At 49.0% G+C, this 71,128-nt stretch overlaps 2 protein-coding genes across 2 annotated transcripts; both read left to right on the forward strand.

The window, feature by feature from the left end:
- The first annotated feature begins 1,716 nt into the window (after nucleotides 1-1,716).
- Nucleotides 1,717-21,284, forward strand: LOC145537681 (uncharacterized). The gene is made up of 5 exons (XM_081568533.1): nucleotides 1,717-1,747; nucleotides 10,570-11,034; nucleotides 15,225-15,314; nucleotides 20,272-20,589; nucleotides 20,627-21,284. Exons 1-3 carry the CDS (start codon nucleotides 1,717-1,719, stop codon nucleotides 15,311-15,313), a joined length of 585 nt encoding a protein of 194 aa, XP_081424659.1. The 3' UTR covers nucleotide 15,314; nucleotides 20,272-20,589; nucleotides 20,627-21,284.
- On the forward strand, nucleotides 15,391-53,124 carry LOC145537682 (zinc finger imprinted 2-like). The gene is made up of 10 exons (XM_081568534.1): nucleotides 15,391-15,492; nucleotides 17,070-17,145; nucleotides 28,227-28,316; nucleotides 28,804-28,924; nucleotides 41,108-41,295; nucleotides 45,695-45,798; nucleotides 46,402-46,449; nucleotides 49,807-49,933; nucleotides 50,128-50,220; nucleotides 51,639-53,124. The coding sequence occupies exons 1-10, from the start codon at nucleotides 15,391-15,393 to the stop codon at nucleotides 52,589-52,591; spliced, it is 1,902 nt and encodes a 633-aa protein (XP_081424660.1). The 3' UTR covers nucleotides 52,592-53,124.
- Nucleotides 53,125-71,128: the final 18,004 nt, after the last annotated feature.

Below are 71,128 nucleotides of genomic sequence, written 5' to 3' on the forward strand. Positions count from 1 at the left end.
CTTTATATAATAAGGATATTATCTGTCTTCATTTTGGCCATAAACATTTTCCCCCAGTTTGTTTCGATAATTTTTTTCAGAAGGTTTCAATTTTTATATAGCTCAATTCTTCTGCTATCTTTTCTAAACCTACAAAATCTAACCACCTCTAAACATTAATGTTTTATTCTGCAGTTTTTATTATTTATAAAATATACTTTAACTGTTACTGAATTTACTTTGAATGTATTATGTGAAAATAAAAATGGTCTCCCATTAACTGCCCCAACATCAATTTTAATAAATGACACATCAAGTCATAATATGTTATTTTATAATACAGTTGTATATCTGTATCATCCAAATTGTTTTGTCACCCTTTACGCATCCTAGATCTATGTTTTTAACTTGTGTATAGACTTAGATGAGCTTTCTGTCATTGTACCTTTAAAAAGTGTATTTATATGTATGTGTACTTATATGAGAAAGATATGATGGTTACTCTTCTGGATAAAAAGTTTGTTTACCAACTAAAAACAGCTTTTTGATGATTATTGAAGTGAACTTCACAAATCAGGAAGAATTGACATTGTTACATTTATTAGCATCCAGGAATATGATGTTCTTTTATATATTCAAGCATTCTTATCAACTGGTAAAGCTTTGTGTTCTCAACAAAGCTTTTGTTTTTCTCATCAGTTTTCCTTAGTTATTCCCACATACTGTTGCAGTTGTAGGCTTCGTTGTGTAGGCTTTTTCTCGTTGGTTATAATTCCCCCAAACGCCAGCATCCTAGGGATGGGGTTACTATTCCTAGTGTTGCCCCGCGGCATGCACTCAAGCTAGCCAAACCCTGTGCTTCCAGAGGCAGGTGGGGGCCACAGATTCTCCGAAGGAAAATGCAGGAAAAGCATAGCATTAAGTATGTGAGCACAGGTATAGACACAACTTATAAATACCACCCCGATACCCCGCCCCCAGCCTCAGTTTTGAATCTCCTCTCACTCTGGTTCCAGTGCTGGGACCAGGCCATCTGATTCTCAGGTCTCCTCCAGGGGGGACCCTGAAAGAGGGAAGAAGTACAGGACCCACTGGCATGATACCTGGCCCACTTCAGCCTTTCAGACAGAAGACTGGTTTGGATCAGTTGACCATAGGCTTCGTCGTTTGTTTACTTGGGCTTTGGTTTTTCTTGTGGGGTGGGGCAGGATTGGCCATACCACATGACCTACGGGATCTTAGTTCTCCCTACCAATTGTAGAAGCCAGCTGGTGCTCCAGAGGGTGGCGCCTCACTGGGTAGCACTGTCTCCTGCTTTCTTTTAGTTTCATTCTATTACAGAATGCAAATCAAAAATTAGATTTCCTGTTTTAAGCCACATTAAAAAAAAAAAAAAAAAACGCCAACCCGGTTCACACCAAAATTCCAGGCCTTCCTACCTGGAACTTCCGCCTAGGTCCTTTGCCTAGAAAAAAGGACCATCTCTCTCTTCAGTGGACCATCACTTAATATAAGGAGATCCAGATGTTGCAGGAGGAGAAGGAGGTGACTGCACAGGAGGGGGTTGAATGTCATCATCGACTGAACAGACATGAGATTGAGCAAACTCTGGGAGATAGTGAAGGACAGGGAAGGCTGGCGTGCTGCAGTCCATGGGGTCGCAAAGAGGCGGACACGACTTAACAACTGAGCGACAGATACAAGGGAAAACTCACAGAGTCACCTGAGGGCGCTGTGATGCCGAAGGGGCTCAAGGGCCCCGAGCTTGGTACCGAGCACTGGTCCAAAGTAGACTCCAGGTGAACTCAGGTGGGCTTTTCGGATATCCTGCTGTGTATGCCAAGCAGCACCAATGAAAATAATATGAGCCTATAATAAGAAGAGAGAAGAGTTGTGTTTACTTACGACAGAAAAAAGTGTTGATTTCTATAAGGCGAACATGGCCAACCTGAAAGTCATCTTCCCAGATTATTCTGACAAGCTGCTCCAAGTTTTCAGCACAGTTTTATATATTGTCAGAACAAAGGCTGCCAGAAGGTTGAGTGCTGAGGAATTGATAACTTTTGAACTGTGTTGCTGGAGAAGACTCGTGAGAGTCCCTTGGACCGCAAGAAGATCAAACTAGTCAATCCTAAAGGAAATCAACCCTCAGTATTCATTGGAAGGACTGAAGCAGAATCTCCAATACTTTGGCCACCTGATGTGAACAACCGACTCTCTGGAAAAGACCCTGATGCTGGGAATGATGGAAGGCGGGAGGAGAAGGGGGCGACAGAGGAAGAGATGGTTGGATGGCATCACCAACTCGATGGACGTGAGTTTGGGCAAACTCGGGAAGATGGCGGACAGGGAATCCTAGTGTGCTGCGGTCCATGATGTCACAGTGAGTCAGACATAACTCAGCCACTGAAAAACAACAGAACAAAAACATTAAACCAGTCAGGGGGGTTATATTTCTTCAGTGTTAAAAGAGAGACCAGCACATACATATCGAGTCAGTGTGGACCTGGCACCTGGGAAGGGAGTCTTCCTATCAAAGAAGAACAAACATGGTGACCCAGAAGGAGGGTCCTTAATCTTTATTTTTAACATGGACATTATTTCTGGTCAAGGTGCCCTTTTCCTGAATAATTGAAGTAGATGTACAATGCATATAAGGGAGACCAAAAAGATGCTATTTTAGTTAGTTCGAGTTTGCTCAGACTCATGTCCATTGAGTCAGTGATGCCATGCAACCATCTCATCCTCTGTTTTCCGCTTCTCCTCCTGCCCTCAATCTTCCCCAGCATCAGGGTCTTTTTCCAGTGAGTCAGTACTTCGCATCACGTGACCAAAGTATTGGAGCGTCAGCTTCAGCGTCAGTCCTTCCAATGACTATTCAGGATTGATTTCCTTTAGGAGGGACTGGTTTGGTCTCCTTGCTGTTCAGGGGACTCTCAGGAGTCGTCTTCAGCACCGTGTATGAGACCTCGGCAAATTGTTTAACCTCTGTGCCTCATTTCTCTATCTGTGAAAGGGGGAATGAAAAAATGGGTCCTGCCTCCTGGGGTGGTTGGGAGAATTAAGTGTCTCATATGGAAAAGCACTCACTCAGGCTGGTATCTGGCTCTCAGGAAGCAATGTTTATTTATTTTTTTAAAGATTTTCTAAATGTGGACCATTTTTATTGAGGTTTTTTTTTTTTTTTTTTTTTTTTTTTTACAATATTGGTTCTGTTTTATGGGTTTTTTTGGTCACAAGGCATGTGGGATTTTATCTCCCTGACCAGGCCTTGAACCTGCACCCCCCACATGGGAAGGGGAATTCTTAGGAAAGGATATTTAAATCCTCGTTGTCACTCTGCTGATGCAGCATCAGGGATTCCAGACTGAGGGGTCAAAGCGGCCAGCTTGGTGCTTCTGTTGCATGGGAGCTGGATCCGTCTTTGCTGGGGGGTGGTCCTGTGCACTGCAGGAGGTTGACCAATATCCCCTGTCTCTACCCAAAAGTGTCCCCAGATGGTGCCATAGATACCTTTTAGGGGAGCATGGCCATCCTTGCCTGAATAAGCACTGTTCTACGTGAGATCCCCGTGAGTGGAGTCATGTCAGCCAGAGCTGTGAGACGGCAGGATGGAAATACTGCGGGCAGTGCTCATGGAGAGGCAGTTGCTAAAATCTCATCCTACCCCCGAAGCGATGCTTCCATGCCACTCAGCAGCTGAGCTGACGTGTCGCGTTGGCCGATGGCTCAAACCCAGGGTGTCTGCTCCTCTCCACTGCTTCAGATTGTGATGCTTTTTAAGTTATGTGTTTGCTTTTGGCTGCACGGGGTCTTCGTTACTGCACAAGGGCCTTCTCGAGCTGCAGCGAACGGGGGCTATCCTGGGGTTGCGATGTGTGGCATTCTCATGGCGGCGGCTTCTCTGTTGCATAGCACAGACTCCAGAGTCCACAGGCTTCAGTAGTTAGAGCACACGGGCTCAGCAGTCGCGGCTGGCGCACGGGCTCAGCTGCCCTGCAGCTTGTGGAATCTTCCCAGACCAGGGATTGAACCTGGGCCCCCGGCATTGGCAGGCGGATTCTTCACAACTGGACCCCCAGGGAAGTCCCCAATCATGATGTTTGCAGCATTGTTATTTATATCCATGAAGAGCCCGTCCCACACAGTTCTGAGAAACACAGACTCACCCATTTGGAGAAAGCAGTAGAGACACAGGGTTTTACATACCAGGCACAATTCTCACAGTTACACCTGTACTAACTTTACTTAATCCTCATGATTCTCAGAGAAGGCGATGGCACCCCACTCCAGTACTCTTGCCTGGAAAATCTCATGGACGGAGGAGCCTGGCGGGCTGCAGTCCACAGGCTCTCTAAGAGTCGGGCAGGACTGAGCGACTTCACTTTCACTTTTCAATTTCATGCATTGGAGAAGGGAACGGCAACCCACTCCAGTGTTCTTGCATGGAGAATCCCAGGGACGGGGGATCCTGGTAAGCTGAGGTCCATGAGTTGGACACGACTGAGCGCCTTAGCAGCAGCAGCAGGATGACAATTCTATGGTGGGTGAGGGGACATTGTTATTCCTACATGTTGCAGATAAAGAAACCAAAGCACAGAGAGGTTAAGCAACTTGCCTAACATCACACAGCTGGTACGTGGCTGGGCTAGGATTGAGCCTTGGAGGTGGGTATTTGACATGCACAGTGCCATTTCCTTTTCTTCTTCCCTCTGGTTGGTTAGGATCTTCCCAACCCAGGGAATGGACCCGAGTCTCTTTTGTCTTCCCGCATTGGCGGGCAGGTTCTTTACCACCACCTGAGAAGCCCTTGGCAGGTTCTTTACCACCACCTGAGAAGCCCTTGATAGTTGAGTTAACTGCCAAGTCAAGAAGTTTAAATAACAACCTGGAATTTGGGTTCTCTTGAAAAGTATCAGAGAATCTGGCAGTGCTTGGTCCACCAACACCAGTTGGCAGGAGCTTGGAGAGGCCGCCTCATTGCAACAGATTCCGTTTCTCCAGGGCCCCCATCACTCCCTGTTCTATCAGTTGGCTGGATTCACTAATTCACTAATAATTCGCTGGATGTCTTTGCCCAGACTCTGCAGATATTAGATTTTCAGACTTCCAGGGACGACAAATCACGCATGTGTGGTTTTGTCTGTCTGTTTCTTTTTGTTTGTTTTTTAGGAGCCTAGCCATACTAATCTTTAATTCAGTCCTGCCTATGTTACAGAGGATGGCTGATTTCGGTTTCCTTTTTGTGTGTGTGTGTGGGCATGCTGAGAGGCCTCTGACTTTTTGAGACCTCGAGGGCTGTAGCCACCAGGCTCCCCTGTCCAGGGGATTCTCCAGGCGAGAATACTGGAGTGGGTTGCCATTTCCTCCTCCAGGATTCTTCCTGACCCAGCGATCAAACTTATATCTCCTGCACTGGCAGGCAGATGCTTTACCACTGGGCCACATGGGTAGCCCCAGGACAGGGGAGGGATCCAGAAACTCAGCGTCACAGGCCTGACATTTTCCTTGTGGCTTTTGGAAATAAAGAAGTTTTCACATATTGAGATCTAGGGAAGCCATTCCGGCTCATGCATGGGTTAACCTGATACTACATCAGCAGAATGATAACGAGGATTTAAATATCGTTTCTTAAGACTGCCCCTTCCAATGCAGGGGTGCAGGTTCAATCACTGTTCGGGGAGATAAAATCCCACATGCGTTGTTCCAAAAAAAAAAAAAAAAAACCAATAAAAGAGAACTTATATTGTAAAACAAATTCAATAAAAAATTTAAAAAATGGTCCACATTTTAAAAAATGTTTAAAAGATAAATATTGGTTCTTGAAAGCCAGATACCAACCCGAGTGAGTTCTTTGCACATGACACACTTAATTCTCCGAACCACCCCAGGAGGCAGGACCCATTTTATCATTCCCCCTTTCACAGATAGAAAAACTGAGGCACAGAGGTTAAACAGTTTGCCGAGGTCTCATACATGGTGCTGAAGACGACTCCTGAGAGTCCCCTGAACACAAGGAGACAAAACCAGTCTATGCTAAAGGAAATCAACCCTGAATATTCATGGGAAGGACTGATGCTGAAGCTGATGCTCCAATACTTTGGACACCTGATGGGAAGAACTGACTCACTGGAAAAGACCCTGATGCTGGGAAAGATTGAGGGCGGGAGGAGAAGGGGACAGCAGAGGATGAGATGGTTGGATGGCATCACCGACTCAGTGGACATAAGTTTGAGCAAACTCGAACTCACTAAAATAGCATCTTTTTGGCCTCCCTTACATGCATTGCACCGACTCGATGGACATGGGTTTGGGTGGACTCTGGGAGTTGGTGATGGACAGGGAGGCCTGGCGTGCTGCAATTCATGGGGTCGCAAAGAGTCGGACACGACTGAGCGACTGAACTGAACTGAACTGATACGCATTGTACATCTGCTTCAATTATTTAGGAAAAGGGCACCTTTTAGGAAAAGGGACCTTTTTCCTAAAAGGTGCCTGGGGACCACAAGGACAAAAGCGGGGAAGGAGCGGCTCACAACCCCCGAACACCCCCACTCCACACGGTTTCTCAGATCGAGCGGTTAAAACTGCCTGAAACAAGTTTGTTGTTATCAGGGTTGGAGGACTGGAAATTCTGGCCTCACACCCACTCTGTGAGCCTAACGTCCTGGCATCACTGTCTCCCTGGCGGGGGGTTCCCCCTGGGCCCCCACCCTCATCCCTCCCCTCCCCTACCTTGTCCCTGCCCGGGCCCAGGTCTTCCAGGAGGCCAGAAGTGGGGTTGACAGGGGAAAACCATGTTATACTGCCAAGCTTCGGAGACACAAAGGCCTGGATGCCTGGGGGTGGGGATAGGAAGGGCTGGGGGCTGGGGTCCCACACTGCAGAATCACCAAATGCACAGTGACCCCCAGGCACGCGGTCACCCCTCTCCCAAACACCCACACACTGCTGCTCACAATGGCCTACTCACAAAACCCCCAAGATGGTGGCAAATGACACTCTTTTGGATTGGGCACACACTTGCCGAAACACACCCCGCCTGGCCTGTGTGTTGAGGCTGGTCCTTACCCTTAAGGATGGACTCTCATCAGACCTTAAACAAATGGATTCCCAGCACAAAAGCTGAGAAATTCTGTGGGCATTTGGGTAGCTGGCACTTTGGGACTATTACGAATGGACCTGTTAGGAACATTCTTTATACATGTGCAGGTATATATGTAAGGTTTACATATATATATATATGTGTGTGTGTGTGTATATGATTCATTGGAAACACTGATGCTGAAGCTGAAACTCCAATACTTTGGCCACATGATGTGAATAACTGACTCATTTGAAAAGACCCTGATGCTGGGAAAGATTGAAAGTGTGAGGAGAATGGGATGACAGAGGATGAGATGGTTGGATGGCATCATCAACTGGATGGACGTGACTTTGAGTCAACCCTGGGAGTTGGTGGTGGACTGGGAGGCCTGGCATGCTACAGTCTGTGGGGTTGCGAAGAGCTGGACATGCCTGAGTGACTAGACTCAACTGAACGGATATATACATGAGTTAACCTATAGATTTGCAGGCAGATTCTTTGTTGTCTGAGACATGAGGGAAGCCTATATATACTGGCAAGCTGCAGTCCATAGGGTCACAAAGAGCAGACACTGCCGAAGCAACAGCACATATATATATATATATAATGAGTTCATTTCTGTTTTTGTTTTATAGAAGTATAGTGGATTTACGGTGTTGTATTAGTTTTTGGGGCAGAGCAAAGTGATTCAGATAGAAGTATGTAGGATTTTTCAGATTGGTTTTCATTACAGGATACTAGATAGAGCTCCCTGGGCTATGCAGCAGGACCTTATGTATTTTTGTATATAGCAGTTTGTATCTGCTAATCCCAAAGGCCTAATTTATCCCTTCCCCAATCCCTTTCCCTTTCAGTAAGTATAAGTGTGTTTCCTATGTCTGCGAGTCTGTTTCTGTTTCCTAAATCCATTTGTATGAATTTCCATCTATAAGTTATATCATAAGATATTTGTCTTTCTCTGCCTGTCTTCACTCGGTATGATAATCTCTAGGTCTATCCATGTTGCTGCAAATGGCATAATTTCATTCTTTTTGATGGCTTAGTGATACCGAAGCGACAGCACGTGTATATATATGAGTTAATTTTTGGTTTTGTTTTATAGAAGTATAGTGGATTTACGACAATGTTGTATTAGTTTCTGGTGCACAGCAAAGTGATTCGGATAGAAATATGAATGTTCAGATTGGTTTTCATTACAGGATATCAGATAGAGCTCCCTGGACTATGCAGCAGGACCTTATGTATTTTTGTATATAGCAGTTTGTATCTGCTAATCCCAAAGGCCTAATTTATCCCTTCCCCAACCCCTTTCCCTTTCAGTAAGTATGTGTTTTCTATGTCTGCAAGTCTGTTTCTGTTTTTTCTAAGTTCATTTTTATGAGATTCCATCTATATGTTATATTATAAGGTATTTGTCTTTCTCTGCCTGACTTCTCTCGGTATGATAATCTCGAGGTCTATCCATGTTGCTGCAAATGGCATAATTTCATTCTTTTTGATGGCTTAGTGATACTCCGTTGTGTATATGTACCACATCTTCTTCATCCGTTCGTCTGCTGATGGACCCTGAGGTTTCTTCCATGTCTTGGCTGTTGTAAACAGTGCTGCTCTGAACATAGGGATGCATGGGTCTTTTCCTAGTAGAGTTTTCTTCAGGTACATGCCTGGGAGTGGGATTGCTGGCTCATACGATAGCTTTATTTTTAGTTTGTAAGGAACCTCCACACTGTTCTCTAGAGTGACGGCAGCAGTTTATATTCCCACCAACAGTGTGAGAGGTGTCGTGAAACATCTTCGTACACACCCTCTGTTAGCTTAATACGCATTTCTACTGGGAATATACCCAAGAATGGGGTTGTTGGGGTTGGACGTGCATATGTGCAGTTATGCCAACCACCAGTTTTCTCTTCTAAAGAGCAGCACCAATTCACACTTCCATAACAATGCACAAGAGTTCCAGGGGTTTCACCACCTCACCGACTCTCCTGCTTTTCCTTTAATCAGTCGGAAGGATATGTGCTTGTACCCCTGGAATCTGGTTTTTGAAGGCAAAACTTTTGAAAGAAATTTCTCAAGATGAATAGATTATAAATATCCACAAAATTAAAACTTCAAAAGTAGAAGGTAGAGAGAGAGAGGCTTTTTGTTTGTTTGTTTTAATGAATACACCTTGTTACCACTTGGGATTCTTGTGAAATGCATGTATTATCTTAAAGAGAAAACTCGCTCTATAGTCTTCTAAATTGCTGAAGTGCTGAAGCTCATGGGTGATCATTTGACTTCTCAGAAATGAGTGGGTGCTTTCCTAAGTAACAGAGGGCTGGAAACTGGTGATAATCTTAAAGTCAGCCAGCACCAAAGAACTGTCATAAATATCTCATAAGCGGTGAAGTCAACAATACCTGCATGCAAGGAAGAACTGGAAAAGATGCTGATTGAAGCAACAACAGAAAAACCCTGGGGGAAGGGCGCTGCAGGGGGAGGAAACAGCCAGTGCAAAGGCCCTGAATCAGGGTTTCTGTTGCTTGCCACCAAAGGAGTCTGATACAGAGGCTTGTTGTTGTTGTTTAACTGCTAAGTCCTGTTGGCACAGTCTCTAGAGTCAGCCTCCTTGGATTTGAATCCTGGCTTGGCTCCTTATGATCTGTGTGACCTGAAGCAAGCGACAGGAACTCTGTGCCTCTGTTCTCTTATCTCAGAAAGAGACAGAATAACAGAATTGGCCACGTGGTCGTGAGCATTAAGGGGATCGACATGTGTAAAGACACTGGGTTGGTGCCTACTGCATGGTCAATACCCAAGATAACGTCCTCATTCTAATTATCTGCATATCAAAAAAGAGGGGAGGAGATTCTGGTCCATGGAGGAGAAATACATCTTGGGGGTTTGAGAGTAGGCCACTGTGAGCAGCAGTGAGTGTGTGGGTGTGCCTTGGGGGTCACTGTGTATCTGAAGTAGGCACAGGGCAGGCCCCCAGGTCCCAGACATCAGTGCCACCCCCCCGACCCCCAGGCATCCAGACCCTTGGGTCTCCGCGGCTCGGCAGTATAACACGGTTCTTGGTTCTTCCCTGTCAACCCCACCTGCCTCCTGGAAGACCTGGGCCCGGCAGTATAACAGGGTTCTTGGTTCTTCCCTGTCAACCCCACCTGCCTACTGGAAGACCTGGGCCCAGGCTGGGTCGAGGTCGGGGAGGGGAAGGGGCGCTGGGGGCGGGGGGCCCAGGTGGACCCCCCGCCAGGGAGACAATATTCCAGGGACGCTGGGCTCACAGAGCAGGTATGAAAGCAACATTTCCAACCCTCCAACCCTGGTAATAAAACCACAGCCAGCACTAGCACTTGCTGTCTGTTTTGGGCACTGTTATACCCACCTGATCTGAGTCCCTGTGGGCCCGGGCGGGGTCGTTGGTCTGGAGCCGCTCCTTCCGTGCTTTTGTCCAGGGTGTCCCCAGGAGGGTTTTCCGGGAACCCACCGCCCTCACCGCCCCCGCGGGACGCCAGGAAGCGGCCCGGGGCCGGCCCGCCCCGACTCTGTGCCTCTGGGCAGCCCAGAGCCGAGTCGCTGCCGGGGCTCCGAAGGGTCTGCGCCGTCCGGGCGAGTGTGCAGTGCGGGGCGGCGGGCGAAGGGCGGCGGGCGGCGGGCCGCGGGCTGGCGCTGCGGGGTCGCCGCGGGGAGGGCGGAGGCGGCCCGCCAGGAGGTGCGGGTGCGTTCCGGCGGCGGGGCGCGGGCGCGCGCGCCGAGGAGGCCCCCGAGGAGCCCGCGGCTCCCCGAGGGCGGCCGCAGTCCTCAGACCCTTCTGAGGCGCGAGGCGGGCGATTCGTGGTCCGAGGGCTCCTCGGGCCGCCGGGAAGAGAGCAGGCTGGAGGGCAGCGAGGAGGACTGGGCCTTGTGGGTGAAGGCCTGGCTGGGCCTCCTCCCTGGGCAGGTGCAGGAGGAGCAGGCGCCCGGCCCGAAGACGCCAGGAGGTAGGAGCGCGGGTCTGTGGGCCGCGCGGCTCCCTTGGGGGACGAGGCGCTCTGGGGAGGCGGCAGGGCCGGGGCCTCCTTCCGGAACGGCCGGAGGCAGCTCAGGAGGCTGACTCGGGGGAGCCTAGACGGGGGTCTGGGGGAGTGGGGCGGGGCGTGCAACCCCTCCGGAGCCTTTCGGGGGCACCAGAGCAAGCTGGCGAGAAGCGTGCTTGCCGGAGCGTTATGGAGCCTCGTGTGTCTCCGCGCCCGCGCCTGCGGCCGGCGGGTGCCTGGAGCGCGCCGGGGACGCGCATCTGAGGGGGGCGACCTCTGGGGGAGACTGGGCGTCGGCCCCCGAGTCCAGCCCTAGGCGATCCTGTGTCTGGAGGCCGATTCCGGCTTTGCAAACGTGTCTGCCAAGGCGTCTGTGTCTTTATGTCCCCGTGTCCAAAGTGTCTGTTTGAAAATAGGTGTTTCTGCAAGTCCGTACATGCGTGTGTCTGTGTGTGTATCTGCCCGGATTGTCTGCTCTTTCAAGCTCCAGGAACCTAAACCTGAACGTTTGTGTGTGTGGATCTGTGAGCGGGTCTTAGCGTTTCCAAAAGGCCCGCGAGCTGAAGGGGTGACTCTGATTTTCCAGGAATGTCTGTGACTGCGGTGTGGGTGTGGGTATGTGTGTGTCCGTGTGCACGGCTGGGTGTCTCCGAGGGTGTCTGAGAGAGACACGCCAGGGTTTCTCTCTGCTTATCTGTGTGATTTGATTTCCTAGTAGGTTTCACTGTTTACCAAGCCTGTAAGTCCAAAGCAGTGATTCTGATGTTTAAAAACACCATCTGGATAGAGTGTAAAGGCGAGTGAACCTGCGGGTAGGGGTGGGGGTGGTCTGAGAGGGGAAGCCTCTGTGGGATGGCTCCCCAGGTGAGACTGGGGGTTGAGCCTGGGGTGTCAGACAGAGGTGGTCTGGGTGTCCCATAGAGTGTCCTTTCAGATTGAATTGTGCAAATATGTGTGTCCTGAGTGTGTGTGCCTGGAAGTACCCAGTATTTGAAGCTTTGTGTATCTGCACGTCTGTGTGTGTGTGTGTGTATGCACGCATGCGTGCCTGAGCGTTCCTCAACCTCACGATGTGTTACTGCCCATTTGCGTGTGTTTCAGGATCTACAAGTGCAAAGTGTGTCTTTATTTGCACACGTGGGACTCTGGGGCCAGGGGTGTGGCTGGGAGTTGTTGAGAGTGTCCCCCTGTGAGTCCAGAGCAGGGGGTCAGCTCGCGGGAGGGAGTCACTGTGTGTGTGTAATCCTTCAGGACCCCCACCCCTGGGTCTCTGAAGCTTGAGCCTCTGTGCCTTTCCCAGGAAGGCCTGGCCCCACAGTGGGGGAGGGGCGCTGGGCGAGGGGCCAGGCGCTGAGGTCCAGTAGGGACAGCTCATAGGAGGGACAGTGATGCTGGCAGGCTGGGGGTCTTCCTGGAGGAAGAGGCCCGGGACCCTCCCCACGAATAACGGAATTGCGGTGAACATTCTGACGCCCGTGCGGTTGTCAGAGACCCTGTTAACCTCTTGACTTAATATCTGGGGGTTGGGGCGGGGACGGGGGCCTTGTGTGACTGGGCAACCCAGCCGCATTCATTCTCTCGCGTTTGTCCACAGGCTCCGCGGGCATCCCCAGAGCCAGCCCTGTCCGGGCGTCAAGCAAAGGCACTGGGGCCCCATCCCGCCTACGCCCAGGGTGGAAGACCCAGGTCGCAATGATAGTCTCGAGATCAGTTCCTTGGCCACGGTCCTGAAGGGTCTCCAACTTTCATGTTCAGGCAGGATGGTGCTGCGGGGTCTCCGCGGGGAGCATGGGGTAGGGGCACCCGGGGAGGATGTGCGGGGGCCTCCTGGGGAGTGGGGTGCAGGGGCGCGACCTGGGGGCCACTGAGACCCAATGGGGAGGGCGGTGGCACCCCTTGAGGAACCAGGCCTCCCTGAGGGCCATCTCACCTTCTGAGCCTCCCGGCCCCTCCCAAGTCTGAGTGTTTCTGGGGTCACCAGGAGGAGCCACGACTGCAGTGGTCAGAGGAGGCTGGGGTATCTGCAAGAGGGGATGGCGGTGACCACCCGCAGGACAGCGGAGGGGGAGCTGGGTCCTGGTCCCCAGGTTTTAGGGAGCGCAAGGGACAGACCTGTGGACATGTTAGTTTGGGGGAGGAGGCGGGACTTTGTGCAGGACACAGGAGAGGTCAGGTGGGAATCACGGGTCCAGGCACAGCCCTGACCAAAGAGAAGACTGAGAAATTGTCTCTGGGGGGAGCCTGTTGGGACAAATAGGGACAGAGAAACTTCTGGAGGCATATGGAGGTCCTCGGAGGATGGCTGTGATGATGTGCTGCTAACTACAGCCGTCGGAAATGGGCTTGGCGACCTCCAGGGACTTTGGGGGGTCGTGTCTGGTTTTGGGGGTCAGGGTGCTTCTCTGAGGGGCAGCCTCTGGGGGAGGGGCCAGGCCCGGGTGGGCCGGGGTCAGTGGGCGGGGACGGTGGGCACAGGGCAGCTTGTGTCAGAGGGGCGGCCTCCGGGGGAGGCGCCGGGGCTGGGGGGCCAGGCTCAGCCGGAGGGGACGGTGGGCACACAGCTCTTATGTCTTCCCCTCTGGGGCTGCAGGGCAGTGTGTCTGCCTGCGGCTCTCGGTTCTTTCCAATAAACTTCTGGGTGCACCTGGTGCCCCAGATGCTTGGAGCACGTCATGGAGAGCCAGAGTGCGTGAGAGGACCCGAGGGGGTCTCCCCGTTCCTGGGGGGTTGTCCCAGCTCTGAGGGTCCTGGAGGGCTGCCCCAGTTCTGAAGCCCACATGCCCTACTGACCAGCACCTTGTCCCTGTGCCTCAGCTGCTTGGTGACCCAGGGGCCTTTTCCCTCCCGCAGGGTTTCTCTCCCCCAGACAACCTGGCCCAGAACGAGGCCCTGGACTGATGAGGGAGAGATCAGAGGTCAGAGGTCAGGCTGGAGGGTCCCAGGGTTAGAGACAGTGATCCAGGGAAGGTGCGTAGGAGACGGTGGGGGGGAGGCCTCCTGACCCACCCCCGCCACCAACAGCGATAGAGTTGGATCCGACACGGGACTGCCTGAGTCTGGGTCAGACTGTGTTCTCAACACTTGACATGCATTTAATTCTATGTAATCCTCACGTTTCATCATTCTGCTCATTTTGTGGATGGGAAAGCTGACAGCACAAGAGGTTAAATACCCCCAAACTGGGGCATCCCAGGTAAAACACATGGTAAATACTTAAATTGAAATTTCAGTTGAAGAATGAATTACCTTTTAGTACAAGTACATGGAAAGTAGTCCATGGGACATGCCAATACTGAAACACAGTTTAGCAGAATAAACACAAAATGAATTTTTATGTCATGTAGGACACGACCCATGCAGTGTTTGGAGATAGTTATTCTAAAAAACGATCTGTGTGTCTGAAACTCAAATCTCAGTGTGCTGTGCTTTCTTGTGCTGTTGGTAAACCTTGAGCTCTCTCAGCTAGTGACTGGCAGGCTGGAATCCCCCCAGTTCTCACCCCCAGACACGCTGGCCCAAGTCCTGCCCAGGGCAATGCTGGCCGGAGGTGATGACCCCACACTGAGCCTGTGCAGAGAAGCCTCCCTGCAGGGCCGGCCCCTCCCCCGGGCTGTGCTGAGGGGTCTGGGGCTCAGCCCCTCCCATTGACCACAGTCCTGATGTGGACCTGGATGGCCCCGAGGACAGGGAGGGGAGGGCCTGTCTGAACCCCTCGGTCAGACTGCCTGGTAGCCCTGGGAAGGAGCTGAAAGACAGCCCTGGGAATGCCCCAGGAGTGCAATTACTGAGTGCCTGCTGTATGCCAGACTCCTGAGGCCCTTTTGATTCCCACTTAGCCAAGCTGCAGCTTCCTGTCCCCAGCACTTTATGTCACAGGTTTTCTAGTTTTAGAGGGGGTAAGTCCCAGGTACCACGAGCCCTGCCCCTGTCCTTGCCAGGCTCCATGACAACCGGTCTCCCCAGATCACATGCTGGGCTTTGGACGGAACCAGGAGGGAGGCATTGTCAACACGTCCCCTTGGTTCCTTGGATGTTGGGGACCTGGAGACATGCGGAGGGGATGGAGCTGTCTGAGTGCACCCGACCTCTGGGTTCACACCCGGGCCCCCTGGCTCTGCCACCCAGGCACTGACTGCTGTCTCTCCTGTTCACAGGGAGCAGCAGTGGAGTCACCATGCTGCCTCTGAACACCAGCAGGGGCCAGGAAAGGGAGGAGGTGCAGACCAGGCCTCCACAGAGATGAGGTGAGACACACGTGGGGCGGAAACTGTGGGCAGGCAGGAGTGGGGAGGGCCTCAGGGAAAGGCTGATGGGGAAGGGATGACCCTGAAGACTGGCCCCAACCCCAAGTATCTCCCACTGGCTCCTCTTAAGGAGGGGGGGCGCTGGGGACACCCAGTCATTGTAGCTGACGTGATGATGGTACGCCAGATATTGCCGCAATCCACCATGTCTTTCCCCACGTATTTTATCAAATCTCTCAGAGCCTATAACCATCACACAAAACAACAGGCATGCCTCTCCGTCGCTCAGCTTTGTAGTTCCTTCCCCAGACATAGCTACTTTCTAGCTCCTTGTCCAGCTTTCTAGAATGTTCTATGCTCACTCATGGAGACAAGGATGTGTATGTATCTGTTACTGTGTATTTATATCTGATATACGGGTGCATACTACACATGCCACTTTCATTCATACTGGGTCTTGTTTCATTTAGTTCTGATCTGACACAGAATCTTCCAGTCACAGTCCCAAGTCTTTCCACACATCCAGTCACACATGCTTCACAGTGAGGGAGGGACAGGAATTACCGCCTTTTCAGATGGGAAATCTGAAGGGTGACAAGTGTGAATCATCAGCTCACAGTGGGATCGGAACCCTGGCCATCTGGCCTGGGGGTCTTTGACCTTAAGCACTGTGTCCCCTGTCCATCTCGAGGACTCTCCCCCTCAGGATGCCTGGTTTGTGTTCCAGCTGCCTGGGATTCCATAGTCTCTCTGTGCTATGTGTGTGTGCTCAGTTGCTTCGGTCATGTCTGACTCTTTGCTACCCTTCAGACTGTAACCCTGCCAAGGTCCTCTGTCCATGGAATCCTCCAGGCAAGAATACTGGGGTGGGTTCCCATTTCCTTCTCCCAGGGATCTTCCTGGATCCAGGGATTGAACCCAGGTCTCCTGTGTCTCCTGCACTGGCAGGCAGATTCTTTACCACTGAGCCATCAGGGAAGCTTAACCAGGTTCGTGCAGGTGGCCATTTGGGTTATTCCCAGTGTTTGATGATGACAATATATGCAAGTAGAAACAGGACTCTACTTGGGTCACATTACACAGGGGAGTGGATCCAGGACAATATGTTTAGAAAGGGAGATGGCAGTGTCCGAGGGGACGTTTGCACAGGTGGCCTGGATGCTCCTCCAGAGAGAGGCCAGGAGTGGAGGCGTGTGTAAGGAAATAGACGGATTTGTGCGCAGCTTTGAAATAGCAGGAACTCTGACTCCAAATTGACATGTCTGTCTTCTTCGAGGAAACTCTAGTGTTTTCTGGAGAGACGTGCCCCACTGGCACCTGTGTATCAGCTGTGCCTTCCTCCTGGGCACGGGCGCCCCAGGGCGTCACTATCTCCAGAGCTCCTGTTGTCTAACTCTAGCCTCTCCACTCACTGACAAGCCCTGTCTGTTCCCTGGGGACCTTCAGGATGCAACTTCATGCATCTCTGCAGGCACTACTGTGCAAACTCCCACAAGGGTCCTAAGCTCTCTGTTTCCTTATTGCTAAGTTGGAGGAATATAGTGCCCATCTCAGAGAGTTATTATGAACAGCCAAACAAGCTAATGCCTGCAAAACACTTAAAAGCACACCTGACACATAACAGGTACTCCACAGGTATTAGCCGTCTTCACTGGTTTCCTGATGAGCATCTTATTATTATCGAGTTTCTCAAGCCTCAGTGGGCGAGATAGCCTCATGCCTCTTTCTTCCTCGCTCAGCCCTGCCTTTTGAGAGCACTACCGGTCGGCAAAGGGGGCCCACCGGAAAGAACGCAAGAGTGTCAGCCAAACGGGCGCCGACGTGTGGCATGGTGGGTCTAGTTGTTTTCTCCTTTGCCCAGAGAACCCTGGGCCTGAGAGGTCAGGCTTATCGGCCAGCCTCTCCGCCCAGCAGAGACCCTTGGGTGCCTGGGTGCCCTGTGCCCCTCCGCCGTCCCAGATGGGACCCCTTCCTGTGGAGGGGATGGTTTTCCTTGAGGGTGCTGCCCTCTTTCCTGCCTCCTTCTCTTTGCTGATTCCAACCTCTGCTCCTGTGTCACCTCCTTCATGAAGCCGCCCTTGACACTGCCTCCCCGATGCCTTGCCTTGCTGAGTTTCTTCAGCACTATTACTGCTACTTGAGATTACACTGTGTATCTATTTGCTCCTAATCTGTCTCCCTTAGGAGAGTAGTTCAGGGGGAGGATGCCAGCAGGAACCCCCGTGTTGTTCAGTGACACATCCCCTGTCTAGATCAGGTGTAACCGGTGTCAGGCTCTGTATACACACGGGCTGATTAAATGAAGGAATGAATTAGGGAACGGTCCCTCCTGTGGAGGCAAGTATGGCCTTGTCTACCTGGGTACCATTCTTCTTTTTCCTACTAACCACTTTGACTTTTCCGGGGAGACCACGTGTCTCCATGCTCTTTGGATGGATCTGATCCCATCCTCAGACCAGCTCCAGGTCCGCCCCGACCAATCAGAGCCGGCGGTGCCAAGGTTCCCTGTGATTGTACCTGGGCTGGGCACGTGACTCACCCTTGGCCAACGAGGCATCTGCTCTGTCTCTGGGCTTCTTAACAGGCCAGAAGGGAGCCTGGAGGGACCCTGGTGAGAACCAGGGGCAGCCGTGAGGAGGGGTGAGGGGAGGCCCTGTGTCACATGCCTGCGAGAATGTCTTTCCTATTAGTGCCTGTAGCACTCCTGGGAAGGACTCCTTAGAAATCACATTGGAAAAGAACGTGAGAGTCACAGACGGTTAAAGATCACCCAAATTCGCCAATTGCTAACATTTTCTCTGTTTGTGTATTTTCTTTAACAAAATGTAATATATATGTATATTTATTGCAGTATATCTACACATAATATACCTAAGTGTGTATCGCCTGAGAAATGCAATATTCTGTTATTTCAGGGTGGGGCTGTGGTCACCTTCCTGCATTCAGCCCTGACACACACTTCACCTTATCCCTGTATCGGTTTTGATATTAATAGTATGCTCCATACTGTCCCTTTGGCATTCTTTTCCCTCCAACACTAGGTCTAGTTGTGTATGCGGGGGTTGTACTTAGTAACGTATCTGTAGTTTTGTTTACGCTAGACAGTCTCCTAAGCCTTGTTTGCCTTTTATGAAGGCATTTTGAAGTCCAAAGTCACCCCCATCTCATATTGTGGATTATTGGTTGTATTTTTGGCGATCTCCCTATGAATGAGATTCCGGATAAGCTCTGATCTCTGGAGCACCACCTAAGTGATGCCGTGTCCTTCTCAGAACATCACATTTTGATGCACATGAGGTCTGTGCGCCATCACTGGTGATGTGAATTTTGAGCCATTGGGCCAAGATGCTTGTCCCCGTTCTTTGCTGAATAATATCTGACTTTCTCCTTTCTAATAGGGACTCATTGGAGAGACACTTGTAGATGCACTAAATAACCTAGAAGCAGAGAGAATTCTGACTGTGCCTTCCAGGCCCTTGCTCACCTGTGTCCTCCACAGAACCAGTCATGAACTGAGGTGATGCAGGACACTAATGGCCACAGGCCAAGTCAGCTGACCATGGGAATGCAATGGGAAGGCGATCCCTCCCTTTCCCCAAACCTGGAGAACACAAGGAAGGGATGAGGTGGTGATTCTCCTCCAGAGGCGGTTTGCCCCTCAGGGGACGCCTTCAATGTCTGGAAACATTTTTGTTTGTGACAATTGAAGGGGTCGTGCTAATGGCATCCAGTGGCCAGGAATGCTGCTTAGCATTTCTGCAATGCTCAGGACACCCCTGCCCTACCCATCGCAAGAAGGATCTGGACCCCAAATGTCCCAAGTGGGAAGGGCTGATAACCTGGGAACAGGAGAAGGACGGTTCTGCAGAGGTGAGGGCACCGTGTGGAGGGAACGCTGTCCTGCCCACCCCAAGCCTCCCAGCTGGCATCCCAGCCCTCTGAGGCTAAGGGCCCCAACTCCAGGGTCTCAGCGCTGGGTTCAAACCCAGCTTCAGCCACTACCAGCTGTGGGACCTGGGACCAGTTCCTGAACTCCTCTGTGGCTCAGTTTCCTCATTTGTGAAACAGGGCAGTAGGAACCCCACATGGGATTACTAGGACAATGAAATGAGTTCACATCTGTGCCACGCTTACCTGGAAAAATGGGCTTCCCAGGTGGTGCCAGTGGTAAAGAACCCATCTGCCAGTACAGGAGACACAGGTTTGATCCCTGGGTTGGGAGGATCCCCTGGAGGAGGGCATGGCAACCCGCTCCCGTATCCTTGTCTGGAGAATCAAGAAGGTTATGTACTCACTTCTAATCCTGAGTGCCGCATGCTCCCAACCTATACGTCTGATCAAATGTCAGAGTGGGAACGCTTACCAGGGCCTCCCTAGCCCTATTTCCTCATCTGCAGGATGGAGAAATAAGATCAGAGGCCACCTCGTGAGGATTAAATGGGACCTGACATGTCATTCAGGCTGAAGCGTCCTAAATGCTCAAAAACCGCGGGATGGAAATAGTAGTCCTCCCAGAAATTACTACAGCTTCAATACTGCCAGCACTGTGGGTGAAGCTTTCTGTTGGGAAGAAGTGTTTAATTTCTTAGGAAAGCAGGTGGTTTTAAGAAAATCAGCAAAGCAAACATTGTCACAGCTGACGGCTTTCCAGCTCTCACAAAGCGGCAAACTTTGTTACATTTAATGATCCATTTTTGGATTACTTTGTTCAGTCCTTATGCACCTCTGTGAGGGATCGGTTACTTATAGTCCATTATACAGAAATGCAAACTGAGGCCAGGGAGGGTCAGGTTATCTGCCTCAGGATCCCCAGCTGTACTGGGCGAAGAAGGAATTCAACCCCAGGTGGGTCGCCCCTGAAGTCTATGCTCAGCTCCTCAAACTAAGGGGGGGAGCCCTCTCCCCCTGGGCACTAAAGTTCTTCTCTCTCCTCTCTGTGGTCTTTCTTTCCTTCCAGCTGGGTTTTTGCTTCACCTTCTACATGGATTCGAGCGACTCCGGGTTTGACTCGCAACCTTCTCCTGGAAGTTCGAGAGCTGGCTCGAAGTACACCTCCCCTTCGAAGCCTCGTGCAAAGTATCAGGAGATCCAGGCCTGGGAGTGTCCCCTGTGCGGTCTCAACGTCCTCTACATCTCCTGAAACCTGAGGTCCCCCCGGCCTCCCGCTCCAGGCCACCCGCATGCCCCCGTATCATGCATGCTGGGCTACTGTCATGTGAAACCCCCAATATGGCGGCTTCAATGAACCCAACTTGCTGTCTCTCCCAAGGCTGTGGTCTGTGTGTGAAACTCCCAGGGCTGGGGCGGTGCAGCTCTGTGGAGTTGGGCAGCCAGGGTCCTTTGACCTTGGTGCTCTGTGCCACGTGTCTGGAGGGGGCTCACCCCCTACACTCAGTCCAGCTTCTGGTTCCAGGGAAAGTAGGGGGATGAGAAGAGGGGAAGACATGCTTCAGTCCTTCAAAGGGCGACTCCTACAAGAAGCCCAGATCACTGTTCCTCACCTCTCGTTGGCCAGAGCGGGTCACATGGCGACATGCAGTTGTAACGGATGCTGGGAAGTGTAGTCCCTAGCTCGGCAATCCTGTGTCACCTAATAGCTGCCATCACTAGAGGAAAGTTGTGTCTGTACTTAGTGCAACTCCGCGACCCCGTGGACTGTAGCCCACCAGGCTCCTCTGTCCATGGGTTTTTCCAGGCAACAATAGTAGAGTGGGCTGCCATCCCCTTCTCCAGGGGATCTTCCCGACCCAGGGATTGGACGTGCATCTCTTGTGTCTCCTGCATTGCAGGCAGATTCTTTACCCACTGAGCCATCAGGGAAGCCCTTTTATAGCAAAGGAGAATGGCTACGGTTTCCACCACTGACGAGATCTGTTATGTTTCATGTTTATGTTGATCTGTTATGATTTATCCCCAGCCACCAGGCTGTGCTGAATCCAGGAGTGAATAAAGTTATTCTTTAGTTCTGTATCTCTCTCCCACTGACTAGGATCTCCTCCCGTTTTACACAGATATTTAGAATATTTAGAGCACCGTCCATGTGGCAGGCACTGAGCTGATGTCTTTACACATTTTGATTCCCTTAGTTGCATTCTATTATTCTCCCTCTTTCTGAGATAAGAGAACAGAGAGTCCACGTCACTTGCTTCAGGTCACACAGATCTGAAGGAGTCAAGCCAACTTTCAAACCCTCTGGAGCAGGCTGCCTCCAGAGTCTATGCCCTTAACCTTCCTGGTATCCACCTCACAGAGGTGCATGGGGGGAGATTCCCAGACGGTCACACAATTGTGAGTCAAAAAGCCTCTTTCGACACCTAGACCTTCCAACACTCCCTTCATTTACCTCTTCAGATGCTGCAGAAATACTTGGAATATTGTGTGTAGCACGTATGTGTAGCCACAATAGTGCCAGTTAACAACCACCACCACAAAATCCATAGAAGGTGTTCACTGAGGTGAAAACGCACAACATGTGCGTTGTGAGTTCCCATTTTATCTGGGGGATTTATAGCCCAGTTGACAGCCTCTCAGAGAGTGGTGAGGAACCGCTCCAAACAGGTCGGTAGGAGATCTGTTTATAAGGAATTTTTGCAAAAGGGGTCCACGCGATCACATGCACCCGTCATTGCAAGGTTCATGTTGGTTATGTTGCATGGACATCTGCATTAAAGACTGTAGTGCTTTTCTAAGTAAAAAGTGCAGTTTTGGCAGAAATGTGAACAGATATGCTTTTTGTAAAAAAACATAGTGTATGAAAACTTTAATCCTGTGAAGTGTAATATGAAAATAATAATATATTCTTGATACATGTGCAAAATTTGAAACAACCACCTTTAAAAACAGCTTTCATGAGCCTGGGTAATTTCCTACAAATTGGGTGTCATTTTAGTTCCTATTTCATAGGACTCGGGTGAGGGTTACTTGAGCTCGTCCATGTCCAGTGCTCAGCACCACACCTGACAGAAGGAAAGTGCCCAGGAAACCAACCATGGCACAGACATTTCAGTGACCACAGAATTGCATTGGAGAGGGATCCAGGTTTAGTTTTCTTGCCTCCAGCACAATAGCTTCCTGCGGATCCTTCAGTGTAAAGGAATCCAGGACATTTCAGCAGCCCCACGTGGCCAGTGGCTACCGCACTGGACGCCGCAGATACAGAGCATTTCCGTGGTCACTAAAGGATCTGTGTCAGGATTGGCTTAGACCGCTTGTGCTGTGCTGAGCGCTCAGCCGTGTCCAACTCTTTGCGACCCCATGGACTGTAGCCCGCCAGGCTCCTCTGTCTATGGAATTTTCCATGCAAGAATACTGGAGTGGGTTGCCATTTCCTTCCCCAGGGATCTTCCTGATCCAGGGATGGAACCCGTGACTCCTGCGTCTCCTGCACTGCAGACAGTTTCTTCACCAACGAGCCACCAGGGAAACCCTGTAGGTCTCTTAGATTATCAGAATGATCCCACACTGTAGCCCCAGAAAGTGAGGCTGTGGGCTTGCTGCTGGGAGAGCCTGAAGGAGCACAGTCTCATGGAGCATCTCATCGGTGGATCTTGGGGACTCTTGGGTCCACGCAGGGCCCTCTGGGCACTTTGAGTCTCACGGTGGCCAGTGCCCTGCCCACAGGACACCTCCTCTGCCTGGGCCAGATTAACCAGTCGGCGACTGCTGATGATAGATAAATGGTAATATGTCCTGAGAGCTTCTGCCTGTCCCACATGGTGCTGAGCACTTTACGGAGATGCTCTCATGGACCTGTCACCAGAGCCCTGTGAAATACGAGCTAATATGATCCCCAATTTATTGGAGAGAAACACACGGCTCAGAGGAGCTTTTTAAAAACACTACCATTTTAAATTTTCTGCCAAATTCCGCACTATGTGCCTGTTTGTGTATTACATTCTTTCAATTCATAGGATTCAAATGTTCATAAAATAGTTCTTTCTTTAAAGCATTTTATCTGTTCACTTTTCTTCACAAACTGTCCTTTTGCCAGAGAGCAGCTTGGTTTTATGTACTGCAGGGGCTGGTACAGAAAATTCTCCAGGTCAGAGGTGGGCAGACTATGACCATCCAGCCCAGAGCCTGTTTGTGTAAATGAGGGCATGTTGACACAGCCACACTCATCCGTAGGCACCGTCTGGGATGCTTTTGGGCAAAAGAGGGGCAGCTGCGACACAGGCCTGATGGCCCAGGATTCCAAAATACCTGCCACACACCCTGGCCAAAAAAGGTGACTGGCCCCAACATGATTGGAGGCCAAACTGAAATCAATATGGCTGAGGGTGTGAGAATGGTTAGAAAAAGGAGGGAAACTCTTGAACTACCGTGACCCTGAGGCACACTGTAAAAGATATTTTGTGTTTGAGTCCAATACACATGCTATTAACACATACGTGTGTTTCTACCTGTGTGGAATTTCTTCACACTCTAAGCACAAGTTTAGGACTACTACTCCCTCTTACTGAGTTATTACAAATCCTAAAGGATGATGCTCTGATAGTGCTGCACTCAATATGCCAGCAAATTTGGGAAGCTCAGCAGTGGCCTCAGGACTGGAAAAGGTCAGTTTCCATTCCAATTCCAAAGAAAGGCAAAGTCAAAGAGTGTTCAAACTACCACACAATCGCACTCAACTCACACTAGCAAAGTAATGCTCAAAATTCTCCAAGCTAGGCTTCAGCACTACATGAACTGAGAACTTCCGCATGTTCAAGCTGGATTCCGAAAAGGCAGAGGAAGCAGAGATCAAATTGCTGACATCTGTTGGATCATAGAAAAAGCAAGAGAACTCCAGAAAATATGTACTTCTGCTTCATTGACTATGCTAAAGCCTTTGACTGTGGGGATCACAACAAACTGTGGAAAAGTCTTCAGGAGATGGGAATACCAGACTATCTGACCTGCCTCCTGAGAAATCTGTATACAGGTCAAGAAGCAGTAGTTAGAGCCAGACATGGGAAAAGGAACTGGTTCAAAACTGGGAAAGCAATACGTCAAGGATGTATATAGCCACACTGCTTCATTAACTTATATGGAGAGTACATCATGCGAAATACCGGGCTGGATGAAGCACAAGCTGAAATCAAGATTGCCGGGAGAGATATCAGTAACCTCAGATAAGCGGATAACAACACCCTTATGGCAGAAAGCAAAGAGGAACTACAGAGCCTCTTGATGAAAGTGGAAGAGGAGAGGGACAACGTTGGCTTCAAATTCAACATTCCAAAAACAAAGATCATGGCATCCGGTCCCATCACTTCATGGGAAATAGATGGGGAAACAGTGACAGACTTTGCTTTCTGGTCCCGAGGTTTTGGGGGCGGGAGGGGCAGACCCGGGGACTTTGCAATTTGATGGAGGAGGAGGAGGTACCGGGGCTGCTCTCAACCTGGGAAACCAGCTGGGTGTCAGGGGTGAGGGAGCAAATGAGCCAAGTAGACCTCGGGAAGTGATGCCGTGGGGGTGTTGTGGGGAGTCTGGGGGGCACTTTGAGGGGTAGGGAGCAAGGCAGGCCCTCTGGACGTGTTTGCAGGTGCGCTGAGATGCATCAGAGGCTTGCAGATGAGAAGGGCACATGGGAAACAGCCTTTGCGCCTCCGGTGGTTCTGTGCACCTGCATGACTGCAGATGGGGGCTGGGAGCGCCCGATTTTGAGGGGCAGCCCCTGGGGGAGGTGCCGGAGCGAGGCTGAGGGTGGGCCTGGGTGTCCGCCAGAGGGAAGTTGTGTTGGGGAGGGTGAGGGGTCCCTTCAGTCTGTGGGTCTGCCTTTGTGCCTGTCTGGAGGGTGTGTGTGTGTGTGTGTGTGTGTGTGCCTGTCTGGAGTGTGTGTGTGTGTGTGTGTGTGTGTGTGTGTGTGTGTGCCTGTCTGGAGTGTGTGTGTGTGTGTGTGTGTGTGTGTGTGTGTGTGTGTTTAGGACTGCCTGTGAGGAGTGTGCTCAGTTCTGAGAAGCAGGCCTGCCCACCTGAGTGGTAGGGGTTTCTGAATTTCCCTGGACTTGTCTGCAGGTGTGTTTGTGTCATGAAGCCCTGGTTTCCACAGTCTGCATGTGAAAATGTGTATCACTAACAATTTTCGGTGTGTGTAACTAGTCGACTGTTCCCACTTCTGCACCTGGCTTTTGCACACTTAATGTGTGAGAGTCTGCGGTGGGTCAAAGGATTCTTTAAAAGCCTTAAAGGAAGAGGTTTGACTCTACATTACCAGAGTGTTCTGAGTTTGTGTGTGTATGTAATTATACTTAATTTTCATGTTTAATCATTTAGAGTCCTCGTTTTCATGAGGGGAAAGCTGACAACACTGGAGGTTAAATAACCCCTGAATCAGGAGCTGCAGGTAGAATACAGGGCACCTGTTTAAATATGAATGTCATATAAATAATGAATTATCTTCTGGTAGAGTTCAGTTCAGTTGCTCAGTCGTGTCCGATCTTTGCGACCCCATGAATCGCAGCACGCCAGGCCTCCCTGTCCATCACCAACTCCAAGAGTCTACCCAAACCCATGTCCATCAAGTCGGTGATGCCATCCAGCCATCTCATCCTCCGTCATCCCTTTCTCCTCCTGCCCCCAGTCCTTCCCAGCATCAGGGTCTTTTCCAGTGAGTCAAATCTTCACATGAGGTGGCCAAATATTGGCGTTTCAGCTTCAACACCAGTCCTTGCAATGAACACCCAGGACTGATCTCCTTTAGGATGGACTGGTTTGATCTTGCAGGCCAAGGGACTCTCAAGAGTCTTCTCCAACACCACAGTTCAGAAGCATCAATTCTTCGACACTCAGGTTTCTTCCCCATCCAACTCTCATATCCATACATGACTTCTGGGAAAACCATAGCCTTGACTAGATGGACCTTTATTGGCAAAGTAATGTCTCTGCTTTTAAATAGGCTATCTCGGTTGGTCATAACTTTCCTTCCAAGGAGTAAGCGTCTTTTACTTTCATGGCTGCAGGCACCATCTGCAGTGATTTTGGAACCCAGAAAAATAAAGTCTTGGCACTGTTTATACCGTTTCCCCATCTATTTCCCATGAAGTGATGGGACCAGATGCCATGATCTTAGTTTTTGGAATGTTAAGTTTTAGGCCAGCATTTTCACTCTCCTCTTTCACTTTCATCAAGAGGCTCTTTTGTTCTTCTTCGCTTTCTGCCATAAGGGTGGTGTCATCTGCATATCTGAGCTTATTGATATTTCTCCCAGCAATCTTGATTCCAGCTTGTGTTTCTTCTAGCCCAGCATTTCTCATGATAGACTCTGCATATAAGTTAAATAAGCAGGGTGACAATAAACAGCCTTGACGTACTCCTTTGCCTATATGGAACCAGTCTGTTGTTCCGTGTCCAATTCTAGCTGTGGCTTCCTGACCTGCATACAGATTTCTCAAGAGACAGGTCAGATGGTCTGGTATTTCCATCTCTTTAAGAATTTCCCAGTTTATTATGATCCACACAGTCAAAGGCTTTGGCATAGTCAATAAAGCAGAGGTAGAAGGTTTTTTGGAACTCTCTTGCTTGTTCAGTGATCCAGCGGATATTGGCAATTTGATCTCTGGTTCCTCTGCCTTTTCTAAAACCAGCTTGAACATCTGGAAGTTCACAGTTCATGTATTGCTGAAGCCTGGCTTGGAGAATTTTGAGCATTATTTTACTAATCTGTGAGATGAGTGCATTTGTGTGATAGTTTGAGCATTCTTTGGCATTGCCTTTCTTTGGGAATGGAATGAAAAGTGCCCTTTTCCAGTCCTGTGGCCACTGCTGAGTTTTCCAGATTTGCTGGCATATTGAGTGTAGCACTTTCACATCATCTTTCAGGATTTGAAATAGCTCAACTGGAATTCCATCATCTCATCATCTCCACTAGCTTTGTTCGTGGTGATGCTTTCCAAGGCCCACTTGACTCCACATTCCAGGATGTCTGGCTCTAGGTGAGTGATCACACCATGGTGATTATCTGGGCCGTGAAGATCTTTTTTATGCAGTCCTTCTGTACATTCTTGCCACTGCTCCAACTATATCATGGGACCTGCATATATACTTAGACATCATCCAGCCAAATAAATTTTAAAATATTAGTTTTGAGTAGACACGACCCATGTAGTGTTTGAATATGACGTGTACTAAAAAAAAAAAAAAAAAAAAAAAGATCTGTGTGTCTGAAACTGAAATCTCAGTGTGCTGTGTCTTTCTTGTTCCTGTTAAATTTTGAGCTCTCTCAGCTAGTGACTGGCAGGCTGGAATCCCCCGCAGTACTCACCCTCAGACAGGCTGGCACACGTCCTGCCCAAGTTCATGCTGGGGCAGAGGTGAGGACCCCACACTGCGCCTGTGCCGAGCACCCTCCCTGCATGCTGGCCCCTCCCCAGGGCTGTACTGGGGGGTCTGGGACCTGGTCTTTCCCCTTCACCGCAGTCCTGAGGGCAGGACAGATGCCCCCTGTACCTGGACGGCCCCGAGGACAGGGAGGGACAGGCCTTTCTGAAACCCTTGGTCAGGCTGCCTGGTAGCCCTTTGATGGAGCTGAAAGACAGCCCTGGGAATGCTCCTTGGGTGCACTTACTGTGTGCCTACTGTATGCCAGACTCCTGAGGTCCTTTTGATACCCAGTTAGCCGAGCTGCAGCTTCCCAGTCCCAGCACTCGGTGTCACAGGTTTTCTAGTTTTAGAGGGGGGTAAACCCCAGGTACCATGAGCCCTGCCCTTGTCCTTGCCAGGCACCATGACAATCGCTCACCCCAGATCACAAGCTCAGCATTGGAAGGAACCAGCAGACAGGCATTGTCAACATGTCCCCTTGGATATTGGGGACCTGGAGATGTGGGGAGGGGATGGAGCTGTCTGAGTCCACCTGACCTCTGAGTCCAGACCCAGGCCCCCTGGCTCCGCCGCCCAGGCACTGACTGCTCTCTCTCCTGTCTGCAGGCAGGGCCTGCCACGTCATGATGCTGCCTCTGAGCACCATCGAGGACAAGGAGACCAAGGAGGCGCAGATCAAGCCTCCAGAGAAAGGAGGTGAGACACACGTGGGGTGGAAAGTATAGGCCGGTGGGAGTGGGGAGGGTCTAGGGCAAGGGTGATGAGGAGGGGTTGACCCTGGAGACTGGACCAGTCCCAAGTGTCTCCTCGTGTCTCCTCCTGGGGTGGGGGGCCCTGAGGACACCCAGGATGGAAGTCACTGACATCACCTCATGTCAGTGTGTCTGTCACTCCTCTGCTCAGAGTCTGCAGCCTGCAGCAGCTGTCCTCACCTCTCTGTGCCTCAGTTTCCTCATCTCTAAAGCGGGACAATGATAGTATCCATCTCAGAGAGTCATCATGAACGATCAGTTAAGCTAATACATGTAAAATAGGAGAGTGCCTGGACGTGGCAAGTACTCAGCACATGTTAGTGTCTGTCACTGGCTTCATGATAAACATACTGAATGTCTCAAGCATGGCAGCTTCAATAAACCCAACTGCTGTCTCTCTCAAGACTGTGGGCTGTGTGTGAAACTCCCAGGGCTGGGGCAGTGCAGCTTGGTGCAGTTGGGCAGCCAGGGTCCTTTGACCTCGGTGCTCTGTGCCACGTGGCTGGAGAGGGCTCACCCTCCCACATACACCCAGTCCATATTCGGGGCAAGGTGGGGGATGAGGAGAGGGGAAGACACGCTTCAGTCCTTCAAAGGGCGACTCCTACAAGAAGCCCGGATCACTGTTCCTCACTTGGCCAGAGCAGGTCACGTGGCGACAGCTAGTTGCAAGGGATGCTGGGAACTGTAGTCCTTAGCCATCCAGTAGCTTCTGTTACTATAGCAAAGGAGAATGAATAATGTGTCCACCTCTGACTGGGGGTGTTACGTTAATTTGTCCCCAGCACATGTTGTGATGAACACATGAGTGAATAAATGTATTCTTCAATTCTGTATTTCTCCTCCATGGGCCAGAATCTCCTCTCCTCTGTTTTTTTATGCAGATAATTAGAATGAGGACGTTTTCTTGGGTATTGACCATGCGGTAGGCACCAACCCAGTGTCTTTACACATGTCGATCCCCTTAATGCTCACGACCACGTGGCCAATTCTGTTATTCTGTCTCTTTCTGAGATAAGAGAACAGAGGCACAGAGTTCCTGTCGCTTGCTTCAGGTCACAGAGATCATAAGGAGCCAAGCCAGGATTCAAATCCAAGGAGGCTGACTCTAGAGACTGTGCCAACAGGACTTAGCAGTTAAACAACAACAACAAGCCTCTGTATCAGACTCCTTTGGTGGCAAGCAACAGAAACCCTGATTCAGGGCCTTTGCACTGGCTGTTTCCTCCCCCTGCAGTGCCCTTCCCCCAGGGTTTTTCTGTTGTTGATTCAATCAGCATCTTTTCCAGTTCTTCCTTGCATTCAGGTATTGTTGACTTCACCGCTTATGAGATATAATTTATGACAGTTCTTTGGTGCTGGCTGACTTTAAGATTATCACCAGTTTCCAGCCCTCTGTTACTTGGGAAAGCACCCACTCATTTCTGAGAAGTCAAATGATCACCCATGAGCTTCAGCACTTCAACAATTTGGAAGACTATAGAGTGAGTTTTCTCTTTAAGATAACGCGTGCATTTCACAAGAATCCCAAGTCATAACAAGGTGTATTCATTAAAACAAACAAACAAAAAGCCTCTCTCTCTTTCTCTACCTTCTACTTTTGAAGTTTTAATTTTGTGGATATTTATAATCTATTCATCTTGAGAAATTTCTTTCAAAATTTTGCCTTGAAACACCAGATTCCAGGGGTACAAGCACATATCCTTCCGACTAATTAAAGGAAAAGCAGGAGAGTCGGTGAGGTGGTGAAACCCCTGGAACTCTTGTGCATTGTTATGGAAGTGTGAATTGGTGCTGCTCTTTAGGAAAGTAAACTGGTGGCTGGCATAACTGCACATATGCATGTCCAACCCCAACAACCCAGTACTTGGGTATATTCTCAGTAGAAATGCGTATTAAGCTAACAGAGGGTGTGTACGAAGATGTTTCACGACACCTCTCACACTGTTGGTGGGAATATAAACTGGTGCCGTCACTCTAGAGAACAGTGTGGAGGTTCCTTACAAACTAAAAATAAAGCTATCGTATGAGCCAGCAATCCCACTCCCAGGCACGTACCTGAAGAAAACTCTACTTGGAAAAGATCCATGCATCCCTATGTTCAGAGCAGCACTGTTTACAACAGCCAAGACATGGAAGAAACCTCAGGGTCCATCAGCAGACGAACGGATGAAGAAGATGTGGTACATATACACAACGGAGTATCACTAAGCCATCAAAAAGAATGAAATGATGCCATTTGCAGCAACATGGATAGACCTAGAGATTATCATACCGAGTGAAGTCTATGATATAGCTTATAGATGGAAATTCATACAAATGGACTTAGGAAACAGAAACAGACTCGCAGACATAGGAAACACACTTATACTTACTGAAAGGGAAAGGGGTTGGGGAAGGGATAAATTAGGCCTTTGGGATTAGCAGATACAAACTGCTACATACAAAAATACATAAGATCCTGCTGCATAGTCCAGGGAGCTCTATCTGATATCCTGTAATGAAAACCAATCTGAAAATTCATACATATTTCTATCCGAATCACTTTGCTGTGCACCAGAAACTAATACAACATTGTCGTAAATCCACTATACTTCTATAAAACAAAACCAAAAATTAACTCATATATATACACGTGCTGTCGCTTCGGTAGTGTCTGTTCTTTGCGACCCTATGGACTGCAGCCTACCAGTATATATAGGCTTCCCTCATGTCTCAGACAGCAAAGAATCTGCCTGCAAAACTATAGATTAACTCATATATATAGACTCAGTTCAGTTCAGGCCAGTTGCTCAGTCATGTCCAACTCTTCACGACCCCACGGACTGCAGCACACCAGGCCTCCCTGTCCACCACCAACTCCCAGAGTTGACTCAAAGTCACATCCATCCAGTTGGTGATGCCACCCAACCATGTCATCCTCTGTCGTCCCGTTCTCCTCCCACCTTCACTCTTTCCCAGCATCAGGGTCTTTTCAAATGAGTCAGTTCTTCACATCAGGTGGCCAAAGTATAGGAGTTCTAGCTTCAGCATCGATGTTTCCAATGAATCTTATGTATGTGTGTGTCTGGTATATATATATATGTGTGTGTGTGTGTAAACTTTACATATATACCTGCATATGTATAAAAAATGTTCCTGACAGGTCCATTCATAACAGGCCCAAAGTGCCAGCTACCCAAATACCTACAGCATTTCTCAGGTTTTGTGCTGGGACTCCATTTGATTAAGTTCTGACGAGAGTCTATCCTGAAGGGTAAGGACCATCTTCAATAAACAGGCCAGGTGGGGTGTGTTACTACAAGTGTGTGCCCATTCCAAAAGACTGTCGCTTGCCACCATCTTGGGGGTTTTGTGAGTGGGCCATTGTGAGCACAAGTGAGTGTGTGGGTGTTTGGGAGAGGGGTCCACGCAAGCCTGGGTGTCACTGTGCATTTGGTGAGTCTGCAGGGCGGGACCTCAGCCCCTAGGCCTCCGCGCCCCACCCCCGGGCATCCAGGCCCTTGTGTCTCTGCAACTCAGGAGTAGAACACAGTTCTTTGCTGGCAAGGCCACGTCCCGTTTCCTGGAAGCCCTGGGCCCCGGCGGGTCCAGGTGGGGGAGTGGAGGGGAGGGACGGGTGTTGGGTACCAGGGGGAACCCCCCCGCCAGGGAGTCAGGGATGCCAGAACGCTAGGCTCACAGAGGGGGTGTGAGGCCAGAATTTCCAGTCCTCCGACCCTGATGACAACAAACTTGTTGCAGGCAATTTTAAGCGCTCGATCTGAGCACCCGTGTGGGCTCGGGGTGCGCGGGGTATCTTGAGCCGCTCCTTCCGCGCTTTTGCCCTGGTGGCTCCCAGGCACGTTTGGAGGACCCCCGCCCCACGCGGGACGCCCCGGTCCAGCACTGCGCCAAACCCCACCCCACCCAGACTCCGTGCCCCTGGGCACCCGTGCCAAGTCACAGCCGGGTTGGGGGCAGCGGGGGGCAGTCCCGCGCCGCGGCTCTGAAGGGTAGGGGACGGTGCTCAGGGCTGGGGGGCCGAGGGGACCGGGGATGCAGGGGGAGGCGCTTGCAGGCGCAGAGCGAAGGCGAGGGGGCGCCCTGGGAGCGCGTCTGCGGGTGCGGGGTGGTCTCGAGGGGGCGCGGCCCGGCAGCCTGGGAGGGGCCGGCCGGCTGGGCGGGCGCGCGGGAAGGCCCGCGTCTCTCGGCCGGTCTGGCGCGCCGGCCGCCTGGGCTCCGGCGGAGGCCTGCTGCCACCTAGCGGCGGGAGGCGGGGGCCGGGCCCGCGGCGGCCGGCGCGGAGGGGCCCTCGCGACTGTGTTTTCCCGGCCAGCGGGCAGCGCGGGCTTCAGTCCCGGGGCCACAGCAGGGACTCGGAGACCCCGCGCAGCGGGTGGTGGACGAGGTCTTGCGCCCCTCATCCCCTAAGAACAATACAATTGCCGTGTAGTCGCTCAGTCGTGTGCCACTCTGTGCGACCCCCGTGGACTGCAGCCCCTCAGGCTCCTCTGCCCAGGGGCTCCTCCAGGCAGGCATACTGGAGCGGGTGGCCATGCCCTCCTCCGGGGGATCTTCCCCACCCGGGGACCAAGCCCGCGTCTCTTGCATTAGCCAGCAGGGTCTTGAGCCCCGTGCCACAGGCGAAGCCTGAGTGACACGGACTCAGGAAGAAGTTTTCACTTTTGCAACTAGGTATGAAAGAAGCAGAGGCGGCTCTGACATCCCCCAGGGCGTCGCAGCGGGCGTGGGCGCAGCGCCACACTGTTTCTGTTCCCAAGCCGGGAGGGGGCAGCAAAGGGATTGGCGGCGAAGGAACTGTGGCTGCATTCTAACTCCCGCCGGAGATGTTCCAGGTGCAGTCACCCAAAGCGGGACCCTGAATCCTTGAGCTGAACCCCCTGAGGAGCAGAGAACAGGGTGGCCTGGGAAGCAGAGCGGGTGCAGAACCTACGTCAGGCGTCAGCTGCCACGTGTGTATTTTTAAACAGGGACTAGGGACTCCTGGTTTCAGCAATGCCATCTGCTTCACGGTGGTGTTCAGTGCAGGGTTTCAAGTCACCTAGAGGCACAGCCTCCTGAGATGAATGTGAAGTCACGACTGGGGAAATCCTCGAGGGCCTTCGGAAATGATGTCGCCCTGCTTTCAGGAGGAATGAGGCCCGAGGGGGAGACGAGGGCCTGGGCTCACGTGCTCGCAGGTCTCCCTCCTGCAGGACCTGCGGGTGTCCTCTCCCCAGGGAGTCCGGGGAGGGACTCCTTTCACCAGCCTCCTGGCAGTCTGGGTTTGGTTTGTCCAAGGGAGGGAAAAAGGAACTCATGTTTGCCACCTTTGGGCCAGGTATCAAAATGGCCTTTCTGAGAATGGATTCACGTTATCTGTCTGACTGAGGCCCTTCGCTGTACACCTGGAGCTGATCCACAGCACAGACCTGCACAACAATCCCCAGCCTCCCCAGCCAGCCAATCTCTCCCCAGGGAGAGATTCTTGAATGTCTCAGCCACCAGGGAAGCCAGCAAGTTAGGTACATAGACTGCAAATCCTAGCCCCTCTTTGAGGCACTCACCTCCGGGTGCTTCCCTGTGTCTCACACTAGACAAAACACATGCTAATAAATCTTTGTCGATTTGGCTCTCATTCACCTGTCTTGGCTCAGTTTCTTTCACAGAAGTTGGGGTCTATATACCTAACTTATTTGGGGGAGGGCAGAACACTCCCCTCTCTCTAGACACCAGACAAGTTTTCTGTGGATTCCCAGGCTGCCGACACTTCTGATATATTGGCTACAAGTTTGGGATTCCTCAATTCCCTCAAGTTCTGCTATTCACTAGAGGGGCTCACCGAATTCAGAGAAGCGCCATGCTCACAATGTAATAGTATATATATGAATATATACATTAATAGCAATTTTTATTCATTTGGCTGTGCCCGGTCGAAGTGGCAGAAGGCAAACTCTCAGTGGCAGCACGTGGGATCTAGTTCCCTGAGCAGGGATTGAACCCGGGCCCCCTGCACTGGGAGTGGGGAGGCCCCATCTCGGGACCACCAGAGAAGTCGCTGTGATGCTCCAATGCAGAGATGCACTGCACTTTGTGGTCCTCGGGGTGCCTCCTCTTCCTGCACCTCCAGGAGTGTCTCCAGGGAGGCTCATTCAAGCATTGAGGGTCCCGAGTCTCTCTTAGTGTTTCATTATGGGGGTCCCGGGTCTTTGTTAGCATTTCATTATGGAGGCTTGGTTGATTGAATCGTTTGCGACATGATTGAATTCCATCTCCTGTGCCGCCTTCTCCTTACCGGAGGTCAGGGTGCTGTTTATCGGCCACTCAACAGGGTCGGGAGGAGTCGCACAGGGCTGGGCGACTTCACTTTCACTTTTCACTTTCATACACTGGAGAAGGAAATGGCAACTCACTCCAGTGTTCTTGCCTGGAGTATCCCAGTGTCGGCGGAGCCTGGTGGGCTGCCATCTATGGGGTCGCACAGAGTCAGAAACAACTGAAGTGACTTAGCAGCAGCACGAACATTCTCAATCCCTATTCTCACGGCCCTTCAGATGTGCTTTGTGTTTGTGTACGTGCTCGGGCTCATACATGTTCAAAGATATGCACTAGACGATCACACTGTACAAAAGCATATGCTGCATAGCTCTCAGCCCACTGGGTCTCAGCTGGGAGTCGTTGTCTGTCCCAGGAGGGTGCCTGGCAGCATTTGATCACAGTTTCAGGACAGGGGATCCGTGGGTAAGAGGCAGAAGATGCTGTTTCCAGCAACCTGGGATGCCCAGGCCGTCCCCCCAGTCACCCAGGCCCCCGTGAACAACGCTCTGCACTTAAGGAGGCCTCCAGTAGACTGAGTGGGATGCGTTCTACAATTCACTTGAACATTCAGCTTTTCTATGGATTTGGGTATTTATTAGATCATCAGTTCAGTTCAGTCGCTCAGTCATATCCGACTTTTTGTTACCGCCAGGCACTTCAGGCCTCCCTGTCCATCACGAAGTCCCAAAGTTTACTCAAACTCTTCTCCATTGAGTCGGTGATGCCATCACACCATTGCATCCTCTGTCATCCTCTTCTCCTCCTGCCTTCAATCTTTCCCAGCATCAGGATCTTTTCAAATGTGTCAGCTCTTCCCATCAGCTTGCCAGAGAATTGGAGTTTCAGGTTCAACATCCATCCTTCCAATCAACATTCAGAACTGATTTCCTTTAGGATGGACTGGCTGGACCTCCTTGCAGACCAAGGGACTCTCAAGAGTCGTCTCCAACACCATAGTTCAAAAGCATCAATTCTTTGGTGCTCAGTTTTCTTCATAGTCCAACTTTCACATCCATACATGAATACTGGAAAAACCACAGCCTTGACTAGACGGACCTTTGTTGGCAAACAATGTCTCTGCTTTTTAATATGCTGTCTAGGTTGGTCATCACTTTTATTCCAAGGAGTAAGCGTCTTTTTATTTCATGGCTGCAGTCAGCATCTGCAGTGATTTTGCAGCCCCCCAAAATAAAGTCTGACACTGTTTCCACTATTTCCCCAACTATTACCCATGAAGTGATGGGACCGGATGCCATGATCTTTGTTTTCCGAATGTTGAGCTTTAGGCCAACTTTTTACTCTCCTCTTTCATTTTCATCAAGAGGCTCTTTAGTTCTTCTTCACATTCTGCCATACGGGTGGTGTCATCTGCATATGTGAGGTCATCGATATTTCTCCCAGAAATCTTGATTCCAGCTTGTACTTCATCCAGCCCGGCATTCCTCATGATGTACTCTTAGTAGATCTTAGGTATACTAATTTTAAATAGACAGCATAATAAATTATGCAAAGCATAAAATATACACATACAATAAGAGTTGCACACAGTACAATGGAATATTAGCCATTAAAAAGAATGAAATAATGCCATTTGCAGCAACATGTGTGGACCTAGAGACTGTCATACCGAATGAAGTAAATCAGACAGAGAAGGAGAAATATCATATGGCATCCCTCATATGTGGAACCTAAAATGAAATGATATAAATGAAGTTACTAGATGTCCATCAGCAGATGAATGGATAAGGAAGCTGTGGTACATATACACAATGGAATATTACTCAGCCATTAAAAAAATACATTTGAACCGGTTCTACTGAGATGGATGAAACTGGAGCCCATTATACAGAGTGAAGTAAGCCAGAAAGAAAAACAACAATACAGTATACTAATGCATATATATGGAATCTGAAAGATGGTAACGATAACCCTATATGCGGGACAGAATGAGAGACACAGGTGCATGGAACAATTTTATGGACTCTGAGGGAGAAGGTGAGGGTGGGACGTTCTGGGAGAATGGCATTGAGACATGTGTATTGTCATATGTGAAACAGAGCACCATTCCATGTTCGATGCATGTGACAAGGGCTCGGGGCCGGGGCAGTGGGATGATCCAGAGGGATGGGAGGGGGAGGGAGGTGGGTGGGGGGTTCGGGAAGGGGAACACATGTAAACCCATGGCTGATTCTTGTCAATGTATGGCAAAAACTATTACAATATTGTAAAGTAATTAGCCCCCAAGTAAAATAAATAAATTTATAAAAAAAATAAATAAATAAATGAAGTTACAACACAGAAAGACTCTCAGACTTAGAGAAGAAACTTATGCTGTGTTCTTATGGATAAACTTATGGATAACCAACAAAGTCCTACTGTATAGCACAGGAAACTTTGCTCAATGTTACGTGGCAACCTGGATGGGAGGGGAATTTGGGGGAGAATGGATAAATATATACATATGGCTGAGTTCCTTCGTGGTTTACCTGAAACTATCACAACATTGTTAATTGGCTATACCTCAATATAAAACAAAAAGTTTTTTTTTTTTTTAAGTTGTATAAAGATATGATGACTGAGTGAAATATTTGCATGGGAGCAAGAACAACGGGGGTGATATCATGTTCAGGGGGATGATTTTCCCTTTTCTCTTAATAATAGTTTCTTTCAGCAAATAAGAATCAAGATTAAAATGTGCATAAATTGCTTTTATATGATTACATATTGTGACATCTTAAATATGTATGAGTATATAATCCCTTTATCTACTCTCGCTGCTCTGATTTTAACATAAGGAGTTAGAAAACCTTTTAAGACAATGTAACCTCCTACTTATGTTCTCTTAAGAGGTGCCACTAATAAATCGAACATGAAGTTTTTAACTTTTTATTTTATATTGGAGTATAGCAAGTTAACAATGCCGTGATAGTTCCAGGCGGACAGCGAAGGGACTCAGCCACAGATACACATGTATCCATTCTCCCCCAAACTCCCCTCACATCCAGGCTGCCACTGAACACTGAGCAGAGTTCCCTGTGCTCTACAGCAGATCCTTGTTGGTTCTCCATTTTAAATACAGCCGTGTGTACGTGTCGGTCCCACACCCCCTGATCATCCCTTCCCTGCATCCTTCCCCTCAGCAACCATAAGCTGAACATACAGCGTTTCAACACTTGACTCTGTGTCCTGCCCCTGGCAGGCACCCTGGACAAGACACCCACACATAAGAAAATATTTGTGAGTTACCTTCAGCCTAGAAAATAAGAACAAGGGAGAAAAACAAGATCCAGAACAAGACATGAATTTCCAAGAAGTTGACGTGCACTTAAGGTATGTGTGTGACTTAAGAGCTGGGAGTCTCCTGACCTCTGGATGTTTCATGTGGATTCTGAGAAAAAATGTCTGCTTCTTTAATTAGATGGAAATGCACACAACCACAGAGAGCTTTGCATCAAGTCTGACATTTAGTGCATGACTCCCTGGGACCCTCCAAGCTGGGTTGTTGACCTATTTTTCCTCTGGACCCCAAGCTGTGTTAATTCCTCGATGACTTCTAATCAGGAATCAGTGATCCCTGTTGGAAATGCCCTTGTTGCTTCCCCCTTACCTCCATTCCTCCCTCAACCACCTTTATTTCTTACTTTTTGGGTTGCTGTTGTTGTTCGTCACCAAGTCACATCCAGTTCTTCGCTACCGCACGGACTGCAGCACGCCAGGCTTCTCTCTCCTTCACCATCTCCCGAAGTTAGCGCAAACCCATGTCCATTGAGTTGGTGATGCCACCCAACCATCTCATCCTCTGCCGCCTCCTTCTTCTCTTGCCTTCAGTCTTTCCCAGCATCAGGGTCTTTCCCAAGGAGTCCACTCTTCGCATGAGGTGGCCAAAGTATTGGAGCTTCAGCTGCAATGTCAGTCCTTCCAATCAATATTCAGAGTTGATTTCCTTTAGGATTGACCGCTTTGATCTCCTTGCAGTCTAAGGGACTCTCAAGAGTCTTCTAATAGAATTGTAGCCAGCATATATAAACTGCCTGTGTGGATCTCAGACACCACTTTAATCATTTGACATGTGATGGGGTTCAGGATACCTCACTCCAAAATATGGCACCTGGCATATTGAAGGTGAAGCAGTTTGAGAAAACAGCAGAAGGAAGAGGTTCACTCTCTTCCCCTTCCCCCTTCTTCCATGAAACAAGCCATAATCCCCTCATGGGAGAGGTACCCTCCCTATAGCAGGAGCAAAGGAGCATTCTTATCTCCAAAGGGTGAGGAACACTTCCAAGAGGAAGCCTAACACACAGGCCTTGCTAAGTTTCTGCCAGCTTATTACACTCACCACTTATTCCTTAACCGATCATATTCTTCCACAACTGTCCACACCTCATCAAACCTAGTTTGAAATACTCAGGTCTGTTTCTTTAGGTCTTCATTTCCTTAGGAAGGCTCCTCTGTCACTCAAAGCATATTAAAATAAGTTGTAAGCTTGTCTCCTCTTAATCTGTCTTTGCTGATTCATTTTCAGACCCACACAGCGACCCTCAGCACGTGGAAATAAAGATTTTCCACCTATACATACTTTGATTCTTACATTTAATAACTTGCTTTCCTTTTATTGTAGAAGGACAAACTGAGGCTCAGGGAGCTTGAATGACCTCCAAATTGCAGGTTTTCAGATAAAATGCATAGAAGGGCACTTCTGGGGAATCCCCCACACCAGGGGTTTGTGAGCTGCACGTGGATACCTAAAATGTCATCACCAAATCTCAGGTCATAGGTTTTCTCTTAAGTTCTCTTCCTGGAGTTTTCTAGTTTTGGTTTTACATTTGGGTGTGTGATCCATTTTGAGTTAATTTTTGTCACAGGTATAAGGCCAGTGTCAAGAATATTAACCATTATGCCATCATCATCATAATCAACATCACAATGCATAACATAATTATTGCACGTTTCACCGTACTTTCCCTACATATCTCGAGGCCCTGATAAATGTTCTTTAGTTAAATACAAACGGCTCCTCAACACAGGAAAACATATTCTACCTTGCTCATGAAAACTTTCTCAAACCTAGTTTTGGAAAAACTGAAAAAGCATCCTATAACACTGAGAATGCTGGTTTGCTCACACAGGCTGGTGGGGGTCTGATATGCAAGCGTCTATGGAAGGCAGTTTAGAAATCTTTGTAAAAATGACACACACATTTGCTTTGTGGCTCAACAATTCCACTCAACAATTCCACACACCAGCAGAACTGCTGAAGCTCCTAGTTGTGCACAGAATACTGGAAGCAAAGGGCTGAAAACAACGCAACCACCCAGTAGTCAGAAATGGGTTAAGTAAATCAAGTCACAACAACAGTACAACAGAATTCAAATAGCTGATCAAAAACTCTAGGCATATTCTCTTTGTACTGATATAAAAAGGTCTCCAAGATAGGAAAAAATGAAGGCATAGAACAATGGGTACTGTCTGCCACTTTTTGTATAAAAAAAAGTAGGAAATGAGACTATGAGTATTTTTGCAAACTAAAAATATTTCTACTGTATTTGTACAAACAAATAGTTACATATAATATGAATCTGTGTGGCATCATGATATATGTGTTATAGTTGACTCTTTGAGACCCCCATGGACTCAACAGTCCATGAAATTCTCCAGGTAAGAATACTGGAGTGGATAGCCGTTCCCATCTCCAGGGGAGCATCCCTACCCAGGGATCGAACCCTGGTCTGCCTGCATTGCCGGTGGTTTTTTACCAGCTGAGCCACAAGGGAATCCCAAGAACACTGGAGTGGGTAGCCTATCCCTCCTCCAGTGGATCTTCCCGACCCAGGAATCGAACCAGCGTCTCCTGCATTGCAGGCGGATTCTTTACCAACTGAGCTTCCAGGGAAGCCTTATATTACTATCAAGGAAGTACTAGTATCACTTAAGTACACATTTTAAGCTACAGCATATACCACATTGTGTCACATTATAGGTTGTTACATCGTCACATTTCTTATTTAGAAAATATATTTTATATTTTAAAATATTTATATCTATTACAGATAAATATCTACCGAATTTATAGTATAGATATTTATAATATGTATCAATGATAATCACATGTATGTGTGTATAATGCACATATGTATATACGCACATATCTCTATTTACATATACATAAAGACACTGTGGAAGGACACTGAAATCATGTTCACACTTTCATAATTATTCAGTATAATTATTCATACATATTCAAATATTTGCACCGGTCACCTGAGTGTTCCGTGGTTTTATAGCATGAGAATTTGGTTGGTGGCACACACAAAGTGAGAAGGCTTTTCACTGCATACTGTTTATTTTGAAACCGTTTTAAACCACGTGCTAACTACTGCCAAAACTCGTAAAGCATCTAAAGGAAGTAGTCCTCCGGCCCCTCCCAGCCCTCTCTAGGCCGCGTGGTCCTCGCGGGCCCGCCCAGCGGAGCCGGCCAGAAGCGGCCTGCGTTTTCTGCGCGGCGCTTTCTGCACCGGCCGTCCCACAGGGCGCATGCGCAGACCGCTGGAAGCGCCTGCCTGGCGGGTTTGCGCTGCAAGAGCGAGGTGCAGAGGTTCCGTCAGGCGAGGGTGTCCGTCTGCGAGGTGAGCGCGCGGCGTCCAGGGCCCGGACGCGAGGGAGGGGCCCTGGGGGTGAGGGCCCGGCTCGCGGGCAAGGAGGCGCGGGCGTCCTCTCAGGGACGCCGGAGCAGACGCTCCTCTTCGCGGGGAAGTCGACGGAAAGGGAGGCGCGAAGTAGCGGCCCTGAGGGGAAGGGGTGCGGGAGGCCGCGCGGGCCAAGTCAGCTCTGAGGAGGACGCCGCGGCCTCCCTGTTGCTCACGCCCCGGCTTCCTGTCAATTCTTCCCCAGCCGGAAGGCCTTCCACCCGCCCTCCTCCTCCCGCGTCGCAGCTTCCTCCCCGTCCCAGGACCCCACAGCCCCTCCCTTTTTAGGGCCTCTTCGCTCTCACCCCCAAGAACGCGTTCCTTGGTCCCTGAGGACCCTCTCCGTCGTCCTCTCGGGCCCCTGCCCTCCCCTTCGAGGACCCCACGGGCCTTCCCCTTCAGACACACCTGTTGGCCTCCTCAAGGACTCCCGCCCTAGAAAACCCTCTTTCCCCCTCGAGGACCCCTCCCTTCCCTTCCCGTCCCCCCCCCGTTTGGAGGATCCCCCCAGTTTACCCCCTCAGAGACCCCCTGCCTTCCCCTCAGAACACCCTCCTTCCTCCATAAGGACCTCCACCCTCCCCTTCGATGATGCCCCTCAGCCCTCTTCTTCTAGGACCCCACTCTCGCTGTCCCCCACCAGAACCACCCTTCTTCGCCTTTGAAGACCCCCCGTTCCTCTCCAGACCCCCTGTCCCCTCCCCCCAGCCTCCCCCACATTCAAACTCCCCCTTTTTCTTAGGACCCCTCCTCTCCCCTCAACACAGTGCCCTCAGCCTTGGCCCTGCCATTATCCCTCCCCTCTGTCCTGCTCCTGCCTCTCTCCGAGCTCCACCCCCTTTATGTCAGAGGGGCTCCTTCCTTCAGCTCCCCCTTTACCTCCTGTCCCACCTTCCTCTGTGTTTTCCCCCTGGCTCTGGCCCACCTCTCCTCTCCCAGCCCTTACCCTCCCTCAGCCTTCCTGTGGTCCCCCACTTCTGCCCTGGCCCTGGTCCCTCCTTCCTGCCCCTCTTGCCTCAGACCTCCTCCCTCCATCACACCTCTCCTCTCTATATCCTTTCGCTCAGTCCTGGCCCCCTTCCTCTCCTTAGTTCTGCCTCTCCTTTCTGCTCCTCTGCCTCAGTCCCACCCCTTCTCTCTGGGCGCCTACTCCCTGGACACCTCTCCTAGCCCAGACTGGTTCTTCCTCTTTACCTTGCCCCCCTCCTCCTCCTCTGGTCCAGCTCTGCATTCTGCCTGGCCTTGCTTTCCTCCTTTCCCCATTCCTCAGCACTTCTCTTTTGGTGGCTCCCTTCAGTCCCTGCTTCCTCCTCCCACAGCCTCAGCTCACCTGGAATCTCCTGGCCTCCACTCCCTTCTCCCAGCACTCATCCCCATTTCTCTGAACTTTCTTCCCTACTCTGAAATCAAGGAACCCACCACCACTCATGGTTTTAGGGACTCTTTGGCTTTTTTTTCCCCCAAGTATTTAACATTAGCTGCTTTTATGCCTACTTTTCCCTCTCTGGGCGAGGAGAAGGGATTGTGACTCTCTGCTCTAGCTTGGGACCTGGCTAGCCTAGAGAAGCAGGCTGCCAGGATTTCACAGTCATTTCTGCTACTCCTTTCTCATAATCTTACGCTGCAGCCTATAGAGATAGAAATTCAGTGGGGGTATCATACATGCAAAAAAAGGAAGTAATAGCAAATTTTAAATTCATGGTAGGCGGAAAAGTGTTAAGAAAAAATTATAGTCTTCTCATTTGTTATCCCGGGACACGACTTAGCGACTTCAGTTTCACTTTTCCCTTTCATGAACTGGAGAAGTCAGTGGAAACCCACTCCAGTATTCTTGCCTGGAGAATCCTGTGGACAGGGGAGCCTGGTGGGCTGCCGTCTATGGGGTCGCATAGAGTCGGACACGACTGAAGCGACTTGGCAGCAGCAGCAGCATCATATGTTATCCCAGACTAACTTCTAGTTCGAGAGTTAAAATGTTTAAATAAAGAAATAAGAAAATATATTCGAATATTTAAGTGATCTCTGCCTTTTTCTACAGATTTGTATGATATCTTTATATGTTTTGCATAGGGATCCAGTCCTTTGTAGGATGAATGTATTGTAATGATCTTTCCTCATTTTGTATGAACTCATTTTTAAAAGGATCTTCTTAGGTGGTTCATCAATTTGTTCAGTTCGTTATGGTTTGGGCTTCAAGTCTCTTCCCTTCAGTAAGGGAACCCTTCAGTGCCATTTCTGAGATTTTTCTAGCCTGTGTCTGTGGATCTTCTCGACCTGACACTGACTGAGGCAACAACCGTTCTGTAGATGTGCAAATCTGTGTGAATATTCATTTAGGCATTTGTGTGAAATGAGCTAACTTCCTTTGATTCACATAACCTCTACTGTCCAGTTAAACTCTGCAAGCCATTTGTGAGTCTCTCTGTGTAATTTCTGCAGATCCGAAGGTTTCTGACTCTCTTCTTCATCTGATAAGACTCAGCCCACCATCTTCCACAACAGTGTGCTTTGAAGCAGCCTGCCTTTTAGAGTATCTCCATCCTTTGAAGGGTCAAGCTGTAAAAATGCTCCACGTGAAAGAGGTTTTGGATATCTCGAGGAATCCCCAGCTTGTTCATCTACGTGATCAAGAAAAAAATCCAGAAACCACCCCAAAAACAAACCCAGAGGCTCCAAGAGTTTCTCATCAAAACTTTAGGTCTTTTCAGTCCCTGTCGGTTACAGGACCTCCCCAAGCTGTGAGCCAAATCCAGGATCTCTGCTGGCGATGGCTGCAGCCAAAGATCCGCACCATGGAGCAGATGATGGAGTCAAAACAAATACACAGTCAAAGAAAAAAAAAAAAGAGGGCATGCAGTATGGGAGATATGAGGCCTGAAATTTAAATTCTGCCAAAATTTGACTGGTCTCTTAGAAACTCAAAGTTAACTAGATTGGAACTAAGGGCATCTCACTGATGATAGAAGAAAGCCATTCACTCCTAATAGCCCTTTGAATGAAACTGATACTAAAAGCAAAGCATTGTGTGTGTGTGTGTATATATATATATATATATACATATATATACACATATATAAAAATAGACAAGGGGAGAAAGGCAAGGGCACAAGACGGGGAAGTGGACCAGTGGGATGGGTTGATTACATTGAAAAATATAAAGAAGTAAATTTGAAATAAACATGAGGGTCATGTATGGCTGAATGGTGATGTATCAAGGATTATGATTAGTCCAGTTTTGTGCACCTGCATTCATTAAAAGGATTTTGAAGATGCTAATAGTAAACATGTTGGACACTTAAAATGTACTACATTCTAAATATTTTATAACAGTGCTTTACTTCTCTTAGTAGTTCTTGAGATAGGTATTACCCTCCTTCCACAAATGAGAAGACAGAGGCACAGGGAGGTTGAATAACTTAACCTGTGAACATGTTAGTTGTTCAGTCGTGTCTGACTTTTGACCCCATGGACTGTAGCCTGCCAGGCTCCTTGCCAGTGGAATTCTCCATGAAAAAGACTGGCGTGGGTTGTCATTTCTTTCTCCAAGGGATTCTGTCTGAGCCACCAGGGAAGCCCAACTTGCCTGTGGTCCACAATTATTAATAGTAATTGGCAGTCAGGATTCAGACCTCCGTGGCTGGCTCCAGAGTCTGTCATCTTATTAATCGTGGCTGTTAATACCACCTCCAGTGGACATAGGGCATATGGTCCCAGATAATCTTTAAACTTGGTCAAAGGCAGAGCCTTTGATGGAGCTCAAATTCAAGAGAAGGGAAAGAGCTTGCTAGGGTATGAGAAAGAATCTATAGAATAGTGAAAGGTACTCTTGGAAAGAGACCACAAACAAGGAAGGACTTCAGGTTTCCTGAGGGAAGGTGGTGGTTGTCTTCTAGATCCCTGAGTGAAAAAGATGTAGTAATAAGAGTTGTGGTCTTTTTTTTTTAATACCTGCTTTGTGCTCCACATATGTAATGTTTAACCCTTACAGGCGCCCATAGAACTAGAGATGATTGTAATTTTCATGTTACAATTGAGAAACTGAAGTTCTCTGGTGACTAAATGGTTGGTGAAACTAGGCCCATTGATAGAAATAAAGAGGGAACTTTTGCTTTATTTGGAAGGCACTGAAAATCCGTGGAAGCATTTAGAGGTGAGATATAACCAAACCTCTTTTCTGGAATTGCCACACTGAGCTGAGAAATGATTTTTTTGGTCTTTCTCTTGTCATAGGAAGTGCTGCTTCTGCCCATGGTAGGTGAGGGGTTGGCAGGCTACTCTCTGTGTCTGTGGGTGCTGCCAGACTGGACTCAACTCTGTGGTTATTCCTTCTCCCTTCTAGGGTTCTCTGCTCCAAACTGTGTCCTTGCAGAAGAGAGAAACACAAAACACCACCAAAAGAAGGACACAAAGATGTCTGACAGGAAGCCATTTGTTAGATCTCAGGTGAGTCAGGTTTTCTTCTGACTTAGTTCTGTAGTGTGAGGAGCTCCCCTTTCTGATTTCTAGACCTCCTGTATCTAATTAAACATCCTCATTTCCTTAAAGTCTTTACATAAACTTTACGTAACTGAGCCTTTCCCTGGCTTCTGTATCAGAATTTTCTTCTGACTCTTTGTATTTGCTTTCCTGCTTTTTCTCACACTTATTGCCACCACCACATACCACATCTTTAATATTTTCTCTCTTCCTATCTCTTGAATTAATTTTTCATTGTTTATTATTCCATTTTCTCTCCACTTTTGACTTAGTCAAAGCAACCCTCGTGTGATTTGTACTATTATTATGCTCCTTTTTGTATAAGAAATAACTGTTGTGAATTTTTAAAAATTTGCTCCTTCATGTTCTTGTTAAATCATGTTTTGAAACCTAGAAGAAGCTAACATGCTGCACTTCCTTTAGAAAAAAATTCACGGGTGGGGGGAAGCGTTTGACAATTAGGAAAAGAAAGTGTTTAAAAATGCTCCTTGAGGAAGAGCTAAGGGGAAAAGGGTTGAGAAACGTTGTTCTAGATGATCTGTTCCTGAGACTAGCCCTCTGTCCCTGCAGTGTCCGTGTCTAGGATCCCAAGTGAAGATGCCCACAGAGACGACTGAGGTAATAAAAGAAAATTTGTAAGTGGGTATATTGTGACAAACTGGGGGGCATCTGCCCCATGTAAGGGGCAGCTATGACTCAGCTTCAGCTGATGGCGCCATGTGAGAATGTGAACCCTGATCCCTAGATCTTCTGATTTTTTAAAGTGAAGTCAAAAAATCCAGCTAATAATATGAATTATACTAATATTTTGGTGTTGGCAACTAACAAATTTTGAAGAAAGAATAAAGAACACATGTGGGCCAAATAAACCCCTCTATAGAAGCTGGGCAGTCAGTACATGCTCTCTAGTTCATTGATCTGCATAATGTTTCCGTGAAAACACAAAAGATGTATATTAGTAAAATGGGTATCATGGTCTTCGGTAGTCTTCCAATACCTGCTTTTTACATCCAGCTTTCTGTTACCAAGAATGTTGCATGTAATTGTAATTAATTAGTTTGTATTACTGGATTTTTCTGAGGTGTGATTATGTGTGTGTTACTCGCCCAGTGATCATGGCATCTGATGCCATCACGTCATGGCAAATAGATGGGAAAAGAGTGGAAACAGTGGCTGACTTTATTTTTTGGGGCTCCCAATTCACGGCAGATGGTGATTGCAGCCGTGAAATTAAAATACATTTACTCTTTGGAAGGAAGGTTATGACCAACCTAGACAGCGTATTGAAAAGCAGAGATGTTCCTTTGTCAACAAAGGTCCATCTAGTCAAGGCTATAGTTTCTCCAGTAGTCATGTATGGATGTGAGAGTTGACTGTAAAGAAAGCCAAGTGCCGAAGAATGGATGTTTTTGAACTGTGGTGTTGGAGAAGACTCTTGAGAGTCCCTTGGACGGCAGGGAGATCCATCCAGTCCATCCTAAAGGAGATCAGTCCTGGGTGTTCACTGGGAGGACTGGTGTTGAGGCTGAAACCCCAGTCCTTTGGCCACCTGATGCAAAGAGCTGACACACTGGAAAAGACCCTGTTTCTGGGGAAGATTGAGGGCAGGAGGAGAAGGGGATGACAGAGGATGAGATGGCTGGGTGGCACCACCAACTCCATGGACATGAGTTTGGGTAAACTCCGGGAGCTGGTGATGGACGGGGAGGCCTGGTGTGCTGCAGTTCATGGGGTCGTAAAGAGTTGGACACGACTGAGTGACTGATCTGAAGTGAACTGAACTGAGTGACTCAGTTGTGTCTGATTCTTTGCAACCTCAGGGACTGTAGCCTGACAGTCTCCTATGCCCATGGAATTCTCTAGGCAAGAATACTAGAGTGGGTTGCCATTCATTATACCATAGGATCTTCTTGACTGAGGGATTGAACCTGGGTCTCCTGCATTGCAGGCAGATTCTTTACCATCTGAGCCACCAGGGGAGCCCCAATATCATCATACATTTATCTCTTCTACCATAAATGAGTGTTTGGGTCTTGCCTAGATTTTGGAGGTTAGAAGACAGTACACATGAGCAGATATACCTAGGAATAGGTACATTTCTGGACCCAAAAGTGGTTTACCCATTTACATTTCCCTGGTGGCTCAGACGATGAAGCATCTGCCTGCAACGCGGGAGACCTGGGTTCAATCCTTGGATCGAGAAGATCCCCTGGAGAAGGAAATGGCGACCCACTCCAGTACTCTTGTCTGGCAAATTCCATGGACGGGGGAGCCTGGTAGGCTGCAGTCCACGGGATCGCAAAGAGTCACACACAACTGAGCTCACACACAACTGAGCAACTTCACTTTTAGCATCTTTTAAGAGGTCTCAAAAGCCCACATTCTAAGATTTTCGTTGGTGGCTCAGTCAGTAAAGAATCTGCCTGCAGTGCAGGAGATGGAGGTTCAATCCTTGGTCAGAAAGATCCCCTGGAAAAGGAATGGGAACCCGCTGTGTAGTATTCTTGCCTTGGAAATCCCATGGACAAAAGAGCTTGGCTACAGTGGATGGGTCTCAAAATTTTGAGTCAGGCACGACTGAGCAACTACACCACCACCACCACCAACAGTCCCCATTCTAGACAGTATTTGGTATTGTCAAACTTCTTAATTTTTGTCAGTTGAATGGGTGTAAAGTCATACTGTGTCATTTTGAAATGCATTTTCTCATTATAATAAGATTGTCTATCTCTGCATATTTATGCACTGTTTGTGTTTTGTGGATGAGTCACTGAGGCTTAACCTAGCCACACTGACCGAGCTATAAGAGAGAACCAGAACGTAAACCCAACTGTCTCTTTTTCCTGAGACTGGGGTATACTGCTCAACTTTTATTTGCATTTTTCTCTCTTTATTAAGGAACTTAAAAGGATCTTTCTCCTCCCACACAGATCTCTAGAAATTCGCAGCAGGAGCTGTCTTAGAAATAGTCCCACATCTCTCAGACTTCAAGACAAAAGAAAGATATGCTTATTTTTTCTCTTTCTTTTCTATGTTTTAAATTATGAAAATATGATAACACATTTACAGGAGGCTTGGAGAGTTCACAACAAAGTTCCATATAATTCCACTATGTGGTGGTTGGTGGTTTAGTCGCTAAGTCATGTCCAGTTCTTGTGACTGCATGGACTGTAGCCTGCCAGGCTCCTCTGACCAGGCAAGAATACTGGAGTGGGTTGCCATTTGCTTCTCCAGGGGTCTTCCCGACCCAGGAATCAAACCTGAGTCTCCTGCATTGCAGGGAGATTCTTTACCAACTGAGCTATGAGGGAACTATGAGGGAAGTCCTACTATAAATTACAATTAATGTTTAAGTAGATAAATTAAGGTTTTTAGTTGGACTTTCAATATCAAACTCAAAATTAATAGAATGAATAAAAGTAGAAGTCTGTGGTAGATCTGAAAGCAGTACGAACAAATTCAACATACTTCAGATTTATATAGTTTTCACACAACAAGAGAATCCAAATTCTGTTCAAGTTCCCATAGACTATAAACTAGGAGACCCTGGAACATATCCAGGGAGATAAAGTGCAAAAATGTCATGGCCTGAGGGTATTGAAATCATATACAGTCTGTTCTCGTATCACTGTGGAATTATGTTAGAAGTTAATACCAAAAGATGTTGGAAAATAACCCACATATTTTCAAGTGCAGTGTGATGTTTCCCAAGAGAGATCTTTGACTTAGCCATCGAAAGCCTCTATAAAGTTAGAAGACTGAAAGAAACAAGAGGGTGATTGCAGAGAAGAAAACATTTTAATGAGAAAGACTTAAAGGAAAGAAACCCTTGTAGGTCCCTGAAACCTTTGGATTAGAGTCTTTCTGCTTGTCTGAATGTGTGCTTCATGGTCAGTCCCCTCTTATCAGATACCTTTCCCCCTCTTTGGGATAATTCCGGATTTCAATCATTTAGGAGTATATCTGGTATTTCAGGAATTGGTAACTTTCAAGGATGTGGCTGTGGACTTCAGTCCAGAGGAATTACCCTACCTCAGTGCTTCTCAGAGGAAGCTCTACCGGGAGGTGATGCTGGAAAATTACAGGAACCTGGTCTCCCTCGGTAAGCTGTGATGACCAAAATTGTTTCCAGACATTGGCATATGTCCCTAGTGGCAGAATCTTTGGAAACAGGCTTTATTTTTCTTGTGTGTAAATTTGCACTTGCCTGTTATCTCAGAGCCTTTAGAAACCAGGCTGGGAGTTCCTGAGGGTACAAGACAGAACCCCCATGTTATAAGTCTCCTTCTTCAACAGGGTACCAGTTCCCTAAACCTGACATTATCTCACAGCTGGAAGAGGAGGAGTCACGTGCTAGGGAGGAAGACGGGAGTGCAGTGACATGTCCAGGTGAGCAGTGAGACCGGGATCTTGGGGAGACAACCCTGCTTAGTGAGCAGGGGCTGGGAGCTGGTCCTCAGAGCCCACTCAGCTTAGGCAGAGGGCCGGTAGGTGCTTTCACCTTAGGGGCTCGTGTGGCCACGCCAGATCATGCTCACTCAGTACTACTTTTATCTCCTCTCTGAAGCTCATCTCTTCCTCTCCTGCTCAGCTCCAGGGAGGCCAGTTTCCCTATCCTCTAATGTTCAAGCCCCTGCATTCATTTGTGCCTTTCCCCTGACAGCTAGAAATCAGAGGTCTTTCCTCTGTCACTGAGACAAGCGAAAACCTTGGTGTGATACCACTGCTCTTTCCAGCCCTCAGGGAGTTGACTTTATAAAGCACACATCAGGTTCTTACCACTCCCAAAAGAAAATCCAGACTTCTAGCAAAACATTTAAATCCGTCCCAGCCTGGCCCAAAAGTCACATCCAGCTTCATCTCTCATAGGTACTCCTAGTAGAACCCTATATTGCTGCTCCCCAGGACTGTGTACTTCCATAGTCAGTGTCTGCTCAGAATAAGATTGCCGCCCATTTCACTGCTTGCTGAGCCCTAATGCCTTCCCCTGCCTGATCTTTTTCCATTCCCAGATGAAATTCCCCAAACTCTCCTTTTGTACATTTATAGCCTGATTAGAGTCTTTGTACAGACTTACGAACATCCAGGTGGATGATGCTTTGCTCGGAATCAGCGTTTAGTAAATGTTGAATTGAATGGGTAAAACGAGAGATTGGGAGCCAAGAAAAGAGTTGGAATTGTGTTGCTTTATTCTGAGTGAGAAGGTGTTGACCGGTGTACTCCAGTGTTTTCCCCAATAGTCCTACAGAATTATGATAATCGGGGTTCTTTACAAAGAAAAAAAAACCAAAAGTGTTGCCTAACAAGATCAGTTCGAGAAATGCTACCTCTTACATTTCCCTTCTTTGACATTTGAGATGCTGCTTAAGGGATCTGAAGAGTCCTACAAGAGTGAAAGCTGACTTGCATCGTACGGTATCTCCTGGATTGACCTGACAGTAGAATCCCTTTATGGCCACAGTTGTATTAGTTCCTCCAAAGTGCAGTGATGTACCAAGCATGGTCTGGAAGTTGCAGCCAAACCCCAGTCCCCCCTCTTTCTCTGGTTTCCTTCTCATTCTCTTGTCAGTGCCTCTGGCATCTTTGTCAATGTTCAGTCCTCCTAGATGGTCTTTGCTGCCTCACCCTCACCTATCCTTGCTTACTGTCTTCTTTATCCTTCTCCCATTCTCTCCTTAGGTTCCTGGAAAACTCTCAAACCTCTGTACTAACGCGTCTGTAATGATTGGTCTCTTTCTTCTGTTTCTACTATAATGATGTTTTTCTCTGAGTAAAAAATAGTAGAGGACCTTTTACATTTCTTTTAGGTTGCGAGGACCAATCTGAAACCAAAGATCTAACTCCAGAGCAAAGCCTGCCTGTAGAGAAATCATCCTCGGGGGCAAGAATAGAGGATTTGGAGGCAGGTGACTCCTTGTGTGCCCACACGAGAGAGTCTTGTGCTGATGTTCTGCTGGAGTCGCACCAGGTCAAGCCGGCAGAAGTTTTGAGTCCCACAAATATGAGTGACCCCAAGACCCTCACTCAGGAAGGAAGCCACGAGGGTGATCAACTAGAGAAAAGCTCAGAACTTAAGAAACCATCGGAGAGTCTGCTAGGAAATGGTCCCCGGGAGCACAGTACTCTTGGAGTCTGCACCAGGTCCTGCCTGGCCCACAACTCGTTTTTCCTCCAAGAGAACAAACACTATAGATGTGAATTTTGTGGGAGAGACTTCAGTACCCGAGGAGGCCGGGAGAAGCACCAGCAAATCCACACGGGGAAGAAGCCCTTTGTATGTAAACGGTGTGGGGAGGACTTCTACCTCATGCCGCACCTCAGCAGGCATCAGAAGACTCACTGGGATGGGAAGTCCTTGACCCAGCGTGCAGATGTCTACGGCCGCATGAGCGTTCAGAGGGAGGACTGCCATGAGCGTCTCGAGTGCGGCAAAGCTTTCACCCAGGCTGTGCATCGTCTCCAGCATCTCAAAGCCCACGAAGCAGCAAGAGCCCTGCCATGTGAGTTACCCCGAGACAAGATGTATTTGATTCGATATAAGCGGCAGCACGACTACGTTGGAAAAAGAGCCCGTCAGTGTTGCGACTGTGGCAGAAGGTTCCGTCAAAGGTTGCACCTCATCCAGCACTACAGGATTCACGCTCAGGAGAGGCCTTACCAGTGCCAGCTGTGTGGGAAGTGTTTCAGCCGATCCTCCTGCCTCACTCAACATTACCAACTCCATTCTCAAGAGAAGCCCCTGGAGTGCCATTACTGTTGAAACACGTCCAGTCAGAACATTCTCAACCTCTTAGGCTTTCTCCTGGAGAGAGACCCTTGGAGCGCTCTGAATGAAAGAAGGTCTTGCACCAGCCCTCCCACCTTGTTAACAACTTGAAAACGTGTCATGGTGTAGTCAGAAAACAGCAAGCGGTTGCAAGGGGATAGAACAGTCTTTTTGCAGACGGACAGTCAGCACGTGTGCCAGTCACTGAAGCAGAAAACCTTACAGGGTATTTTTGTCACATGGGAAAGAAGCCGATAGATTTTGTCCTTCTCTGGTGGTGTCCATAGAACAGAGAACCTCGATTTTGACATCCCGACAAAAAATGTGTGACTGGCAGGTGTGCTCCAGACAGGAACTCTGTTGCCTGAATTTTTACAGAAGTATTGACCTACAATATCTTTACCACATGGGATGCATCAGCAAAGGGCATCGTAAAAAAGTGTGTGAGGTGTACCTATGGTGATAATCCACAAAGCTGAAGTAATTGGTAATGTACTTACATAGACGTTCATAATTTTGAAAACATTGCCATGTGTTTTATTTGATCTCTTAAGGAATGCTGCACTGCACCTGTGTTGAGGATATTTATTTCATATGTACAGATAGAGCAAACTTGAAACTCCAGGTTGTCATTTGATTTCACCTGGGTTGTAAGTGATGGGGCAAAAACAGAACCCCAGCTTGGTTTGGTTCGATTGTTTGGTTTTTGAGAGTCCCTGAGATACTTATTTTAAATCTTGATGCTCAACCCAGGTTTGTTTTCTTCCTGCCACATTCTCTCTGAAGAAAAGTAACATCTGTACTGACCGAAGCCACCTTTCTTTTTAGTAATTTCAATGTTATTTCATGTTAAATCAGATGGGGACACTTGTGGTATTAGGGGGTCAAAAAGATTTTTAAAGTGAAATTCTCATAGCCATTTCTCTTACAATTTAGAATTAGATGAATTTTGGGGACACTGATCAGGGAAGTATATTTTTGCTAAACACTTTCTTATAATTGGTCTTGTAGATCGTAAATCTGCTACTGATCAAGTAGAATTTTTTGTAGTTTTATATTTGAGGGCTTGGGGTTTTGTATTTTTGAAAAAAGAAGGAGTATTTGAAAACGGTTTCTGTTGTTGGACTCGGGCATCATCAGCACAGCCATCTTCACCTAAAGTCCTATTTCTGTGCTGAGCAGACCTCACTCAAAAGTATGAGCCACAAATTGCACTAAAAATCTCTTTCATGCCATAGTGTTCTAACGTAAAGGTTTTGCATCACTGACTGGAATGATGGTCAGATGCAAACACACCTGGGAACCAGGTGACCTAGTGTCTCAGAATCTGACTCCTGGCCTGGCAGGGTGGGTTGTGTCTGTTGTTATTCACTGCCGTGCTTTTTCTCATCCTGCCGTTTCTGACCTATGATGTGTGGCTCCAAAGTCATGAACTTAAAAACCAACATGAGTCATTAGGGCCTGCACCAGCCAAATGAGCACTTGATCCACATGAGCGCTCACTACACAGCCCCTCATCCTTGTTTCCCAAGTTCCTGGTGAAACAGCCCTCACTGACTGGCCCTGTTTCCTCCCATGGACCACCCTCCCACCCACTGTACATTTGTTTCTGATCCTGCCACCACTACCTGAAGGGAAGATAATGTCAGTATGGCTTATTGTTGATGTTGTTAATTAACCTTCATTTGTTTCTCTTGGTGATTAATAAATATCTCTCAGGAGAAACTTTCAGGAGAGCTTCCAATTTCTCCTCCAACTTTCACCTACTGAATTCTAGAATCTAGCAAGTGGGTTTTACCTACAGCCGTTTTTACTCTGTCATACTGGTGATTTTTTCACTTTTCTCATCCCTTCTGCATTTAGTAATTAGAATTCTGTGAGGAAAAGTTGCTCCCCTAGATTTTTATTCAGTAATTTATTTATATAGCATGGATTTGTGGCATGGGCTGTAATTCAACATGACCATTACTTATTTTAGAATTGTTCCAGCTCTGGCCACTGGGAGTCCTTTTGAGTTGGCTCCTGTGACTTTTCAACAAGACCTCATCCTTTTCTGAATGGTTGTAACTGTAACCTCCATGCACTCCAGGAAGACCCTGTCATTTCTTTATGATAACTTCTACCTCACCACTACCTTGTGAGATCTGCTGCTTTCCCCGGGATCATAGCTTTACTCACACCCTTATCAGTCTGCCATCCCATTTCTTCTTTCACCATTTTTGCTAAATCTCCATACTACCTCAATTATTATTAGCTTAACACACTTTCTTTCAATTGTGTCATCTCTGTTCTTTAAACTTCAGTATATCTACCTAAGAAGGAAAATTTTAAATCAACTCAAACAAAGGGTCTTACCCAGACCGTAATCAGATTTTCCTAGTCATTGCCGAGATGTGCTTTTATAGCTGGCTTGTTTGAACCTGGATCCAAATGTGCTCTATTGATTGCATTTGGTTGTCTGATTTCAAGTTTCTCTTAATCTAAAGCAATCTCTTCTCACTTTTTTTAATACCTTGTGTGACCCCAAGAATAATGTAGAAATATATTTCCCCCCTCTCTCCACCCAATTCCTAGTATAGCTAACAACTTTTATATTACTTATATTAAGGTTTAACTGTTTAAATTTAGAAGCCCTCATTTTTTAATTTATTTTTAATTCTGATAAACACAAGACATAAAATTAACCATCTCAGATATTTTTAAGTGGTCAGTAGTGTTAAGTAGAGCCACATTATTGTGCAGTAGATACTCAGGACTTTTCATCTTGAAAAACTCAAATTCTGTATCCATGGAACAAGAACTCCCCATTTCCCCGTCCCTCCAGCCATGTCAGCCATCATTCTAGCTCTCATTTTTTTAAAGCTTTGTGTGATTAAGCCAGTAGTCCTGGAAGAAACTAGGTCAGTTGTCCTGTGGAATGTCCCCCCTTGTAAATGTGTCTGTTTGCTTCCTGTGGTATCCTTGTCCCTCTCTCCCTGTATTTTCTGTAAATGGAAGTTAGTGCTAAACTCTGGAGAATTTAGTTTGATTCGTCTTCAGCTGCTTTGGCAGGAATACCTCGTAGGTGGTTTTGTGTACTTTATATCATATCCCGGTCAAGTTTTTTGCCCTGCCAAAGGTCTAGGCTCTTGAAGTCATTCTCCAAGCCACTGCACCATTCACAGGCAGGAAGGTTTCAGAGTTTTCACCATCCGTGGACTCTTCATGATCCAGCTGCATGTTCCTTCTTCACCACCTCTTCTAGACTTTTCTTTACATGCCTCTCCCCATTACTGCATCCTGGTCTTTAGATATTTGGATTAAGAGGTGATGGAGACTCCTCGAGGGGGTCTGCTGTGGAACATTTGTCGAGGGCCCTGGGCCAAGGCTTCTTAAGAGACCTTAACTCTAGAAAGCCAGGGAGCATCAGACTTGACTCTGTTCCGATGCTGCTTTCATACCACAGATGGCAGCGGTGACAACATGGATAGTTAACTCTGCCGGTCATCCCTGGACTAGTTGGAATTTATGAAATATGCACAAGCCACTGCCTCCATCCTTTTCAAGCTGAACTCTAGCTGCCTGTGGTGGCAGCAACCTCAGCCTGTTATCTTTCACCTTGCTGCTTTTCTTGCTGCTATTCTAGTGGGCCCCCAAAGATAATGCTATTTGTGGCTTTTCCCAGCAAATTCCTGATACATCAGACAGTGTGAGCACTGCTCTTATACTCAGGCTGTGTTTTTTAATGTAGAAACACTCATGTTTTAAGCTTTGTTTTGATTATGCAAGTAATACATATCTGTTGAAGACAATTAGAAAATACTATCATCTTTGAGGATTTGTTTTTTTTTTTTAATATTTGTATTTCCCTGTCTTAGATATACTTGCTGCCAGAAGAGGTATACACTGTTCAGACATTTTTCCCTGTGTATAGGTTTCTATAGATTTTTAAAGAAAATACATACTATTTTAAAGGTGGCAATTTTTCTTGTAATATATCATGAACATCTTCCCACATTCCTAAATGTATCCCCCAGTTTCATCTTTCAGGACTACCTCATACTTGGTTGCATAGATGTGGCCTAATTTATTTCACTAGACTTCTAGGTTTGGAAAATGGGGTTACTGTTCTTTATCTCTTTTTTTATTCTATTGCGATCCTTTTATTTTTTTTTTATTTAGTTATAATTAACATACTGTATTATATGAGGATGGGGGGATAGACCGGAAAAGTGAGGGGATTAAGAAGTACAAACTTCCAGCTATAAAATAAGTCACAGGAATGTGATGTACAAATAGGGAATATAGTCAGTACTGTTGTGACAGCTTTGTGGTGGCAGATGGTAACTGTGCTGATTGTGGTGATTGTTGCTGAATGTGTAAGAATGCTCACTCCCTGTGTTGTACACCTGAAACTTATCTGGTACATGTGTGCTGCTTCCCCATTACCTCCTGAGTCTTGGAATTTCCATCAGCAACTTGCTCTGATGTCTTTGCATGTGGTTGTGTTCCCCAAGGAGAAGTTCCCAGCAATAGACCTTCTGGGCCAAAAGGTATCAGTATCTTGAAGGCTTTGGAGGCATCCCTCACCTTCTCTCCTCAAGGTCAAAAAGATGTGTACACTGTTTTTTTTCTCTTGGGAGCAAGTGAACTACTCAACTCTCCCCTATACTCACTTTCTCTGTGAAGAATTTGCACTCTTAACCCTGCTTAGGGAGGAAGAGGCCTGTTTTCAGGCCTGGAAAAATCCACAGATAAAGTAGTTTGTTCACACCCTCATTTGACCAGTTGTGTTAGGTTTACTTTCCTCATTAAACAGTATTAAGCATATTAAATAAAATTTAAGAAGCGCAACAGGCTAATAAACTCCCCTCTGGGGTGCTCTCATCAGAGCACACACCCAGGACCATGCTTGTGTTCACTTGATGAGGAGCCCCTTGGCAGGGCAGGGAGAATGTGGGCTTTGGAGCCAGGCCGACGTGAAGGCAGAGCCAGGCCCCTCCTCAGAAGCTGATTAACCTCCCTTTCTCAGGAAATGCGGTAACAGTGTCTCTCCTTGGAACTCATGAAAGGCCTGGCGCTCGTCTGTGCAACAGAGCCTAACAGTGCCTGGTACATAGTAGGCACTCAGGGGGTGTTCTTAAAGTTCTCTTAGTGACAGTTGCTAAACCACAGAATTCTAGACCACAGCCATACATCAGATACAACCACACCTTAGCCTATTTGAGTATTCACTGTACTTAAAATAATTTTTCTGAGTAAACATTTTTCGTATAATTACAGATTGGAGTTCTTTCTCACTAATTTGTAATGACAATTTAAAAATGACAGTGATATAAAGGTTCGATAAACAGATAATAAAGCATTGTATTTGTAGTTGCTCTCTGAAGATAGATTTCCAAAAAGTGGTATTACCAGATGAGACAGGAAAAGTATTTCTGTGGTTCTCAAAAGATGGTGCAGAATTTGTTTCCTGAGGGGCAGCACTCACAGCCACCAGCTACAGGCAGGGCAGGAGACGGGTGGGCAGGGATGTGTATAGCTAATCAGTCACGCTGGCCCAGAACCTGAAGACTGGCCCACAGGCTTTCTCAGCATAACACTCCATTTCAGACAGACTGAGCAGTTCATATTTGCAAAGAAATGGCTTTCCCACACCTGGTATAAATAAGCATTTGAACAACATTACCAGCATTGGATATTTGTTACTTAAACCAAGAAAATGTTTGCCTGTTTGATGAGCCAAAAAAGTGATTCTTGCTACCTCGTCAATTCCCTCCTGCCCCTGTATGCTTTTAAACTTCTCTGAGTATAATCTAGGCCTTTTGCCCAATTTACTGTTGTATCTGTGCTTTTTTTCTTTTTTACTGATTGCACAAACTCGTTTTCCTTTTTTTAAAACGATTGCTATTGTTCATTTGAGAGCAGTACTTGACTCATTAAAAATAATTTCAATTTTACGAAAAGGAAGATCTCTCTCTCTCTGCCTTGGTGTCTTGTCTGGTGTCTAGAGAGAGGGGACTGTTCTGCCCTCCCCCAAATAAGTTAGGTATATAGACCCCAACTTCTGTGAAAGAAACTGAGCCAAGACAGGTGACTGAGAGCCAAATCAACAAAGATTTATTAGCATGTGTTTTGTCTAGTGTGAGACACAGGGAAGCTCCCAGAGGTGAGTGCCCCAAAGAGGGGCCAGGATTTGCAGTCTACGTACCTGACTTACGGGCTTCCCTGGTGGCTGAGACATTCAAGAATCTCTCCCTGGGGAGAGATTGGCTGGCTGGGGAGGCTGGGGACTGTTGCTCAGGTCTGTGCTGCAGATCAGCTTCAGGTGTACAGCGAAGGGCCTCAGTCAGACAGATAACGTGAATCCATTCTCAGGCCATTTTGATACCTGGCCCAGAGGTGGCAAACATGAGTTCCTTTTTCCCTCCCTTGGGCACACCAAACCCAGACTGCCAGGAGGCTGGTGAAAGGAGTCCCTCCCCGGACTCCCTGGGGAGAGGAGACCAGCAGGTCCTGCAGGAGGGAGACCTGCGAGCATGTGAGCCCAGGCCCTCATCTCCCCCTCGGGCCTCATTCCTCCCGAAAGCAGAGCGACATCATTTCCAAACGCCCTCGAGGATTTCCCCAGTCGTGACTTCGCATTCATCTCAGGAGGCTGTGCCTCTAGGTGACTTGAAACCCTGCACTGAACACCACCGTGAAGCGGATGGCATTGCTGAAACCAGGAGTCCCTAGTCCCTGTTTAAAAATACACACGTGGCAGCTGACGCCTGACGTAGGTTTTGCACCCGCTCTGCTTCCCCCGCCACCCTGTTTTCTGCTCTTCAGGGGGTTCAGCTCAAGGATTCAGGGTCCCGCTTTGGGTGACTGCACCTGGAACATCTCCAGCAGGAGTTAGAATCCAGCCGCAGTTCCTTCCCCGCCAATCCCTTTGCTGCCCCCTCCCGGCTTGGGAACAGAAACAGAGTGGCGCTGCGCCCACCCCCGCTGCGACGCCCTGGGGGATGTCAGAGCCGCCTCTGCTTCTTTCATACCTAGTTGCAAAAGTGAAAACTTCTTCCTGAGTCCGTGTCACTCAGGCTTCGCCTGTGGCACAGGGCTCAAGACCCTGCTGGCTAATGCAGGAGACGCGGGCTTGGTTCCCGGGTGGGGAAGATCCCTCGGAGGAGGGCATGGCCACCCGCTCCAGTGTGCCTGCCTGGAGGAGCCCCTGGGCAGAGGAGCCTGGGGGGCTGCAGTCCACGGGGGTCGCACAGAGTGGCACACGACTGAGCGACTACACGGCAATTGTATTGTTCTTAGGGGATGAGGGGCGCAAGACCTCGTCCACCACCCGCTGCGCGGGGTCTCCGAGTCCCTGCTGTGGCCCCGGCCCTGAAGCCCGCGCTGCCCGCTGGCCGGGAAAACACAGCCGCGAGGGCCCCTCCGCGCCGGCCGCCGCGGGCCCGGCCCCCGCCTCCCGCCGCTAGGTGGCAGCAGGCCTCCGCCGGAGCCCAGGCGGCCGGCGCGCCAGACCGGCCGAGAGAGGCGGGCCTTACCGCGCGCCCGCCCAGCCGGCCGGCCCCTCCCAGGCTGCCGGGCCGCGCCCCCTCGAGACCACCCCGCACCCGCAGACGCGCTCCCAGGGCGCCCCCTCGCTTTCGCTCTGCGCCTGCAAGCGCCTCCCCCTGCATCCCCGGTCCTCTCGGCCCCCCAGCCCTGAGCACGGTCCCCTACCCTTCAGAGCCGCGGCGCGGGACTGTCCCCCGCTGCCCCCAACCCGGCTGTGACTTGGCACGGGTGCCCAGGGGCACGGAGTCGGGGTGGGGTGGGGCTTGGCGCAGTGCTGGACCGGGGCGTCCCGCGTGGGGCGGGGGTCCTCCAAACGTGCCTGGGAGCCACCAGGGCAAAAGCGCGGAAGGAGCGGCTCAAGACCCCCCGCGCGCCCCGAGTCCACACGGGTGCTCAGATCGAGCGCTTAAAACTGCCTGCAACAAGTTTGTTGTCATCAGGGTCGGAGGACTGGAAATTCTGGCCTCACACCCCCTCTGTGAGCCTAGCGTCCTGGCATCCCTGACTCCCTGGCGGGGGGGTTCCCCCTGGTACCCAACACCCGACCCTCCCTCCCCTCCCCTAACCCACCTGGTCCCCGCCCGGGGCCCAGGGCTTCCAGGAGCCGGGCCGTGGGCTTGCCAGGGAAGAACCGTGTTCTACCGCCGAGCTGCAGAGACACAAGGGCCTGGACGCCCGGGGGTGGGGCGGGGAGGCCCGGGGGCTGAGGTCCCACCCTGCAGACTCCCCAAATGCACAGTGACACCCAGGCTCGCGCCGACCCCTCTCCCAAACACCCACACACTCACTCGTGCTCACAATGGCCCACTCGCAAAACCCCCAAGATGGTGGCAAGCGACAGTCTTTTGCAATGGGCACGCACTTGCCGAAACACACCCTGCCTGGCCTGTGTGTGAAGGACGGGCCTTACCCTTAAGGACGGACTCTGGTCAGACCTTCATCCAGAGGATTCCCGGCCCCAAAGCTGAGAAATGCTCTAGACATCTGGGTAGCTGGCCCTTTGGGACTATTACGAATGGACCTGTTAGGAACATGCTTTCTACATATGCAGGTATGTATATAAAGTTTATATGCATACATCTATATATCTATATATATAGAGAGAGATATGTATATATAAATATATAATATGCATGGGGAATGTTGCTGCTGAAGCTGAAGCTCCAGTACTGTGGCCACCTGATGTGAGGACCTGACTCATTGGAAAAGACTCTGATGCTGGGAAAGATTGAAGGCAGGAGGAGAAGGGGATTAGAGGGGATGCGACTGTTGGATGGCATTACTGACTCAAGGCACATGAGTCTGAGTAAACTCTGGCCGCTGGTGGTGGACAGGGAGGCCTGACATGCCTGGGGGTGGCAAAGACTCGGACATGACCGAGCAACCGAGCTGAACTGAAGATCTAATAAATACCCAAATCCATAGAAAAGCTGAATGTTCAAGTGAATTGTAGAACGCATCCCACTCAGTCTACTGGAGGCCTCCTTAAGCACAGAGCGATGTTCACGGGGGCCTGGGTGACTAGGGGGCCGGCCTGGGCATCCCAGGCTGCTGGAAACAGCGTCTTCCGCCTCTTACCCACGGATCCCCTGTCCTGAAACTGTGATCAAATGCTGCCAGGCACCCTCCGGGGACAGACAACCACTCCCAGCTGAGACCCAGTGGGCAGAGCGCTGTGCAGCATATGCTTCTGTACAGTGTGATTGTCTAGTGCATATCTTTGAACATGTATGAGCCCGAGCAAATACACAAACACACACCACATCTGAAGGGCCGAGAGCCTAGGGATTGAGAATGTTGCTGCTGCTGCTAAGTCGCTTCAGTTGTGTCTGACTCTGTGCGAGCCCATAGACGGCAGCCCACCAGGCTCCGCCGTCCCTGGGATTCTCCAGGCAAGAACACTGGAGTGAGTTGCCATTTCCTTCTCCAGTGTATGAAAGTGAAAAGTGAAAGTGAAGTTGCCCAGTCCTGTGCGACTCCTCCCGAGCCTGTTGAGCGGCCGATAAACAGCACCCTGACCTCCGGTAAGGAGAAGGCGGCACAGGAGATGGAATTCAGTCATGTCGCAAACGATTCAATCAACCAAGCCTCCATAATGAAACGCTAACAAAGACCCGGGACCCCCATAATGAAACACTAAGAGAGACTCGGGACCCTCAATGCTTGAATGAGCCTCCCTGGAGACACTCCTGGAGGTGCAGGAAGAGGAGGCGCCCCGAGGACCACAAAGTGCAGTGCATCTCTGCATTGGAGCATCGCAGCGACTTCTCTGGTGGCCCCGAGATGGGGCCTCCCCGCTCCCAGTGCAGGGGGCCCGGGTTCCATCCCTGCTCAGGGAACTAGATCCCACGTGCTGCCACTGAGAGTTTGCCTTCTGCCACTTCGACCGGGCGCAGCCAAATGAATAAAAATTGCTATTAATCTATATATTCATATATATACTATTACATTGTGAGCACGGCACTTCTCTGAATTCCGTGAGCTCCTCTAGTGAATAGCAGAACTTGAGGGAATGGGGGAATCCCAAGCTTGTAGCCAACTGATCAGAAGTGTTGGCAGCCTGGGAATCCGCAGAAAACTTGTCTGGTGTCTAGAGAGAGGGGAGTGTTCTGCCCTCCCCCAAATAAGTTAGGTAGATAGACCCCAACTTCTGTGAAAGGAACTGAGGCAAGACAGGTGAATGAGAGCCAAATCAACAAAGATTTATTAGCATGTGTTTTGTCTAGTGTGAGACACAGGGAAGCACCCAGAGGTGAGTGCCTCAAAGAGGGGCCAGGATTTGTAGTCTACATACCTGACTTACGGGCTTCCCTGGTGGCTGAGACATTCAAGAATCTCTCCCTGGGGAGAGATTGGCTGGCTGGGGAGGCTGGGGACTGTTGCTCAGGTCTGTGCTGCGGATCAGCTTCAGGTGTACAGCGAAGGGCCTCAGTCAGACAGATAACGTGAATCCATTCTCAGAAAGGCCATTTTGATACCTGGCCCAGAGGTGGCAAACATGAGTTCCTTTTTCCCTCCCTTGGGCACACCAAACCCAGACTGCCAGGAGGCTGGTGAAAGGAGTCCCTCCCCGGACTCCCTGGGGAGAGGAGACCAGCAGGTCCTGCAGGAGGGAGACCTGCGAGCATGTGAGCCCAGGCCCTCATCTCCCCCTCGGGCCTCATTCCTCCGGAAAGCAGGGCGACATCGTTTCCGAAGGCCCTCGAGGATTTCCCCAGTCGTGACTTCGCATTCATCTCAGGAGGCTGTGCCTCTAGGTGACTTGAAACCCCACACTGAACACCACCGTGAAGCGGATGGCATTGCTGAAACCAGGAGTCCCTAGTCCCTGTTTAAAAATACACACGTGGCAGCTGACGCCTGACGTAGGTTCTGCACCCGCTCTGCTTCCCCTGCCACCCTGTTTTCTGCTCCTCAGGGGGTTCAGCTCAAGGATTCAGGGTCCCGCTTTGGGTGACTGCACCTGGAACATCTCCAGCGGGAGTTAGAATCCAGCCGCAGTTCCTTCGCCGCCAATCCCTTTGCTGCCCCCTCCCGGCTTGGGAACAGAAACAGTGTGGCGCTGCGCCCACCCCCGCTGCGACGCCCTGGGGGATGTCAGAGCCGCCTCTGCTTCTTTCATACCTAGTTGCAAAAGTGAAAACTTCTTCCTGAGTCCGTGTCACTCAGGCTTCGCCTGTGGCACGGGGCTCAAGAACCTGCTGGCTAATGCAGGAGACGCGGGCTTGGTTCCCGGGTGGGGAAGATCCCCCGGAGGAGGGCATGGCCACCCGCTCCAGTGTGCCTGCCTGGAGGAGCCCCTGGGCAGAGGAGCCTGGGGGGCTGCAGTCCACGGGGGTCGCACAGAGTGGCACACGACTGAGCGACTACACGGCAATTGTATTGTTCTTAGGGATGAGGGGTGGAAGACCTCGTCCACCACCCGCTGCGCGGGTTCTCCGAGTCCCTGCTGTGGCCCCGGCCCTGAAGCCCGCGCTGCCCGCTGGCCGGGAAAACAGCCGCGAGGGCCCCTCCGCGCCGGCCGCCGCGGGCCCGGCCCCCGCCTCCCGCCGCTAGGTGGCAGCAGGCCTCCGCCGGAGCCCAGGCGGCCGGCGCGCCAGACCGGCCGAGAGACGCGGGCCTTCCCGCGCGCCCGCCCAGCCGGCCGGCCCCTCCCAGGCTGCCGGGCCGCGCCCCCTCGAGACCACCCCGCAACCGCAGACGCGCTCCCAGGGCGCACCCTCGCCTTCGCTCTGCGCCTGCAAGCGCCTCCCCCTGCATCCCCGGTCCCCTCGGCCCCCCAGCCCTGAGCACGGTCCCCTACCCTTCAGAGCCGCGGCGCGGGACTGCCCCCCGCTGCCCCCAACCCGGCTGTGACTTGGCACGGGTGCCCAGGGGCACGGAGTCGGGGTGGGGTGGGGCTTGGCCGCAGTGCTGGACCGGGGCGTCCCGCGTGGGGCGGGGGTCCTCCAAACGGGCCTGGGAGCCACCAGGGAAAAAGCGCGGAAGGAGCGGCTCAAGACCCCCCGCGCACCCCGAGTCCACACGGGTGCTCAGATCGAGCGCTTAAAACTGTCTGCAATAAGTTGTTGTCATCAGGGTCTGAGGACTGGAAATTCTGCCCTCACACCCCCTCTGTGAGCCTAGCGTCCCGGCATCCCTGACTCCGTGGCGGGGGGTTCCCCCTGGTACCCAACACCTGTCCCTCCCCTCCACTCCCACACCTGGACCCGCCGGGGCCAAGGGCTTCCAGGAAATGGGACGTGGCCTTGCCAGGGAAGAACTGTGTTCTACTCCTGAGTTGCACAGACACAAGGGCCTGGACGCCCGGGGTTAGGGCGGGGAGGCCCAGGGGCTGAGGTCCCGCCCTGCAGACTCACCAAATGCACAGTGACACCCAGGCTTGCGTGGACCCCTCTCCCAAACACCCACACACTCACTTGTGCTCACAATGGCCCACTCGCGAAACCCCCAAGATGGTGGCAAGCGACAGTCTTTTGGAATGGGCACACACTTGTAGTAACACACCCCACCTGGCCTGTTTATTGAAGATGGTCCTTACCCTTCAGGATAGACTCTCCTCAGAACTTAATCAAATGGAGTCCCAGCACAAAACCTGAGAAATGCTGTAGGTATTTGGGTACCTGGCACTTTGGGCCTGTTATGAATGGACCTGTCAGGAACATTCTTTATACATATGCAGGTATATATGTAAAGTTTACACACACACACACATATATATATATATACCCAGACACACACATACATATGATTCATTGGAAACATCGATGCTGAAGCTAGAACTCCTATACTTTGGCCACCTGATGTGAAGAACTGACTCATTTGAAAAGACCCTGATGCTGGGAAAGATTGAAGGTGGGAGGAGAACGGGACGACAGAGGATGACATGGTTGGATGGCATCACCAACTGGATGGATGTGACTTTGAGTCAACTCTGGGAGTTGGTGGTGGACAGGGAGGCCTGGTGTGCTGCAGTCCGTGGGTTCGTGAAGAGTTGGACATGACTGAGCAACTGGCCTGAACTGTACTGAGTCTATATATATGAGTTAATCTATAGTTTTGCAGGCAGATTCTTTGCTGTCTGAGACATGAGGGAAGCCTATATATACTGGTAGGCTGCAGTCCATAGAGTCGCAAAGAACAGACACTACCGAAGCGACAGCACGTGTATATACATGAGTTAATTTTTGGTTTGTTTTATAGAAGTATAGTGGATTCACGACAATGTTGTATTAGTTTCTGGTGCACAGCAAAGTGATTCGGATAGAAATATGTATGATTTTTCAGATTGGTTTTCATTACAGGATATCAGATAGAGCTCCCTGGACTATGCAGCAGGACCTTATGTATTTTTGTATATAGCAGTTTGTATCTGCTAATCCCAAAGGCCTAATTTATCCCTTCCCCAACCCCTTTCCCTTTCAGTAAGTATAAGTGTGTTTCCTATGTCTGCGAGTCTGTTTCTGTTTCCTAAGTCCATTTGTATGAATTTCCATCTATAAGTTATATCATAAGTTGTTTGTGTTTCTCTGCCTGTCTTCACTCGGTATGATAATCTCTAGGTCTATCCGTGTTGCTGCAAATGGAATAATTTCATTCTTTTTGATGGCTTAGTGATACTCCATTGTGTATATGTACCACATCTTCTTCATCCGTTCGTCTGCTGATGGACCCTGAGGTTTCTTCCATGTCTTGGCTGTTGTAAACAGTGCTGCTCTGAACATAGGGATGAATGGGTCTTTTCCTAGTAGAGTTTTCTTCAGGTACATGCCTGGGAGTGGGATTGCTGGCTCATACGATAGCTTTATTTTTAGTTTGTAAGGAACCTCCACACTGTTCTCTAGAGTGACGGCACCAGTTTATATTCCCACCAACAGTGTGAGAGGTGTCGAGAAACATCTTCGTACACACCCTCTGTTAGCTTAATACACATTTCTACTGGGAATATACCCAAGAACGGGGTTGTTGGGGTTGGACATGCATATGTGCAGTTATGCCAGCCACCAGTTTACTTTTCTAAAGAGCAGCACCAATTCACACTTCCATAACAATGCACAAGAGTTCCAGGGGTTTCACCACCTCACTGACTCTCCTGCTTTTCCTTTAATTAGTCGGAAGGATATGTGCTTGTACCCCTGGAATCTGGTCTTTCAAGGCAAAATTTTGAAAGAAATTTCTCAAGATGAATAGATTATAAATATCCACAAAATTAAAACTTCAAAAGTAGAAGGTAGAGAAAGAGAGAGAGGCTTTTTGTTTGTTTGTTTTAATGAATACACCTTGTTATGACTTGGGATTCTTGTGAAATGCATGTATTATCTTAAAGAGAAAACTCGCTCTATAATCTTCTAAATTGTTGAAGTGCTGAAGATCATGGGTGATCATTTGACTTCTCAGAAATGAGTGGGTGCTTTCCTAAGTAACAGAGGGCTGGAAACTGGTGATAATCTTAGAGTCAGCCAGCACCAAAGAACTGTCATAAATATCTCATAAGCGGTGAAGTCAACAATACCTGCATGCAAGGAAGAACTGGAAAAGATGCTGATTGAATCAACAACAGAAAAACCCTGGGGGAAGGGCACTGCAGGGGGAGGAAACAGCCAGTGCAAAGGCCCTGAATCAGGGTTTCTGTTGCTTGCCACCAAAGGAGTCTGATACAGAGGCTTGTTGTTGTTGTTTAACTGCTAAGTCCTGTTGGCACAGTCTCTAGAGTCAGCCTCCTTGGATTTGAATCCTGGCTTGGCTCCTTATGATCTGTGTGACCTGAAGCAAGCGACAGGAACTCTGTGCCTCTGTTCTCTTATCTCAGAAAGAGACAGAATAACAGAATTGGCCACGTGGTCGTGAGCATTAAGGGGATCGACATGTGTAAAGACACTGGGTTGGTGCCTACTGCATGGTCAATACCCAAGAAAACGTCCTCATTCTAATTATCTGCATAAAAAAACAGAGGAGAGGAGATTCTGGCCCATGGAGGAGAAATACAGAATTGAAGAATACATTTATTCACTCATGTGTTCATCACAACACGTGCTGGGGACAAATTAACGTAACACCCCCAGTCAGAGGTGGACACATTATTCATTCTCCTTTGCTATAGTAACAGAAGCTACTGGATGGCTAAGGACTACAGTTCCCAGCATCCCTTGCAACTAGCTGTCGCCACGTGACCTGCTCTGGCCAAGTGAGGAACAGTGATCCGGGCTTCTTGTAGGAGTCGCCCTTTGAAGGACTGAAGCGTGTCTTCCCCTCTCCTCATCCCCCACCTTGCCCCGAATATGGACTGGGTGTATGTGGGAGGGTGAGCCCTCTCCAGCCACGTGGCACAGAGCACCGAGGTCAAAGGACCCTGGCTGCCCAACTGCACCAAGCTGCACTGCCCCAGCCCTGGGAGTTTCACACACAGCCCACAGTCTTGAGAGAGACAGCAGTTGGGTTTATTGAAGCTGCCATACTTGAGACATTCAGTATGTTTATCATGAAGCCAGTGACAGACACTAACATGTGCTGAGTACTTGCCACGTCCAGGCACTCTCCTATTTTACATGTATTAGCTTAACTGATCGTTCATGATGACTCTCTGAGATGGATACTATCATTGTCCCGCTTTAGAGATGAGGAAACTGAGGCACAGAGAGGTGAGGACAGCTGCTGCAGGCTGCAGACTCTGAGCAGAGGAGTGACAGACACACTGACATGAGGTGATGTCAGTGACTTCCATCCTGGGTGTCCTCAGGGCCCCCCACCCCAGGAGGAGACACGAGGAGACACTTGGGACTGGTCCAGTCTCCAGGGTCAACCCCTCCTCATCACCCTTGCCCTAGACCCTCCCCACTCCCACCGGCCTATACTTTCCACCCCACGTGTGTCTCACCTCCTTTCTCTGGAGGCTTGATCTGCGCCTCCTTGGTCTCCTTGTCCTCGATGGTGCTCAGAGGCAGCATCATGACGTGGCAGGCCCTGCCTGCAGACAGGAGAGAGAGCAGTCATTGCCTGGGCGGCGGAGCCAGGGGGCCTGGGTCTGGACTCAGAGGTCAGGTGGACTCAGACAGCTCCATCCCCTCCCCACGTCTCCAGGTCCCCAATATCCAAGGGGACATGTTGACAATGCCTGTCTGCTGGTTCCTTCCAGTGCTGAGATTGTGATCTGGGGTGAGCGATTGTCATGGTGCCTGGCAAGGACAAGGGCAGGGCTCATGGTACCTGGGGTTTACCCCCATCTAAAACTAGAAAACCTGTGACACCGAGTGCTGGGACCGGGAAGCTGCAACTCGGCTAACTGGGTATCAAAAGGACCTCAGGAGTCTGGCATACAGTAGGCACACAGTAAGTGCACTCAAGGAGCATTCCCAGGGGTGTCTTTGAGCTCCGTCAAAGGGCTACCAGGCAGCCTGACCAAGGGTTTCAGACAGGCCTGTCCCTCCCTGTCCTCGGGGCCGTCCAGGTACAGGGGGCATCTGTCCTGTCCTCAGGACTGTGGTGAAGGGGAGAGACCAGATCCCAGACCCCCCAGTACAGCCCTGGGGAGGGTGCTCGGCACAGGCGCAGTGTGGGGTCCTCACCTCTCCCCAAGCATAAACTTGGGCAGGACGTGTGCCAGCCTGTATGAGGGTGAGTACTGCGGGGGATTCCAGCCTGCTAGTCACTAGCTGAGAGAGCTCAAAATTTAACAACAGGAACAAGAAAGACACAGCACACTGAGATTTCAGTTTCAGACACACAGATCTTTTTTTTTTTTTTTTTTTTTTAGTACACGTCATATTCAAACACTACATGGGTCATGTCTACTAAAAACTAATATTTTTAAATTTATTTGGCTGGATGATGTCTAAGTATATATGCAGGTCCCACGATATAGTTGGAGCAGTGGCAAGAATGTACAGAAGGACTGCATAAAAAAGATCTTCACGGCCCAGATAATCACCATGGTGTGATCACTCACCTAGAGCCAGACATCCTGGAATGTGGAGTCAAGTGGGCCTTAGAAAGCATCACCACGAACAAAGCTAGTGGAGATGATGAGATGATGGAATTCCAGTTGAGCTATTTCAAATCCTGAAAGATGATGTGAAAGTGCTACACTCAATATGCCAGCAAATCTGGAAAACTCAGCAGTGGCCACAGGACTGGAAAAGTACACTTTTCATTCCATTCCCAAGAAAGGCAATGCCAAAGAATGCTCAAACTATCACACAAATGCACTCATCTCACAGATTAGTAAAATAATGCTCAAAATTCTCCAAGCCAGGCTTCAGCAATATGTGAACCATGAACTTCCAGATGTTCAAGCTGGTTTTAGAAAAGGCAGAGGAACCAGAGATCAAATTGCCAATATCCGCTGGATCACTGAACAAGCAAGAGAGTTCCAAAAAACCTTCTACCTCTGCTTTATTGATTATGCCAAAGCCTTTGACTGTGTGGATCATAATAAACTGGGAAATTCTTAAAGAGATGGAAATACCAGACCATCTGACCTGTCTCTTGAGAAATCTGTATGCAGGTCAGGAAGCCACAGCTAGAATTGGACACGGAACAACAGACTGGTTCCATATAGGCAAAGGAGTACGTCAAGGCTGTTTATTGTCACCCTGCTTATTTAACTTATATGCAGAGTCTATCATGAGAAATGCTGGGCTAGAAGAAACACAAGCTGGAATCAAGATTGCTGGGAGAAATATCAATAAGCTCAGATATGCAGATGACACCACCCTTATGGCAGAAAGCGAAGAAGAACAAAAGAGCCTCTTGATGAAAGTGAAAGAGGAGAGTGAAAATGCTGGCCTAAAACTTAACATTCCAAAAACTAAGATCATGGCATCTGGTCCCATCACTTCATGGGAAATAGATGGGGAAACGGTATAAACAGTGCCAAGACTATTTTTCTGGGTTCCAAAATCACTGCAGATGGTGCCTTCAGCCATGAAATTAAAAGATGCTTACTCCTTGGAAGGAAAGTTATGACCAACCGAGATAGCCTATTTAAAAGCAGAGACATTACTTTGCCAACAAAGGTCCATCTAGTCAAGGCTATGGTTTTCCCAGAAGTCATGTATGGATATGAGAGTTGGATGGTGAAGAAACCTGAGTGTCGAAGAATTGATGCTTCTGAACTGTGGTGTTGGAGAAGACTCTTGAGAGTCCCTTGGCCTGCAAGAAGATCCAACCAGTCCATCCTAAAGGAGATCAGTCCTGGGTGTTCATTGCAAGGACTGGTGTTGAAGCTGAAACGCCAATATTTGGCCACCTCATGTGAAGATTTGACTCACTGGAAAAGACCCTGATGCTGGGAAGGATTGAGGGCAGGAGGAGAAAGGGATGACGGAGGATGAGATGGCTGGATGGCATCACCGACTTGATGGACATGGGTTTGGGTAGACTCTTGGAGTTGGTGATGGACAGGGAGGCCTGGCGTGCTGCGATTCATGGGGTCGCAAAGATCGGACACGACTGAGCAACTGAACTGAACTCTACCAGAAGATAATTCATTATTTATATGAC

The sequence above is a fragment of the Giraffa tippelskirchi genome, chromosome Y, assembly GCF_054371585.1.
Source record: "Giraffa tippelskirchi isolate mGirTip1 chromosome Y, T2T-mGirTip1v1.2.pri, whole genome shotgun sequence".
Lineage (NCBI taxonomy): Eukaryota > Metazoa > Chordata > Mammalia > Artiodactyla > Giraffidae > Giraffa > Giraffa tippelskirchi.

Coding starts and splice junctions, on each gene's coding strand:
- LOC145537682 (XM_081568534.1), top strand. CDS start 15,391: ATGACCCTGAAGACTGGCCCCAACCCCAAGTATCTCCCACTGGCTCCT. Junction 17,146..28,226: donor GGGCGCCGACGTGTGGCATG/GTGGGTCTAGTT, acceptor TCCTGTCTGCAG/GCAGGGCCTGCCACGTCATG. Junction 41,296..45,694: donor CGAGGGTGTCCGTCTGCGAG/GTGAGCGCGCGG, acceptor TCTCCCTTCTAG/GGTTCTCTGCTCCAAACTGT.
- LOC145537681 (XM_081568533.1), top strand. CDS start 1,717: ATGCCGAAGGGGCTCAAGGGCCCCGAGCTTG. Junction 1,748..10,569: donor GCTCAAGGGCCCCGAGCTTG/GTACCGAGCACT, acceptor GCGGGACGCCAG/GAAGCGGCCCGGGGCCGGCC. Junction 11,035..15,224: donor CGGCCCGAAGACGCCAGGAG/GTAGGAGCGCGG, acceptor TCCTGTTCACAG/GGAGCAGCAGTGGAGTCACC.